A 72,089-nucleotide genomic window follows, 5' to 3' on the forward strand; every position below is an offset into this window, starting at 1 on the left:
ATCTTTGAGCGGGTAAAAGAAAACTAAGTTGCGATTATTTATGTTTAATCCTATTTTGTGTAACAACACTAAAAATGGATAAGATAAGAAATGCTTAATGTGTCTAGAATGCCTACAATTAGACCAGGGTTCACATGGATTGATGCGCGTAGAATCAGAACTCAGAACCCTGAAGGAAGCCAATCCAACTAACTTGGGGAGTTAGTTGATCTAGAAAAATTTGGTTCCAGCCATGTAGGTATCTCTAATACGAAGATTTACTTGAATAAGTCTTTACCAGACATAAAAAGGGAAAATCATTGTTTTGGAGGGTTTAGGGGTAAATGGTCCTTTTTCAGGCTAAAAGTAGTATCATAATTACCATAAATATATATTTTTTTATTTTATTAATAAGGTGGATGGTCATTTTTTGGAGAGAGAGCCAAAAATGGGCTCTTGAAGTGAAGTCTTGTTTCACCAAAGTTCGAACCAAGGTGGAAGCAATGAATTAAAGTTGTTTTTATTTAAGTTGTTAAATGAATGTAATTAATTAATATTTATTATTCATTATCTGATTTAAAATAAAAAATAAATCAGGTTTTTATTTAATAAAACCTTATTTGACTAAGTCGTAAACTAGACTCCTAAGCCTAATAAAACTCCCACTCTGTCACGTCTATCTCTCAACTCTTACGTTGAATCTCTATTCTTTTTCACGATTCTCTCTGCCAAGTAGCTTCAAGAAAAGTAGGGAAACCAAATTTCTTCACACTTGAAGAACTCACAAACGAAAATTATAAACAAACAACTAATCAATCAGGTAGGCAAAGTGAAGATTTCCCGTCGAGTTTGGTGTTGAACTTTTGGTGTTGGACGTGTGTTTGGAGGATTTATTTGGGAAGAAAGTCGAGGTTTGAACGTGAAAAAGGTATGGGTTCTCTTCTCTCGTTGTCCCTTTCCCAAGAGGCCCCTAAGGTTTAGTATATTCAATCCGAAAACTAGAGTTGTTCCCCGTTGCATGTCCCTGTCACTAGCTCCCAATTATTATTAGGTGGGCATGTTTGCTGGTATATATTAGGTGTGTGTTATAATTTCTTGATGAATATGTTCATGTATGTTTGATTGAAATCGTATGAATGACAACCTATGTGTTCCAAAATTATGTCCATGTGTGTGCAAAAATATGACCGTGACTAAGTGTGCTCGGGTTAAGGCTAAAAAATTGTAATGTTATGGTTGTGATTTTACGTGCACAAACTTATGTAAATCGTGCATGTGTGTGCAAAAATGTGACCGTGACTAGGTGTTCTCGGCTTAAGGCTCAAAAATTGTAATGTTATGGTTGTGATTTTATGTGCACAAACATATGTAAATCGTGATGCTCGTAAGTGATGTAAAGATGCTTATTTGAGTGCAATTCTTTATCGAATGAAATTGTGAAAATGAACCTAAAGAAGTCACTAAAAACTACTTAAAACGTCTATACATGTAATATTAAAGAAGTGAGAAAATAGGCTGCAAAAATTTCCAGATTTACATGATGAATTTTGCTCAAGTTAAGAGGGTTCAAAATGTTGTGAAAAAAAAAAGAATTAAAACAAGTGAGGTCATGGAGGATTGACCCCGTGACTTCACCATGTTCAAAATCATGAAAATAAAAAAGTAAACAGAAATGTGGTGAAGGGGATTCGCACCATGGTTTTGGTGCTGGAAAATGATGTATGAAAATAAGAAATGCGAGGAGTTAGATTCTAACCCACAACCTCTTAGTCAATCTTAAGGAAAGATGAGAAGAAAATAAATGTGAAGCGTGGGGATCGAACCCACGACCTCTAGGCGGAAAGAAGAGTTAAATGAAAAATTAAGTGAGGCCGTGGGGGTTCGATCCCACAGCCTCATGGTCAACTCGAAGAAGCCATGAAAACAAAAGAAATTAAAATAAACAGGGGTTGTGGGGGTTCGATCCCACAACCCCTCGGCCAAGAAAGAGAAAATGTAAGGAGAAAGAAATTAAAACAAAATGAAGGTGTTGGGTCTTGATCTTGGGTCCCCAAGCCATGTGAACCAAAAATAAAATAAATGAAAAATGTAAATGTTGTCCAAGAGATTCGAAACCGGGTTTTCTTGCCCAAATTATATATTGATACATAATTCATCCGTGAATTAAATATTCAAAAATAATGTTGCCTGCTTTGATCGAAATCAAGATCCTGGTATACATACAAGATGCATAAGTCTTGTACCATATAATCTTTAGAATATATGAATCATTTAATCGAACTATGCACGAAGCCTCACGGCTTGTATGTATAGACCCATAAGTCTAGCATATTTCTAAAAATAAGTGAATCTATGATCTATGTAATGAAATTATGTAACCCTAGAAGGGTTAAGTAAGAGTATAAAACACACTAAATGGCCAAGTACATTGGCACATGATGAAATCAACAATGAAATGATGAAATGAACCAACAAATGGTGAAACGAACAATGAAATGATGCAACCCTAGAAGGTTTAAGTAAGAGTGTGAAACACACTAAATAGCCAAGTGCATTGGCACATGATGAAATGAATAATGAAATGATGAAATGAACAAAGAAATGATGAAATGAACAATTAAATGATGAAACCCTATAAGGTTTAAGTAAGAGTGTGAAACACACTAAATGGCCCAAGTACATTGGCATATGATGAAATGAACATTCACGTAAAATGGGGTGAGTAATTATGAAGAGTAAATGTGCTAATGTTAATGAATGTGGTGACAAAATGATATGAGGCTAATGTAAAAGATGAGAGCAATCTCAAATGAGCCTAAGTCTCTATGAACACTCTAATGAAAGTATTGAGATTAACAAACTTAATACTAATGATGAGATGAGAAATCATCTATTGAGCTGTGATGTCCTCATGCTAGAAGGCAGCTTCCATGATGTATGAGTTGAATGTAATGGAACTTTATACTGAGCACCGATAGACTAGCTATGAGCGGTGATGCCTTTTTTCGGGATAGGCAGAAGTTCACGTAACTCTCATGATATGAGACTGTCTGGCATGTCGGGTATGGGTCTCCTTATATCTCCTAGTCTTAGATCCTATAGTGACAATATAGGGATCTGGCGTGGTTCAATTCCCATGTACGCTAGCATGTTTTGGGTCACTTTGGCAGGTGATTTCACCTCTTTTTGGTGTGGGGGAGACAGTGGATTTCGTGATGCTCACATGATCTATGTAGGTTAAAGTTAAAGCTCCCCATGAATGAATGAGGCCAGCCTCAAATGATGCACATAATGAAATGAATGATACAAAAAGTGTTAGGATAGTATAATCAATAGGTGATCTAGACTTAAATAATGACACTAGGTCATTCTTGATAATTGCACAGTGAACCCGATGAAATTCTTAAACTACATCCTAGGTATTGCTGGTGTTTACACTAGCCTATGAATGAAAATAAAATGAAGTACATATGAACGGATGAAGCAAACACTGTGTTAGCTAAAGAAGGTTCCCTAGTTGAGGTTCCATATGTTGAGCCCTCATTTTGGGGATGTCTTGATGTCAAGTCCATGATTCCAAGGTCTCATGGCATATGAATGAATGATAAGAAAAATGTTATGTGCTATATGCAATATGTTATGTGCTATGTGCAAGATTATATGTATTGTGTGAGTATGATGATGCATTTTACTCTCATGGTATGACTTTTCTAATCGAAATTTTGAAAGTCCACTCGCTTTACTAATCCAATTTTGGAAAGCTCACTAACTATCCTAATCCCAATTTGGCAAGTCAACTGACTTGACTTTCCATAATCATGTTGTTAGGAAAGAGATATTCTTAGTCATGCATGTCCTTGGTACGTGCTTTCATATACCCATAATTAGTGCAATTGTGTACTAACCCTATACAATTCTACAATTTTAAGTGCACGCACAGGTGGACGCTAGAGCTATAGGTTTACGCTGAAACTACCCGGACGTGGAGCATTCATCCGGACTTGGTAGGACCTCATGATTTCGAGGATGCTTGCCCATTATATTCTAGCTTAGTTATAGGATTGAGCTAGTGGAGTATGTTCCACTAGCGTTTCTTTCTGCTTTTGTTGAGACATTATATTGGTGCCATTTTGGCAAGTATACATTTAATGCTATATTAGATTATTTCTTTCATTTGATGATCTTAATGTTAGATGGTTGGTGGTGAACAATTATGAATCTAATATATCGACTACTATATATTTAAGAAAGAAAAAATTTCAAATTTTCCGCTAAAATTAACTTAGATGAATTTAGAATGACGTCAGTAGGCTTGTCTACGACCTTTGAAAGGCCAACGACGCCGGTCTCTTCTGGGGTCTAGACTTCGGTCGTGATATTTTGTAACCAATCGAGTTTTTCGTCCGGGCGTCAATCCTGAACACAAATCACCTCCATCTAATTGGTCGATCAAGCTCTCTATATCTTTTGGTTGATCTAATATCTCCTATCTCAATTTTTAAATTAGATAATATAATTATCTCATGGTGATCAAGCATGAAATACTAAAACAACCATATAGAGTAACTTATAATGAAAATCAAAATTAAGTCAAAAGCCTTAACTAATCAACATTGAATCCATAGCTACAACCCCAGAACAAGAACTTTAGCTATTAATGTCTAAGAAAACAACAAGAAGAAAAGAACCCTAAAAAATGTAGACAACTTTCTATTCTTTATAATATCTCCTCATCTAGATTGATTAACCCCCTGATAATTATTTCTATGGACATTTTATAGATGTAGAAAATCCTAACTAAAATAATTGAGTTCAAAACAAATTGGGAAACCAAATCCAAGATGAATAAGATTTTTGTACGCTGATTCGCCGTCAAACTCTTTTGCTCCCTTCATAATCAGCCACGTGAAGGTAGAATTGCAATGCAATTTGAATTATGCTGATCTTTTCAATATATAAAAATATTAATAGAATAGTTAATTTGATCCACTATTCTACCTTCTTGATTTCCTTCTTTAACCTTACATATTTAATTTGTTTTAGCTTCAAACTTCTTCAACTTTATCCCATTTAATTCTACAAATAAAATACATTATTTAATGTTATCCATAAAATTCATGCTCAAAAGGAAAAATATAAATAATAAATATGAGGAAAGTACTGATTAAAAGTATGTATTTTTGCTCTTACATCACCACCCCACACTTAAACTTTTGCTCGTCAACATTAAAGCTCATCTCAAATAAATCAAAATAGGAATGTCGCCACTTTGGTTAATACAAGTAATTAGGTCATATACCAATTTCAAAACATCAAGTAGACTTCTCAATTATGCAACACATCCATATAAACAACAAACTTCTAACCTCTTAACCTCAAGGAAAGACTTTGAACTCATCAAATTTAAGCGTGCTCACCTATTCTCATCAAAGAAAGCTAATAAAATCACTTCTCCGTAATGAAACAAGTTACCTCAAAATAAAATAGTCCACACACACAATTAAAAAAAATTTGAATATAAATTAAGGAATCTATATCAAGAAAAACACTCACACTCGTAAACAAAATTCACATGTATGCACAAAGAATCATAGCCTTGGTCATTATGTACATCTCCACTCATTAAGCATGCTTGAATAGAATCAAGTAGGACTTTAACGGGTTGTAATATAGACTACAGGATGCGTAGGAAAACTATATAATAGGGACTTACACTTCCTTAAACATTTTGCAATTTCAAACTTCATCACCCATTATTTTCTTCTATTTGTTTTCATCGCTTTCTTGAACAATTATTTCACAAGTAATTATCATCATCTCAAGAATGTTTCGAACTTCTTTTTTTTAAGTTTTCCTTCATCGTATCCAACCTCTGTCTACATATTTTACATGTGTTAAGGTGCACAATGTCTTCGAAGGACCAGGTCCATCTTCTTTTGTTCTTTTTCTTTCACATTTTTCCAAAGAGGATTTTGTAAGAACTTTGTAGCCATCATTGATTACCTTTTCACTCAACCATCCCTTTTTTTCTTCAGATTTAACAATTAGAATAAGTCAATGCTACAGTGTTCAAGAAATCAGGGTGCAAAAACTAAGAATTAAACAAAAAAGTCAAGGCAAAAATATGGCTACAATTAAAAATCTATTGGCCACAAAAGTGCTAACTTGTGGTATATAATCTGAAAAGGCTAAAATTACAAGGAAAATAAAAAAAAACTATTATTATCTTCTTAACAAAGCAACACTTTTTATTTCATTTCAATATGCAGGGCAACTTCTAGTCTAAGATGCAAAACATGGAATAAATAAATTCTTACCACAAGTATCAATCAAGATAGATCAATTTCAATACTAAGAGAGACATGATCATAACAAACTACAAAATAAAATAAGTTAAATACAAAGTCACAATCATGAGTTTACATGTCAAAGAGCCTGCAATTTCCTTACGGATCAAGCATTCACAAGAAAATACTACTCAAAAATTAGATCTAAATAGGAAGTACTGCACCACTAAAAAGGGACTTTTCTTTTCTCTAACAAAAATGTATTCTTAAAAAAAAAGATATTTGGTTTGAAAGGGACTATCCTTAGAAAAAGAACTGAAAATGAAAGCCAAGGAAGCAATCCTAAAAAAAATAAAAGGCTTATTAAAAAAAGAAAAACTAGAAATTTATTCTTCCACACAGTTAGAAAGATGCTATGTCCCCAAAGCATCAGATAAAATTTATAACAAGGGTAAGAAAAACTCCCTAGAGCCTTTTAGGCCTAGCTAGTAGCACGTTCTCTTAATTTTCATCAAGGGTCGTCACCTCACACTTAGCTCAAACGTGCGCCTTAGCTCCAAATTTTGATACTCAGACTTTTCTAAAACTTGTAAAAACAACACAAAAGATGACACTAAAAAATTACATAAAATAAAAAAAATATACTATAAATTAGATTGCCTCCCAATAAGCGCTTAATTTAACGTCACAGCACGACACAAATAAATTCACCACTTTTCTTTCCACTTTGAACTTATGAATTTTACCCCTAACTTTGCATATATTTTTCATACTCCTCTAAAGCTAGGTGTTATAAAGATAAATGAACCAAGTAATTTATGTCGCATCTTGCTATTCTTGGCCCTTAAGTAACAAATGTCGTTTTGTCTACGTGGACTAAAAAATTTTAGAATGTAGAAGCCTTGTTCCTCATCAATACACTCATCCATCGGTTAAGATTTTATAGAGAAGTGTTTTGAATGAGATTCAAATTTCCTTAACTCCAAATCAACACTATTTAAAACATTCTCACTTTTGTACTCATTCTCAACATCGATATTAATGAATAAACTATAGTTAAATGATTGGAATTCCTCTTTTTGCTCCACTAGTTGGTCATAATACACAACAAACAGTTATTGGGCTTCAGAAGCCTCAATTTTTTGTTCATGTGAGTCTCTAAATCATGAATATTTTAGCCAAATTGATCGATTTCTTGTGTGAGTTCAACTCCTTCTTCGATCGGTTGGGTTGTCATGTATGTCAGTTCTTAATGGAGAGACTCTTCAATCTTTAAAAGTTGAATTTGTCCATGTATCCAATATTGGCTCACTATCTCTTTTATCCATAACTTTCTCCTTGTTGGGCCCCAATCTCTTATAATTCAGCTTGGGTTGTAATTTATAATTGAGGAATATCAAGATTATATTATAGTTCTCGATTTTTCTGTACCCTTCTGTACATTCAAATATTTCTCCACTGATTTTTGAATTAACCTTGTCCAACGTGTTTGTACATTCAAGTGTTTCTTGTTTTGGATTCTTTGCTTCGTTGTCCCTATCAACATCAAAAATAACAGAAGATAGGTGTTCAGGGGAAGGGAATAAGTTTTAGAATAACCATTCTAATGAATATACTAACAATCACATATATGACATAAAGTACTATAATCACCCTACCACGATTTAACCCAATCATCCGTATCAATAAAATTAGCAAATTATTTAAAGAGAGAAAAAAAATTGTTGGAAAAAACTAATTAAAGTTAATAAATAAAAATAAAAAGTATAACCTAGAAGAATAGGTAATCTCTAAGTCCCCGACAGTAGGGCCAAAAACGTGTTGCTCCCAATTGCACACTAAAAGAAAAGTGGAAATTACATGGAAATTTTCCTGGGTATCAGTATGAAAATTTGTAGAAAAATAAGTTTAATACAGATTTTCAAACTAATACCCAAGAAAATCCCCATGTAATTCACAATTTTCTTATAGTGGCACACGCAAGTGTACGCGGTCGTGTAAATAATATAGTGACTCTTAAAAGAACAAGATTATCGAACCCAAAGAACTTGTTAATTAACTAATTTACTAAGTTATACTAGTCTAATTATTTATTTAACAAAGATAAAAAAGAAGAATGAAAGAACGAAATAATAAATTTACTTACAATAGTTGGAAAATCCCAGGGCTACAACATATATTGGATTTCACATATCATATTTTTTGGCTTAGAACTAATTTTGGTTGTCAGGCTGCGGGTTTATAGGGTTAATTGCATGAGTCGGGCTACACACCTCTAGTCACCTACTCCGATTTGATACCTAACGACATAGTTGAGCGTAGATAAGTAAACTAATTCGTGAGTATTTATATTTCATCCTATTTCTTAACCAGCCGAGTTGTTCATCTGGGTGTCACACCTGAACACAAACCACCTCAATCTAATGGGTTGATCCAGCTTATACCTTCTGGTCGATCTAATCCCTCCTTTCTCGATTTTAAGATTAGACAATATACTTATCTAATGATAATCAAGCACGAAATACTAAAACAAGAATATAGAAACAACTTATAATGTCAACCAAAAATTAATTCAAAAGCCTTAAATAATCAACATTGAATCCGTAGCTACATCCCTAGAACAAGAGCTTTAGCTATTAATGTCTAACAAAAAAGAAAGAACAAAGAACCGTAAAAAATGTTGACAACTTTCTATTCCCTATAATTGATCTCCTCTTATACATTGATGTTCCCTCAAATAATTATTCCTATGAATTATTTAAAGATGTAAACACTAAATAAAGTAATTGAGTTCAAAACAAATTGGGAAACGAAATTAAACAGCAATAATTATTCTATACGCTGGTTCGTCGTCATACTCTTTTGCTCCATTCATAATCTGCCACATGGCAGCAGAATTGCAATTCAATATGAATACTGCCGATTTTCTCTTTATATTTAAATATTAATATAACATTTAAATTAATTTATTAAGTTGTCTGCTTGATTTCCTTTTTCAATCTTCCATATTTAACTCGTTTTAGCTTTAAACTTCTTCAATTTTATCCCAATTTAATCAGTACATATATAAAAAATAAATATGACACAAATAATGATTAAAAATATGTATTTTTGGTCTCACATTAGCTATCATGAGATTCACTATCCCAAGCTACATAATTCATCTATCCATGAAGGAATCATAAGACTCAATCTCAAGCTATTCTACCTTAACAAGCGTGATTCAGTTTAGGTCCATAAGTACACCTAGAATCCTTCTATGTGAGAGAACTTGCTTCTCCTAGCTTATTCATGTCATTGTGTATAAGAGAAAGAGAATATTCAATCAAGATCACCTCATATTGAATTTTACGCCCCAAAGTCCTAACAACAATGTCTACAAGCCCTATTTTCAATACTAGCTTCATTCTATGATGATCCATGTCTAATTACAATTTATTGCATCACTTTCATCTTTAGAAGGTAATTCTAGTCATACTTGATCATATAGGCTCAACTCTAACTTAATATATAATTACAATTGAATCGAAGAGAGTTTTTTTTATTTTTGATGAAATATTTTTTCACTTTCAAAATTTGATGAGTGCCACATAAATAGAAAAAGAATTAACATTAGTAACATATCATAACTAGAAACAGCTAGAATTAAACCAAGAAACTAAGAATAGTTTATTTTTTGAAAGAATAGGAAAAATCTAAAGAAAAAATTCTAAGTTTAAAAAGCGAGTTTTGGTCATTTCAAAGAACCATAGCCTCTAGCTCAGGATGAGTTAGAATAAGTTCTTCATATGGTCGGAAATCCCTTGAAAAGGTCCACCAAGTTTGCTCATTTTTGATGTCGTATGAGGGAGATATGCCTTTCAAAGTTTGGTTGTTGGACTGAGTAAAGACCAATCCGAATATTAATAAGGGTAAAGTGATCTTTTTATCCTACCATTTCCTAATTCGTTTTAAGGTTTAATTGTGGTAAAACTAGGTTTTAGTTCAGATTCGAAAAATATGTTTGATGCTTAGGGTTTTGGACAAAATAAAAGAGGAGAAGTAGAAGGGAGAAAGAGCAACATTTCACCAAGAACGCCTAGAGACTCTAGTGAAATTCATCGAGGTTGATCCCTATTCAAGTAGGTGAGATCTTTCTGTTTGGGTTCTTCCGCCCACATACCAATTTGATTCAATTCAACAAGCTTACAGTAGATTGAAAGATTAACATTGAAGTTCTTGATGAAAAAAACGTTGAATTCTTATTGGTTGAGTTGTAGTATTCCTTTGGTTGTTTGATTAATCTTTTTAACATGTTTTACGAGTATAAACTATTGGGTATTGAGGATTTTAGTGATCCTATGTGTTTGGGGTGGGAGTGGTATTGAGTATTGATATGGTGATGAGAGTTCATATTAACTCGGCAGTCCATGTAAACCATGTAGCCAACATGGGTATTAACAGGTCGTACTTTTTAGATGATCATGTGCGGTAAGCTAGTGGATTGACTAGGTTGAGGATGTTCTATGCGACGACAAAGTATAGGACAGTTCTGGGAGTGTGGTCGAGCCAATATATCACCACTTAGGCTCATAATGGTGGTTGTCAGTTAGAGAATCTCCCACAGAGTCTATATTACTTTCATATATATATATATATATATATATATATATATATATATATAACATGTGTCTTTACTAACTTTATATTGAGTTATGACTTCTTGTGTTGAGCAGAGTCAAGGTAAGTTCATTATAACTCCTTTCAAGCTTAGTGGTTGTTGTTTACAATTCCAACTTATACATTCAATGTACTAATGTCAATTGGCCTGTATTGCTTTATGATGCAAAAGCAGGTAACCGGGATCAGCATATAGTGCCTCGTTGATCTAGTTTGAGCATCCAGAGTTCGTGGCGAGCCTCCTTGCTTCCTAAGGACCCTTTATTGCTTTCAGCATTTCATTATAGAATGTTGAGGGGTTTGTCCCAGTATTCATCTTAGTAGTAGATTCTTAATAGACGGGTAGTCACACATTTCAATTTCAGTCTCTTTTATCTTACATGTCAAATGTTTTCAACTTTGAGACTTAAGTGTCATTTTGGCCAAGATAATTATTTAAAGTACTTTCTCATGAGAATGTTCCAGCTTTATACTTGAGTTGAGTTAAGTCTTCCGCTGAGTTAAGTAAGTTAGGTCAAGGGTTCGCTCAAGACCAGCAATGGTCATTGGGTGTCGGCCACGTCCAGGGTGTAAGCTCGAGGAGTGACAACATTATCATGAGAAAAAACGTAAAAAATAATATGAATCACAATAATTAACATCATAAAGGCATTTAAAAAGTTTGGTTTACTTTTATAAACTTTTATATGTGCCACATAAATTGGGACATAGATATCAATATTTGAAATTATGTAAAATATCACAAACACACTAATAACTCAAGATATTTAAACATATATAAATTTGGATGACTCTCCTAATTTCAATTGTGTCACTTAAATTGTGGCAAAGGAATAACTCATATTAGGTTCATGTTGTACATAAATTCCTATGTACAGTTTATGTATATTAAGGATGGTAAACTCAAATTCAACCCGCTCTACTTGTTCAAATTATTTAGGTCAATTCATCAGCTCAACCCTTTTTAATCCAACATATTTCAAATCATTAAAATTAGGCTAATATGTAAATTTAATTAACTCAAGAAAAATCTTGTCAAATATTTTTTAATTTTTTTTCAATTTGATATGTTATATATAGTCACATTAAACAAAAAAAATGTTATTAGGTACTAAAATAGTTTAGAAGAACAAATCAAATGATTGAGCTTTATAAAACTTGTTGAAAAACTATTTGAAATCACGGTAATCTCGTAGCTTGAGGCGTACCAGTGGCATTGCCTTTAAGGATATTTCACCGAGTAAGGTGTATCCCCAAGGATTCAACAAGCTATTCTAGTATTCAAACTACGAGTCATAATCTAATAAATAATATATTCTACGTAAGAAAAATCAACAGATTAAACAACTAAATATAGTTAGTCCGCCATAAAGGCTACACATAATACAACTAAATATCGTTGTGCATACCAAATAAACATTACAAAATATTTCATAGGATTTCTGTAATTCCCAAATCAAATAGTAATTGACTAATTCCATAAAGACAATAACCCATGCTATATTTTTAAAAAAAAGGAAATTATGTGAGATGACAAAATATACTAAGTAATTAATTAATAAAGGTATAGTTTTATTTTTTTTTGTCATAACTAATGGGATTCACCACCTATTCGTGTAACAGTAAAAGGCTTCTTTATGATTTTCAATATATAATTTTATGCAAAATTAATTTTATTTCTTCTATCCCCACTATATATCTTTCTCATAAATCACCCCTCCACTATATTTTGAAATTCAAGAAAGATTTCACGTACTCCATTTCGTCTTGCTCTAGATTTTTGCAAGTAATGGAAAAGTAAAATATAGTACAATTTTTTTTAAAAAAATAATACAAATTAAAATCTAGATAACTAATTAAACTATACCCATAAAATGTAATTTTGTAAATTCTACCCATATAATGTTATTCTATAAATTCAGTTTGTCATATATGAAATTTTCCCTTTAAAAAATCAAATTTTTGGCTACACAATTAAAATACTTAATATATCGTTATTTAGAAATGAGAGTTAAAAAGGACAAACACTATATCTGCTAATTGTACAAAAGGTAGTACAGATTGTACAGTAAATTTGGCTCTTTTTCATTGATGAACAAATATTTGTCTCATTTGGCTTGACTTTGTGTACAACTTTTGCACTATTTTCTTACAATTCTCTATAGATTTTTGCTAAGCTTGTGTTGAATCCATCCCATTGTTTTAGTCAACTTTAGCTATTCAATTGGTACAAGCAATTGTTAAAAAGGAATACTAGTTGGAGTTGAAAAGAAAAGATTTGGTAGTTGGCAAACTGGTAAGATTTGCAACCATTCTTGACTTTGCTATGTTTACATATGTCATTAGTGACATAGGCATGGTTTTATCCTTCTATAAATAGAGCATTCTTGCTCATTTGTACAACACACCAAGTTAGAGAGAATAAATCATTTTGAGAGCAAAGTGAGGCATTCCATAGACTATATAAGAAAATAGTCTGTGAAGAAAAATAGAGTGTGAGCGATATTTTAGTAAGACGAAAACCAAAAGAGTGTTGTTCCTTTTGAGTGTGTAGTACTCATTTTGAGTGTTGTATTCGTGACTACACAAGTAATATCAGTTGCTCCTCTTGGCCCGTGGTTTTTTCCCTTATTCAGAAGGGTTTCCACGTAAAATTCTTGATGTCGTTATTTTCTCATTTTATTTCCATTACTTTTACAATATATACTTTTCTGCTTGTCCGCGTTTTCCCAACAAACTGGTATCAGAGCCAAGGTTTTATCTGAGTATGCTCTGTGGTTGCAGCACAGTTTGAACTTCCACATCAGAAAAAATTTACTTTGATTTGCGATAACAATATTTTTTGGGGAAAACAATGGAAGCCAACACAAGTAGAATGGTTAATGTGAATGGTGTTAATTATGCCATTTGGAAAGGGAAAATGAAAGATCTGCTTTATGTCAAGATTTTTTATAAACCAGTATTTACCACTGTAAAGCCTAATAGTATAACAGATGAAGAGTGGAATGTGTTGCATAGACAGGTTTGTGGATTCATTAGGCAATGGGTCGACGATAATGTGTTGAACCATATTTCTGGGGAAACACATGCTCGAACCCTATGGGAGCATCTTGAATGTTTGTATGCTCGAAAGACTGGCAAAAACAAAATGTTCTTAATAAAGTAGATGTTGAGTTTGAAGTATCATGATGGTTCTCCAATGACAGACCATCTGAATAATTTTCAGGGGATTATGAACCAATTATCTGCTATGGGCATCAAATTTGATGAAGAAATTCAAGGCTTGCTTCTACTTGGTTCCCTACCAGATTCATGGGAAACATTTAGAACGTCATTGTCAAATTTTGCTCTGGATGGTGTGATCTCTATGGATTCCGCCAAGAGTAGTGTCTTGAATGAAGAGATGAGAAGAAAAACTCAAAGTTCCTCTTCGTCGGATGTCCTGATAACTGGCTCTAGGGGGAGAAATAAATCTCGTGGTTCTCAGCATAGAGAACAAAATAGGAGCAAATCCAAAGGCAGACTTAAGGATATTGAGTGCTATCATTGTGGCATGAAAGGGCTCACAAAGAAGTTCTGCAGGATGTTGAAGAGGGAGAACAATAACAAAGAAGAAACTAAACTAGATGGCAATGAAAATTGCCTAGCCACCGTTACCACCGAAGATCTTGTTACCGTTCTTGATGCAAACATGATAAATATTGCTTGTGATGAGTCAAGCTGGGTTGTGAACATTGGTGCCGCATCTCATGTGACATCAAGGAATGATTTTTTCTCTTCCTACACTCCTGGTGATTTTGGAACCTTGAGTATGGGTAATGAGACTGTTTCTAGGGTGGTTGGTATTGGTACAATTTGTTTGGGAACTGGTATTGGAACTAAACTAGTTTTGAACAATATGAAACATGCTCCTGATGTTCGTCTGCACCTAATTTCTATTTGTGTTTTAGATGATGAAGGATATGTTAGTACCAACGGTGATGGAAAATGGAAGCTCATTAAGGGTTCCTTGGTTGTGGCTCGTGGTAACAAACGTCGTGGTCTAATACTAGACTACGGCTTCTGCTTGTGTTGATATGGTGAATGCAGTTGAGAGCGATAGCTCTTCAATATTATGGCACAAGAGGCTTAGCTACATTAGCGAGAAAGGACTTAATGTTCTAGCCAAGAAGAAATTATTGTCAAATTTCCAAAGTGCTAAATTAGAAAAATGTGAGCACTTCTTGGCTGGTAAACAAAATAGAGTTTCCTTTAAGTCCTACCCAAAGACAGAATTGCTTGCGTTAGTGCACTCTGATTTATGTGGTCCAATGAAGACAAAGACATTGGGTGGTGCACTTTACTTTGTCACTTTCATTGATGATTGCTCGAGAAAACTTTGGGTCTATGTCTTGAAGACTAAAGACCAAGTGTAAGGTGTCTTTAAGCAGTTTCAGGCTTCAGTTGAAAGAGAAACTGAAAAGAAATTAAAATGTATTCATACTGATAATGGTGGTGAATATAGTGGACCATTGGACGAATACTGCAAGCATCAAGGTATTAGACACCAGAAGACTCCTCCCAGGACTCCTCAGCTTAATGGTTTGGCTGAGAGGATGAACAGGACCTTGATGGAGTTAGATGTTTACTTTCTGAAGCAAAGTTGCCGAACTCATTTTGGGGTGAGGCTTTATTGACCGCTGCACATGTTATTAATCTATCTCCTGCTGTTGCTTTGCAAAGTGATGTGCCAAATAGTGTTTGGTATGGAAAGGATGTTTCCTATGACCATTTGAGAGTATTTGGTTGCAAAGCTTTTGTACATGTGCCGAAAGATGAGAGGTCAAAATTAGATGCCAAGACAAGGCAATGCATCTTCATTGGATATGGCCTAAATGAATTTTGTTACAGGCTATATGATCCAATTGAAAAGAAACTTGTGACAAGCCGTGATATTATTTTCATGGAGAATCAAACAATTGAAGATATTGACAAAGCGGAGAAGGTAGAATCTTCAAGTTTTGGTGGTATAGTTCATCATGATGAAGTTCCTCACACAAGTGTGACTGGTGTTGTTGGTTTTGATAATCATGTTGAAGACCAGAATCATGTATCGAATCAACATGTTGATGCTGATAATAACAATGATATTGTTATTGATGATCCTTTTGCTCATGAAGTTGTGGATGAATAAAATATTCCGCTTCGGAGGTCCACAAGACAATGGTTCCTTCCTCCCGTTATTCACCCAATGAGTTTGTGTTACTCACTGACGGAGGAGAACCTGAATGTTATGAGGAGGCCATGGAAGATGAGCACAAGAATCAATGGATTGAAGCCATGCAAGATGAGATGAAGTCTTTCACTACTAGAAATTTGACTTACTGCAACGCTTATTTAGCAACGGTTATACCATCGTAGCAATAGCTAACCTATTACAACGGTTATAACCGTGGCCAAATATCCTTGAATCTAATGGAACAATTATTAAAATAAACTGTTGCATAATCCCGATAACCGTCCCAATAGAGAAGGTATAGCAACAAGTTTTAAAACCGTTGCTATAGATAACTCTATGTTAATGGTTTTTTAGAAAAATAATTGTGATTTTTTAGCCCTAAATATTTTTCCCTCCTAAAAAAATATATTTCCCTCCAATATAATTAGTCCCTCCTAAAAAAATAATTTTTATTTATTAACTTTTTAGAAAATGTAAAGAAAAAGAATGAAACCCTTATTTTTCAGAAATTTCATCAAAGCAATGTGAGAGAGGCTTTTTGTGGGTGAAGCTGCATGTGAAAGGAATTTCTGAAGATTTTGGTGAGAAAAATGAAATTTGTTGGTGAAGCTGTTGGTGAAGCTGTTGGTGAAGCTCGTTGGTGAAGAGCTGTCAGTGAAGTTGTTGGTGAAGCTCGTAGGCGAAGCTGTTACTGAAGCTCGTTGTTGAAGCTCGATTGTGAAGCTGTTGCTGAAGCTCGTCGGGGAAAACAACCAGCTCGTTCTTTTTGGTGATGTTTTTGAGGTCGACTACGAATTCATCTTAAAGGTTAATAATGTTTAAGTTTTCTATTCTAGTTCATGATTTCTAAGTCCCCATTGAATTAATTTTGAAAAATGTTAAAGAATAATATATGGGTTAGTCTTAAACCTATGTTATTTGCTCTAATATAGTTAGTGTATAAACTTCCCCTGTTTGATTCTTTGATATATAAGAGAGTCAAAATCTAGTGCTCCAAGTTTGTGGATCTGTAAGTATTTCTTTCTGCATATTTTTTTGTTCCAGCTGAATTCTTCCTTAATATTCCCCATTTGATGTGAATGTGGACAAAAATTACTCCCAAATTACTTCCTACTGGTATTTGTTTCACTTTTTGTTGACTGATATAGCTTAACCTAGTTCGTTTTTGAAAAACTCTCTTACCCTTTGACTGACTACAAACCTTGATGTAAATATTGTAGTTGTTTGACCCTGTGTTCTCTCATCTATTTTTTGGTATTCATATTGCTGATCTCAACTTGTTTCGGATTAAGGCCTAGTTATCTTCAATTTTGTTTTTGATTATTAAGAGATGTTTAAACTTGAGTGTCACTGTCGTTTTACTTTGAAATACATTCGGATTCTGATATTGTCTATGTCTTTTGCTTGTTCGATTGAATGTTATCTTCCCTTATAAGTCACTGCCAGCATAAACTGTGACACATAATGCCCTATTTTTTCGTTAAAGTTAATGACATTGTGTGGATTTGTGCATTTTCCGATATTGTTTTGATCATTCACGAAGCACAAATTGATTTGCTTTGTATAATTTACTTCTCACTTTACCTGTTCGTTGTGTTTTATTTGGATGCAGTGTCTATAATTTAAACTGGCTATAATTGTGTTAGTCTTAGGAATTTGTGTGTCATTAATAGAAATGTGTGGAACTTGAATTTGTTTTTCAAGTTTTTAACTGCTTGCATAATTCATATTATATTGACAGTGAATGTACATTTTAATAAAAAGAGACCTCTTTAACATGTCTTTAAGCATTCCTTCTCTTCCAAAGTTTCCATATAACTATGGCTTGTATGAGCTTCATGATATGCTGCAATTTGGGGACTTCTCTTGTTTTTTTGCAACTTGAATGGCCTGCAATAACTCCTTGCTGATATTACTGTGAAGTTCTGATTCAAACTGAGAGCTCAAATAGTCTTCTCTTTCAATCCATTCCCTAAATCTGCTTACGGAGTCTCTTTCTCTTCTCCACCATTTGATTTACTTAGCTAGACGATATTTGTTTGATTCAACAGTGTAACAAAGAAAGAATATAGTCCTTGTCTTTGTGCTTCATAAAATATTGTATCCATTGTTTGAAGTATGACTATATCAGTGTATATTTTCAGTGCAACTTCCTTTTCAATTGTTGCAAAATCAATAGTTAATCGTTAAGGACCCTGTAACAGTGTACTCTCTCCTCTTTTGTTTAAGGAATATAGTTCAAGTGTGAGATGAATTTGACCTCGCCTCCAGGGAAATCGAGGACCTGGGAATCATTATGAATACTTTGCATTGGATTTAACATTGTTTGAGCTTTGGTTGAGTTAAAAAGAGAATAAGCAAAGTGGGGTTGATTTAAACTAAGAATTCGAAATGGGGCTCTTATATTTGGTGATATTTGTATGATGATGATAAACAGAAGATAAAAATTCAATCTTGGGTTTCAAATAAATCAATTTTCTTGATTTTAATAACAATAGAGTCATTGTGCCACTGTTTTTTTTTGTTGTGTGATTAAAAAAAAATTGATGGAGTTTTCTAAGCTAAGCTACTTATCTTGGACTTGTATCTCTTATATTTTTTCCTCTCTTTGGCTTGGTTTCCTACTAATATTGTGTGATTATGTTATTTATAGGCTTGGCTGAAACAGACCCAAAGGTAACACTTGAGGATTTTTGAAGTAGTTCGTTTGGAACCCGAGAAGGATGATTGGTAAGAAATTGAAAGTAATAGAAATTTTCTTCTATATGGTAGTTGTTACATTGACCAGCTAACTCCCTTGTGTTTTTTTATAAAGAGAATATGAGTTGTTATAGTTTGTTTGAACTACTTTTTCCATGTGAATACTCTGTTATTATTTTACAAATACATGAACTGTTTTGCTAGAATCAAAACTAATGTATTGATAGTTATTTTGTTTGCTTGTTGCAGTCTATTGCTATAATGTATGTTATTTACTCTAATCTAGGTCTGTCCTTATTGCTTTGAAATGTGTTTGTGTGTGCCTTTAGTCATTCATTTGTATAAAGTTTATTAAATGGTGGAAGTTGCTAATAACTTAACTTGTCAATATTTTTTGGTTCTACTATTAGTGTTGTAAATGTTTGTTGTTGAATTGATGTGAAGGTTTGAGATTCGATTAATCTAAAAGTTGACAATATTTGTTTCATTCAATAGTGTAACATAGAAAGAATATAGTCCTTGTCTTTGTGCTTCATAAAATATTGTATCCATTGTTTGAAGTTTGACTATATCAGTGTATATTTTCACTGCAACTTCCTTTTCAATTGCTGCAAAATCAATAGTTATTGAGTAACCATCATTGCCAAGGACCCTGTAACAGTGTACTCTCTCCTCTTTTGTTTAAGGAATATAGTTCAAGTGTGAGATGAATTTGACCTCGCCTCCAGGGAAATCGAGGACCTGGGAATCATTATGAATACTTTGCATTGGATTTAACATTGTTTGAGCTTTGATTGAGTCAAAAAGAAAATAAGCAAAGTGGGGTTGATTTAAACCAAGAATTCGAAATGGTGTTCTTATATTTGGTAATATTTGTATGATGATGATAAACAGAAGATAAAAATTAAATCTTGAGTTTCAAATAAATCAATTTTCTTGATTTTAATAACAATAGAGTCATTGTGCCACTGTTTTGTTTTGTATCTGTGATTAAAAAAAGGATTTTTTTGATGGAGTTTTCTAAGCTAAGCTTCTTATCTTGGACTTGTATCTCTTATATGTTTTCCTCTCTTTGGCTTGGTTTCCTACTAATATTGTGTGATAATGTTATTTATAGGCTTTGCTGAAACAGACGCAAAGGTAACACTTGAGGATTTTTGAAGTAGTTCTTTTGGAACCCGAGAAGGCTGATTGGTAAGAAATTGAAAGTAATAGAAATTTTCTGCTATATGGTAGTTGTTACATTGACTAGCTAACTCTCTTGTGTTTTTTTATAAAGAGAATATGAGTTGTTATAGTTTGTTTGAACTACTTTTTCCATGTGAATACTCTGTTATTATTTTACAAATACATGAACTGTTTTGCTAGAACAAAACTAATGTATTGATAGTTATTTTGTTTGCTTATTGCAGTCTATTGCTATAATGTATGTTATTTACTCTAATCTAGGTCTGCCCTTATTGCTTTGAAATGTGTTTACGTGTACCTTTAGTCATTCATTTGTATAAAGTTTATAAAATGGTGGAAGCTGCTAATAACTTAACTTGTCAATATTTTTTGGTTCTATTAGTGTTGTAAATGTTTGTTGTTGAATTGATGTGAAGGTTTGAGATTCGATTAATCTAAAAGTTCGAGTTGTTAAGTTCTTTCGATATTATTTGTACGCATGAATTTATTGGCTTTAATGTTTTGCACATGTCATGTAGGATAAATATTCAATGGATTTTAGAGATAAAAGTTGGATGAATCTCCGAAGATCCACCAATGAATATATTCATGGAGTTAATGATTTTCTTGATAAAGCATTTGAACGAGCTTCCCAAGGAAATGAAATATTGTGTCCTTGTTAGAAGTGCTTTAATCGTAGTTGGCATTGCCGAAATATGGTAGAGGATCATTTGATTTGCCATGGATTTGTTCATGGATACACCAAATGGGTTTTTTATGGTGAAGGATTTTCCTCTAGAAATACGCTACATCCAACCGATGAAGAAGAAACTTCTAACATGCATGACGATATTGATAGATTACTTCATGATACTTTTAGAAATATTGTAGATGATCAGAGAGATGAAGGAGTGATGGAGGGGCCACATGAATATGCAAAAAGATTTTTTAAATTAGTGGAGGAAGGAAAGAAGAGTTGTATCGAAGGTGTAAGAATTTTTCTAAGTTGAGTTTTACCATCCGGCTATACTTGTTTAAATGCATTCACAAGTTGACTGATGTGGCCTTTTCAGACTCGTTTTACAAGGCAAAAAAGGTCATAAAAGATTTGGATCTTCATTATGAGAAAATACATGCTTGCACTAATGATTGCATATTATTTTTGAATGAAAATGCAAAGCTAGATAATTGCTCTGTGTATGGAGCTTCAAGATGGAAGAATGTTCGGAATGACTTAAATAATAAGGTTACGAAAATCCCAGTGAAGGTTTTAAGGTACTTTCCTTTAAAGCCTAGGCTTCAGAGGATATTCATGTGTTCTGAAACATCTGTAGCTATGAGATGGCATGATACTGAACGACTTAAAGATGGAAATTTAAGACATCCTGCAGATGGTGAAGCTTGGAAGGATTTTGATTCATTGCATCCTAACTTTGCTAATGATGCTCGTAATGTTAGATTGGGTCTTTCAAGTGATGGTTTCAATCCATTCAGAACTATGAGCATTTCCCATAGCACATGGCCAGTTATGTTGATGAACTATAATTTATCTCCATGGACTTGCGTGAAGTCGGAGAATATTATGTTATCAATGATTATTCCAGGTCCATCGTCTCCGGGAAATGATATAGATGTATACTTGGAACCACTGATTGCGGAGTTGAAGGAACTATGGGAAGTGGGAGTTGAAACATATGATGTTGTAACTAATCAAACCTTTCTAATGCATGCAGCTTTATTGTGGACAATTAGTGATTTTCCAGCTCTAGCAATGCTTTCTGGATGGAGAACCAAGGGGAGATGGGCATGCCCCACTTGTAACCATAATACTTGTTCCCAATATCTCAAACATAGTCGCAAGATGTGTTACTTGGGTCACCGGACGTTTTTACCTCCTGATCATCCATTCAGAAGAGATAAAAGATCATTTAATGGTAAACAGGAGCATAAAGTTGCACCTACTCCATTATCAGGTGCACAAATTCTTGAAGAGCTTCTTGAATTCAATAATGTTTTTGGAAAGAACAAAAAGAAAAGAAAACGAAAGAATGTTGGTCCATGAAAGAAAAAATCCATATTTTTTGAGTTGTTGTATTGGGCAACAAACAAATTGAGGCACAATCTTGATGTGATGCACATAGAGAAGAATATTTGTGACAGTGTGCTTGGGACTTTATTGGATATACTTGTAAAGTCCAAAGATCATATAAGTTCTCGCTATGACTTGTATGAAATGGGGATACGTAAAGAGCTTCAACCTCTAAAAGATTGTGATACAGGAAATATCCATCTAGCTAAAGCTTGTTTCTCTATGACACCAGATGAGAAAAAGTTATTTTGCACCGTCTTAAAAGATGCCAAATTACCAAAAGGGTGTGCTTATAATATATCAAGTCGTGTGCAAATTGAAGAGATGAAAGTATCAGGATACAAAAGTCACGATGCTCATTTCATAATGCATTACTTGCTCCAGGTTGCAGTCAGAAAAGTGTTACCCAAGAATGTAGCTATGGTCTTGATTAGATTGGGGAATTATTTTAAAGCCACATGTAGTAAGGTTATAAGAAGAAGCGATCTTGATGAGATGAAAGCAGAAATCATAGATTTGAATGTGAGCTTGAAAAGATTTTTCCTCCATCTTTTTTTTATATAATGACACATTTACCTATCCATTTAGTAGATGAAATTAATCTTGGAAGCCCAACTCATTTGCGTTGGATGTATTCTATAGAGAGAACTATGTGTGACTTCAAGGGGCTTGTTCATAATCGAGAAAATCCTGAAGGATCAATAGTAGAAGGTTTTTCAGCTGTAGATTGTTTGAACTTTATTTCCATATACCTACCTAATACGGTGAAGACAAAATTAAGTAGGTGTGAAATAGAGGATGATGAGTACATTCAAATAGAGGAAGGTGGTGTTTCACATTTATTTCCTAAGACATGTCATCCAATTGGAAGTGAAAATATAAGGAAAGGCAAGATTTTTAACATGGAGCAGCATGAGTTGTTTGAAGCACATCGATATACTTTGTTCAATATAGGAGATGAACAAGTAGAGACATTTATCAAGTAAGATAAAATACTCATTTGTTTTTAAACTTCATTTAGATGTTATGATAATGTATTTAAAATTTCATTTCATTTATAAATACACATTGATTAAATTACATTACATGCTTACAGGGAACATAAGAGCTTAACTGATAATCGTACTAGAGGCAATGCTTGGGTAAAAGCACAGGTCCATAGTAGAAAATTTGGTGATTGGTTTAGTGAAAAAATTAAAAATATTGAATTGTCCAATCATTTAAAATGGCAGGCTAAAGGGCCTAACTTTGTGGAAAAAAGATAAACTGGATATTTCATTAATGGATATCGATTTCATACGAAGAAACAGGATGCCCCTTGTAAAACTCAGAATAGTGGAGTGACTTTGTCAGCCACAACGGATAGTTTTGCTAGTGCTAGGGACCAAACTCCAGTTGATGGAATGGTTCTCTATTACGGAATAATTCAGGATATCATTCAGATTGATTATTGGGGTTGCTTTAGTGTTGTACTTTTTAATTGTGATTGGTTTCATAATGAAGTCGATGAATATGGATTGACTCGGGTATATTTCAACAAAAAATGTAGTACAAATGATCCTTTTGTACTAGCATCTCAAGTGCATCAAGTTTTTTATGTGGAAGACCCGGTTGAGAAAAATGTTTATTATGCAAGAAACAAAGTCCCTGTGGATTTGTATGATTTGGAGGAAGATAATTGTCCTAATATTGAAGAAACATTTTGGAGAGAGCCTAATGATGATATTGGTTCATCAGAAAGATTAGTTGATGTAGATGTTAGATGGTCTAGAGAAGATCTTCCTGTTGATATCATCGATGCTCCTTCCATTGCACAACATTCACAAGATGAAGCTATGGAAACATCGGAAGAGGAGGATGACTTTGATGATACTGATTGGGATTGGATGGAAGTTGATGATTGACAAAGGATCTTGTGGACTTGTTCGAATACATTATGTTTTTTTTTCTTATAGTAAGTAATGAATATCATTTGAGTTGCATCATATAGATTATGAATGTTGAGTGACCTATATTTGCTATCTCTTCTTTTTGTTTCTATATATTTTTTTTCATGTTATGGTAAGTCTTTTTTCTCTCTTATTGATCATTTTCATTCTTCTTGTTTTTGCAGTTTCTCTGAGCAATTTCAATATATTAGTGGACCAGCAAATCAGTAGGTTCTTATCTCTTTATTAAGGTCCAACACTCCAGGTTCGTATCTCGTTTTTATGATTCTTTGAACACTTCTTCACTCTTATAATTCCACCAATTGGCTTCCTAAAAACACTCTAAATCTTGTGTGTGATTGTGGAAAGTAACAGACCTACTGGATGTTTTTCAGCTCTTTGCAATATCTTTGTAACTTTTTAATTTCTTCTATTTTCACACAGGTCAGAATAGTCATAGCTATGAGTCAACAAGAAACTTCAAAAAGAACCAAAAAAGCCAAAAAGAAGACATTTGCTAAACCGGGATCGTATCATTCTTGGCAAATAAGAAACGACGGTTATTGACAACAAATGAAATTATTAAAGAAATAGAGTGCGAGAAAGGACACCTGCTCAAATTAATTGGAGGACAACAATCAATGGCACCACAATCTGAAGCAAAAAGAAAATCTGCCGAGGAGTTGCCTTTTGAAAATCAGCCTGTCGAGGAGCTGCCTGTTGTGCACCCTGTCGAGGAGCTGCCTCTTGAGCAGCCTGTCCAGGAGCTACCTCTTGACCAACATGGCAAAGATTTTCCTTTCGAGGATCAAGTGCAAATGAATTCTTTCACTCCTCAAACAAATGATCAACCTGAAGAACAAGGTAACATATAAGATTACAAACCTATTAAATGTATTCATAATTTTTAATTATATTTCGTTTATTTTCTTAGAGCTGGAGATGTTTCCAGTCCAAATAAAAGAGGTAGAACGCAAATGCATGATGTTCATGCCCGAAAAGAACGTAAGTTGATCATACTGAATAGTCAAAATCAACATGTTGGTCCTACGGATGATGTTGTCATAGAGCTAAGTAGCTTCCTAGGAACATTGGCTAGAAATGCGACTCTTTGCCCATTTGATATATTGGATTGGAGGAGCATGGACACTAAAAAGGATTTGTGGGATTATACCAAGGTTTGTAGTTTACAATAATAAATTATTTGTAAAAGTATTTTACTTCTATTGGCTAATTGAATGACACAAAATTATAGGGGAAATATATTATTCCTGAAGCTGCGTACCATTGGGCTATGGTAACAATTCGAGATGCTTGGAGAAGACATAGAAGTGATTTGAAGCTTAATTATTACGATCCATATGAAAATGATGCAGTTCGAATGGCAAAAAAGTCTGGTCATATTCATGAATGTCAATTTAGAGAGCTACTCAAATATTGGAATTCTGAAAAATTCAAGGTAAAAATGTAGTTCAGAATATCAATTTTTTTAATTAGTAGCATTTGTATTATAGCTCTTGATTTTCGCTCCCTTCCCAGCTTCTTCCCACTTTGTGACCCCCAACACTTCAAAACTGTTAGAAAAAATAGTACCTCTCTTCCCAGCTTCTATGCTTCCTCTTGACTCTTCTTTCTCATAGGTGTCTTTTTAATCAGCAAGTGGATTATTATCATGCACAAACTTAAAGCAATTAGAGCAACATTTTGGACTGTATCTGTAATTCAGACCTTACTAGAAAGACCCATAAGGTGCAGCAAGTGTAACTATCTCCACTTAAGTTTGAGAAATGTCAATGACAATTGCAATGAAATATGATTCATTTCTATTTGTAATTCATACCTCTAGCAATATTATGGTTTGTATACGGACCAGTCTGCATAACCTTCTCTCTGACTGCTACAAAAGTAAATCAAAACATATAGTAACCATCTGAATAGTATAGGTACTAAAGCATCTGGATAAAGTGCCAATATTGACTGCTATGACATAATTGTCCATAGTGTGATATCGGCGTTGCTAACATAATAGTATTGATTCTGCTTTACCTGAGTCTTGGTTGTACTTTTGTGTCTAAAGTAGTGTGATAATAGTATATATTCTGCTTTATTTTTTATTTTACTCTCTTTTGTATTGTAATATTTTGAAGCTTCATTTATTGTGATAGTCACATGCATTTTACAAGACACCTTAACACTATATAATGACTAATATTGACAGATTGTTATAAACGAAAAATGGACTTTTATAAAGGAAAGACAGACTAATATTGACCTCGTCTAGTACACTATATAACACTAATATACCTTTGATTAACATTACTGATTCATTTCTTTGCAGAAAATGTCTGAAACAAATGCAAAGAATCGAAAAAAACTGATGAATCCACACACTGCTGGCAAAAAGAGTTTCGCTTTAGTTCGTAATAAGCTGGTGAGTTCTCTAATATATTATTTTTTAATGAAATTTTCTTTTGGATGTCTTCCAATGTGAGTTTAGTTTTTATATATATTTCAATTCGACTAGGAGAAAGATAAGGAGACAGTATCATCTAAGGATCTCTTTGTGGTTATAAGAACAAGAAAACCTAGGCGATCGTACAAGGCCTCAAATGAAGATACTACTAGTAAAATTGTATGTGCCTGTTTATTTTAATTTTTTTTGTTGAGATCAATTATTTATTTCATAAGATTGTATTTGTTGGATATACTTTGGTAGGCTGAAATGGAGTAAATTGAAAAATAAATAAGCATAAATGGTGAGTATGTTGATGCATTTTCAAGCGTCATGGGTCCTGAACATCCGGGACGTCTAAGACTATATGGCGCAGGAGTTACAAAGACTACTTTGAAAAAAAAAGTTGGCAATTGGGAATCAACTTTAAGTGCAACAACTGATGGAATGCAGCAAATGCAAGAGAGGATGCAGAAAATGGAGAAACAAATGGAGGAACAAAAGAAAATTGTGCGACAAGAAGTTATTGCAGATGTTATTGCACAACTTAAGCATGCAGGATTAATTGATCCTAACATATTGGAAGCATTGTCGACTCCTTCACTAAGAGAATCTACTTCTATTCAAGGGGCTAAACAAGGTTGGTGTCGCTAATTCTATGTTTTTATTGGTATTTGTTGTTGCTACTTGCTATAGGATTAGAATGGAATAGTATGCTATTCATCTAAGGAAGTTGGGGAAAAGTTAGGTAGAGGATCACTAAATGCCTGATTCATGAGTTTAATTTCTGAGTTGCTACTTGTTCTCTGATAGTTTAATGTCTGAGTTGTTGCTTGTAGTCTGGTTCATGAGTTTTCTGGTGCTGCTTGTAGCCTAGTAGAGGACTAGTGCCTCCTCTTATGGCGTAATATAGCTAGTGCTGACTTAGAGGGGAAAGATTAGCTCAACACATTGTTAGAAGTAGTATTAACATGATGATTATTCTAACATTAGTAGAATATCTATATATGACTATTATATAGAGTTTACAGATAGTAACATAGATTAGACATTCTTAGTGCTAAATGCAGAGGATACGTCCACATGGAAGTGAAAACGAAGCCTTTTCAGACAGTGATTGGATTTCATGAACAGTATTCTTTATTTCTTCCTTGTCCCTAACAAGTCCACATAATTGGCATGTGAATCCTTTATTACCAACACAAAAAAAGTAAGTCCTTAGGAAACCAGATCAAGATCAATCTTGCAGGTTTAAGATGAGGTTCGAGAAAGAGATCATATACCAGAGTCACGAAGCAGGAAACCAGTGCATCTCTTGTCCTTGCATCTATAACCCTCCAAAACTGCACTTTCTTGGATATCATCATTTTGTCCCTTACAGTAGGTTATAAGTTTGTGAGCAGAGAAATCTTATTACTGAGCACTAGTTAGACTACACAATGGACATACCAACATGATGCAGCGAATGCAAGTGCAGGAAAAAAGGTACTGTTCTTTAAGAGCCTTTTGACGAGTTGCAGTGGTTCCAGCTATTTCTATATAACTTATTGATACCTTTTGGAAGCCAATCAACGTAGTAGCTAATTACTGCATGTAGTCTGGTTTCTTGTTTATGTTAATTAAACATGTCTCTTGTAGCATTATAGTGTTGTTTCTACTGCTTGTAGTCTAGACTCTTGTTTCTGCTGCAGGTCTATCCTGTTTCTGCAGCTGCTCTCTTATTTTTGCTGCTGGTCTATCTTGTTTCTGCAGCTGCTCTCTTGTTTCTGCTGCTGCTCTCTTGTTTCTGCTGCTGGTTTCATGTAGCATTATACATAGATTCGAATCCTAGCTTCACGATTATGTTTAGTCGAGTCAACGTATTAGCTAATTACTGCATGTAGTATGGTCTCTTGTTTCTGCTGCTGCTTGTAGAAGTTTGAATGCGCGCAGCTAGCAGTTGAATGTTATTGGCATGTACTTGATTTCCAAGTTTTAGGGTTGAACAATTCTAAAAGCTAATGCCTGGTTGTAACTACATGTATACTTGTTAATTTCTAAGATTTGATGTTTCCTAAATTATTTATATTTTTTTCTGATTGTATGTAGGTGACGAAATCGAAGAAGGCAATGAAAGCAATAGTGAAGACTTGACATAGGAGCTGAAGTATATATTGATTTAAACTTTATTGATGTTCTAGAAATCATATATTTTTGAAGATTGAAAATTCTATGGCATGTGTTTCACCTTTTTTGAATGCTATAAAATGATTTGTATATTTTGCTTTAATTGATATTAGAATCACGGATCTTGAATTCTAATTACGGTAATGAACATTTATTCTCGTTAACGATTTATGTGTATTTTTATGTTATAAAATTTATTCTCATGAATGATTTAGTATATAGCAGGTATATAGAGCTTACTAATATTGCATTAGAATTGTTGCAAATAGCAGGTAATAACCGATGCAATAGGCATTAAGCAACAGTTCTACAATTGCTTAAAAGTGTTGCAATATCCCTATAACAACCGTCGCAATTGAGTGAAATGGTGTGTTGAATCGAAAAAAATTGTAGCCATAGCCTTAACAGAACTTATGCATAACCTCTATTACGACAGTTAAAAACTGTACCAATACGTACATAACCGTTGGCAATTAATTCAAATGATAACTGTGGCAATAGGTCAATGTATGGCAACGATTATATGAACTGTCGCACAGAACCGTAGCAACAGCTCTATTGCTACGCGATCTGTTGTAGCGGTTGGTGTAACCGTAGCCTTAGACCTATGGCTACGGTAGTAACGTCAATTGCAATGATAGGTGAACCGTGGCAGTAGACCAAATTTCTAGTAGTGTTTGCATGAAAACCACACTTATGAGTTGGTAAAATTGCCCAAGGGCATGAGAGCTTTGAAGACCAAGTGGGTGTTCAAAGTTAAAGCTGAAGGACACAACTTGAAGCCCAGGTACAAAGCTAGATTGGTTGTTCATGGATTCGGTCAAAGGAAAGGTATTGACTTTGACGAAATATTTTCTCCTTTTGTGAAAATATCCTCGATTCGCATAGTTCTAGGTTTGGCTGCTAGTCTTAATTTAGAGATTGAGCAGATGGATGTGAAGACGGCTTTCCTTCACGGTGACCTAGAAGAAGAGATTTATATTGAACAACCTGAGGGCTTCAAAGTAGATGGTAAAGAAAATTTTGTATGCAAACTCAAAAAGAGTCACTATGGCCTCAAACAAGCTCCCAGACAATGGTACAAAAAGTTTGAATATGTTATGGGGGAGCAAGGATATAAGAAGACTTCTTCAGATCATTGCGTATTTGTACAAAAATTTACTGACAATGATTTTATCATCCTTTTGTTGTATGTGGATGATATGTTGATTGTGGGCAAGAATACTTTCAAGATTGACGAGGTGAAAAAACAGTTGTGTAAGTCTTTTTCTATGACAGACTTGGGTCACGCCAAGCAAATTTTAGGCATAAGAATTACTCGTCTTACATATAAAAGGAAGATTTATTTGTCTCAGAAGAAGTACATTGAACGCGTACTGGAGCGTTTCAATATGAAGAATGCTAATCCTGTTAGTATACCTCTTGCTGGTCATATGAAGTTGAGCAAGAAGATGTGTCCTACATCTAGGGCGGAAAAAGAGAACATGGCCAAAGTTACATATTCCTCCGTCGTCGGAAGTCTAATGTATGTAATGGTGTGCACTAGACCTGATATTGCTCACGCAGTTGGTGTTGTCAGTAGATTTCTCGAAAATCCGGGAAAAGAGCATTGGGAAGCTGTGAAAATGGATACTCAGGTATCTTAGATGAAGCTCAGATGAATGCTTGTGTTTTGGAGCATCAAATCCAATCTTGAAAGGCGATACAGATTCTGATATGGCAGGTGACCTTGATAACAGAAAATCCACTACTGGATTTTGTTTACTTTTTCAGGGGGAGCTATATCATGGCAGTCAAAGTTGCAGAAGTGTGTTGCACTATCTACAACTGAAGCTGAGTATATTGCGGCTACTGAAGCCGGCAAGGAGATGATATGGCGAAAGCGATTTCTTCACGAGCTTGGTTTGAATCAGATGGAGTATATTGTCTATTGTGACAGCCAGAGTGCAATAGACTTGAGCAAGAACTCCATGTACCGTGCAAGAACAAAACACATTGACGTCAGATATCATTGGATTCGTGAGAAAGTGGAGAATGAATCATTTCACGTCAAAAAGATTCACACAAGTGAAAATCCTGCAGATATGCTGACCAAGATGATACCGAAAGACAAGTTCGAGTTATGCAAAGAACTTGTGGGTATGAGCTCTCTCTAAAGAAGTTGAAGATACCTTCTTCCAGTAAATGGGACTGGAGGGGGAGATTTGTTAAATCCATCTCATTGTTTTAGTCAACTTTAGTTATTCAATTGGTACAAGCAATTGTTGGAGTTGAAAAGAAAAGATTTGGTAGTTGGCAAATTGGTAAGATTTGCAACCATTCTTGACTTTTCTATGTTTACATATGTCATTAGTGACATAGGCATGGTTTTATCCTTCTATAAATAGAGCATTCTTGCTCATTTGTAGAACACGCCAAGTTAGAGAGAGAAAACCATTTTGAGAGCAAAGTGAGGTATTCCATAGACTATATAAGAAAATAGTCTGTGAGGCTGGCCCAACCCAACCCTTGAAATAAGTGGTGTTGGGCTTAATATTTTTGGCTCATTTATGAACGAGGCTTTTTAGCCCGCCTCATTTGGCCAGTTGGCCTCGTAGATCCAACACGCAAGCCTCAGAAGCCAGCTCGTGGGCGATTAATTTTTTAAAATATTTTGATATATATATTTTTAATAGTGTTTTATTTTTAAAGAATTTATGACTAAATATTTTTAAAAATAAAAAATCAAGTATTTTGCAATATTATCTTGCATGGTGAATTGTAGATGAAGATAAACTTCTTAAAGAAAAAAATATCACATGTTGATTCAAATGTGATCGATGAGTGAAAGTAGAAGCGGAGTTGTAAAACATTAATTAATGAGTCGTGTACTATTTAGAAATTTAGATTTGTTAAGTATTGTGTTCCTGGAAATCTTTTAAACCAACTAATTTTTTGTGGGAGAAATGATGGAATGATCAACATTTATCCGCTAAATCTTACATTGGTTATTATCTATTTTTGTAAGTATTCACCAAAGTGTGATTCATAAATATATTTTTATAACTATTCACCAAAGTGTGATTTATAAATGAATTTTTGTATGAATTGATATCGTGGTCATAGACGTCAACATTCGATTCTTTTCTAAGAGAGTAATACTGTTCATTTTGTGGTTGAAGGGCCAATCCGTCCCAACTCGTGGCCCTCTTAGGACTGGATTGGGCCTCTATATTATTGACCCTTTAATTAAAAGGGTCACCCCGCCCCAATCCATTTTAACTCTCTAGCCCGTTAGGGTTGGGTTGGACCAGCCCATTTTGACACCTCTAGTCAATACATACTTTAAAATGCAGTAAGTTTTTAATTACTTCACTGATAATTTTCTTTTCTGTGATGTCACTATTTGCAATTAAATTTAGAAGCTCTTAGCGGTAGATTTTGTCTTTGAGATTAATTTCTCATATTTTATCATAGTAAAATGAAGAGGCTAGCTAGATATAATTATTGAGACATAAGCCGATTTTCTAAAATGCTCTAAGATTATTCTACTAAAGTAGTGTTTAAAGATGAAATGGACAGGACTTCAGTAATAGAGGTTAGATTAGATTTTTCTTATGCCTTTCTCTTTCCTTCATCAGTAAGTTTATCTTTTAACTTGATTTTTTTCCTTTTCAGTGACCTTCTTCATTGAATTTGTATTGTTTTTGTCAGAGATTTGTCTCTCTTTTTCATCTATTTCGTTGTCTATTGAGAGAGATATTATGTCTACGTTATCATTGATAATAGAGCTTATAAACTCAAGGGTGAGACGGTAAAAGGATTTGTTTATCTAAAATGTTGAAGTATCCACCATTGAGGGAGTAAAATCCTTGGTTTATTTACAATTATTTTATTTATTACTTTGGTTCAACTATTCTTATATTAAAAAACCTTTAACTTTGTATGGCGGAAATATGAAAAGCCTTGTATACTAATGCCCTTTTAGAGATATATATTGTATGTTTGTAGCGGTGAAGACATGTGTTGTTCATTTACTCATGTCGAATAAAATCTCTCGCCACTCTCATTGAACCTTCTCAGTTAAATTCCTTGATCTTCTTTTCTTTTTCTATTCCTCCCTTTCTCATGTAGATATAGTTGGTCATCATCAACCTTCCTTTTAAAAGGAAATATATGATATGGAGCTTTGTGCATGCTACTCTAATAAATGATTTTTCTGTGTTAATAAATGATTGGACTTTTAAATCTAGCAAATTTCACTCTTTTCCCTCAAGATTTTGAAGGCTGAGAACTAACAAATGTATTATCTGTTTTTCTTGAAAGCAACATTTAAATATAAACATTATCAACAATAAAAATAATAAACTAAAATTTGCTTACTCTTTTATGGTGTTTATGAAGAAGAAAAAACTCAACTTTACAGACAACAAACATGAAATTTTTTTCCCAAGATAGCTACTTTGTTTAGTTTCTTGATTCTCAAAGTTATGCTTTGACACTTGAAATATTTGAATAGATCAAAGATCTTATCTCTTTTCTAAATGAGTAAAATTCAAGATTATCATGTAGATCTCATAACCTTAAATTGTGCATTATGTGTTCATTCCTCAAGATTGAGTTTTAAACTGTCAAAGCATTCTTAAACCTTTAATTTTAATCTTACTGTTAGATAAACTGGATGGTAGATGTTTATCCATATTTGAATATCCTTGAATGATTAGTAATTTTTTTGTTAAAAAAAAAGACTTCTTCAATTAATACTACTTGAGAGGTAGGGAAGAATATATTAGAGGCTATAATTATACCGTAAATGCATCAAATAAATCGGTGAAGAAGCTACATGAAACTTGCCAGAAGCATAAATTTAAAGTTCGAGTAGTCGATATGTGGTAACATGATGAGAGTTTTGAAGATTTTGTACACAATCAAATGAGGAAAAAAGGCATGTGCCATGTAAAGAAAGAAATTGCATCGAACAGAGCTGCAAACAAGGCACATAATGAAGTTATTGGAATTCTATGTGTTGGCAATATGAATATATAGCTCATAGAGAATAATCTGGCATTAGAAATATAGAGTTCAACTTAAGAATACTGTAATTTTGCAAATTGTAATAGACAACTGTTGGAAGGGTATCTAAGGATTCCTCATTTTTTAAGTTTGGTATTGAACTAACACTCATAGAAAGGAAACACTAATTAAGATTTCTCTGATTTTTTAAAAGGTACTTTCAGACTGAATAAACACTCATTGGAAGACAACAATATATGAATTAACTATCTCTTACATTATACTTGTGAGGATCTTTATAACTATTCCTTTAATAATTGAAACTGTTGGAATATGAATGTGTATGTTATATTATCCTTCCTGTCATTATTTTATATATCTGATAAATCATTAAAATTGTGTTTCAACTGTCAATATATATAGCCATTGAATGTATGATTACTAAATTTTAGAAGACATGATCCCAATAAAAGCATATAATGACAATCTTACATTTCCTTGGTAAATTTTACTTTTTTTTAATCTACTGAACAAATTTGTAGGATTCTGCCTAGGTCTTGGGAAATCAAAGTCACCGCCATTAGAGAAGCTAAGGACCTAACTAATATGTCTTTAGATGAATTAGTTGGGAATCTCAAGACCTATGAGATGAATGTTGACAAAAGAGGTGAATGGAATAAAGAAAAAGGTTTTGGTCTTAAAGCAACTGAAAGTGATGAATCAGACATAGATGACGATGATCTGGCTCTGATAAGTAGGAACTTCAAGAAAATCTATAAAAGGTGATTAAACTCTACAAAGAAATCACCACCCTTGAAAGAAAAAAATCCTGAACGATCACAAAATGGAGGTTGTTTTAAGTGTGGTAAGACAGATCATCAAATAAAGGACTGCCCAATGTGGGAATTAGAATGGAAAAAGGAAAATGCTGAAAAAGAAAGGAAGGAACTCCTCAACAAAAAGAAAAACAAAGAAAAGGAACAAGCAATGTATGCAGCCTGGGGAACAGGTTCTTCAGACATGCATGAAGACGTTGAAGACCTTGGCTTGATGGCGATAGAAGAATCAGACGCTGAACCTGAATCAGACTCTGAAGAAACTGAGGTAAACTTTCTTAACCTAAAAGATAAGCTAGCAAAGTTCTCCAAGAAAAAGCTCTCACTCCTATTGCTGGCATCCATAGACAAAATTCAAGAACTTGTGAACACCAAAAGCCAACTACTTCCTTCCTTATCTAGCTTAAAGTTTGAGCATATTGATCTCAATAAGAACAAACTCGACCTTCAAGAAAAAATCAAGCAACTTGAAACCCAAAATTTGGAACTAAGAACTAAGAATTCAAAATTAAAAGTTCGTGGCAAAGAAAAGGAGGGTGAAATGCCTGACCAAAAGCTTGAGGTTGACAAACTCAAAAAAACCTTAAGGCTAGAAAAGGAAAACTGTAAAAGGATAAATCTTAAATTGACTAAAGTAAGAAGTGATCTGGAAAGAGCAAACAAATGGACAAAATCCTCTATGATAGTAACTCATCTAGGGAACAACAATAGGAACATCAAAATTGGAATAGGATATGAACAGCCCATAAATGGAAATCCTACGTTTTGCATCGTTTGTGGTAACTCTGGTCATTCTAAACAATATTGTCCCAAATACAAAATTGCCTCTGAAGAAAACAACTCAACAAGAACCTATAGAACTGTTCAGAGGAACAGGCACATACCCAGAAAAAATAGTCTTCCCAAATGGGCTCGTAGAAATGTGATTCATCCTTTTGATCAAAACAAAGAACCCAAGCTAATCTGGGTTCCTAAATCAAACCTCTAATTTTTCAGGTTGAAGTGAGAGAAAGCAAGCAGCAGTGGTACATGGACAGTGCTTGCTCAAGACACATGACAGGGAATAAGACATTGTTTCTCTCACTAGAAAAAGGAAAAGGAGGTATGGTTGCTTTTGGTGGTGAACAAAAAGGTCAAATCAAAGGCTGTGGAAAGATTGGAAGATCTGATGAACACTCAATTGATAAAGTATACTATGTGGAAGGACTGAAACACAATTTACTCAGCATATCTCAATTGTGTGACAAAGGAAACAAGATAATATTTCGATCTACTGGTGTTGAAGTAATCAATCTAAACACACAAAAATTAGTGCTAACAGGAAAAAGAGATAAACATGTCTACACTGTAGATACCTCAACAATCTCTGACAAAAATCTAGTGTGTTTAAGTGTGTTGGAAAAAGATCCCTTGTTATGGCATAAACGGTTTGGTCATGCTAGCCAAGTTCAATTAAACAAACTTATCACCAAGGATTTAGTTATAGGACTGCCTAAAAATAAATTCAAGAAGGATAAGGTTTGTGAAGCATGTACTCTAGGGAAACAGATAAAATCATCATTTAAGTCCAAACAGATGGTAAGCTCAACTTGTTCCTTAGAACTAATTCACATGGATTTATGTGGACCAATGAGGGTTCAAAGTAGAGGGGGAAAAGATATGTGTTTGTCTTAGTGGATGATTACACTAGGTACACCTGGACACTATTCCTTGCAGCAAAAGATGATGCCTTTGAGGTTTTTTGTTCACTAATGAGAAAAATTCAAAGAAAATATGGGAAACAATTAAAGGCAATTAGATCAGATCATGGAACTGAATTTGAAAATTCAAAGTTTGCCCAATATTGTGACTATCATGGGGTTGATCATAATTTCTCTGCCCCAAGAACTTCTCAGCAAAACGGTGTGGTAGAGAGAAAGAACAAAACTCTTCAAGAAATGGCTAAAACTATGATGATCGCAAGTAAAATTGCAAACCAATTCTAGGCAGAAGCAATAAACACTGCTTGCTACACCATAAATCGTTGCATGACTAGACCCTTGTTAGAAAAAACTCCATATGAATTATTAAAAGGCAGAAAGCCCAACATCTCTCATCTTAGAGTGTTTGTATGCAAGTGCTTTATTCATAACAATGGAAAAAATCTGCTTAGAAAATTTGATGCTAGGAGTGACAACGGAATCTTTCTTGGATATTCTACACATAGTAAAGCTTATAGGGTACTCAACATTAGAACAATGTGTGTCGAAGAGAGTGTCCATGTTATTTTCGATGAAAGCAGCACTATGTCTAATGAAAATGTGTTGGTCAATAACACATCAACTGAAGAACAGGCTGTCTCTGAACAGGAACAGGTCCAAGAAACCGGTTCCTCTGACACAACAAACAAAGAAGAAACTGAAACTCAAGTAAATTCTGATGAAGGAGTTGATACAGATGAAAATCAACCAGATGTTAATAAAGAGCAAGAAAGATCAACTCCTACCCTAAAAGAGTATAAATACCAAGGATCACACCCATTGGAAAACCTACTCACCGATCTTTCTTCAGGTTTTACCACCCGATCAGGAATGAAGAATCACTACGCGCATAGTGCATTTCTATCCATGGTAAAACCAAAGAAAATAAGTGAAGCCCTTCAAGATGCAGATTGGATTATAGCCATGGAAGAAGAATTACATCAATTTGAAAGGAGTAAAGTATGGCATCTAGTACCTAAGCCCTCAAACAGAACCATAATTGGAACTAAATGGGTGTTTAGGAACAAGTTAAATGAACATGGTACCATAATCAAAAACAAAGCTAGGTTGGTTGTTCAAGGATATAATCAAGAAGAAGGGATAGATTATGATGAAACTTTTGCACCCGTGGCAAGAAAAGAAGCAATCAGATTGCTTATAGCTTTCGCATCTCACATGGAGTTCACATTGTATCAAATGGATGTCAAAAGTGGTTTTTTGGATGGGCTATTACAAGAAGAAGTTTTTGTTAAACAACCCCCTCGCTTCGAGAATAATGACTTCCCTGACCATGTCTATAAGCTTGACAAAGATCTCTACGGGTTAAAACAAGCTCCAAGGGCATGGTATGATAGATTGTCAAAAGTCCTTTTAAGTCATGGATATTCAAGAGGTAAAATTGAGAATACACTCTTCTTCAAGAATAAAGAAAAGGGTCTCTTGATCGTGCAAATCTATGTTGATGATATCATATTTGGAGCTACAAATAAGAGTCTCACAAAAGAATTTGCAAATCTTATGAGTAATGAGTTTGAAATGAGTATGATGGGTGAATTAAACTACTTCCTTGGGCTTCAAATAAAACAAACACCTGGAGGTACATGGATTCATCAACAAAAATATGTCAAAGAATTACTTAAGAGGTTTAAAGTGGACGATGCTAAACCAATTGATACTCCAATAGCCCCTGCCACTAAGTTGGACCTTGAAGGAACAGGTTCTACTGTTGAACAAAAACTGTATAGAGACATGATTGGCTCACTTTTGTATCTTACTGCTAGTCGACCTGATATTGTGTTTAGTGTAGGAATATCTGCTCGCTTTCAAACTAATCCTAAAGAATCACATATTCAAGCAGTCAAGAGAATTCTCAGATATTTAAAAGGTACCTCTGATTTAGGACTTTGGTACCCAAAAGGAAGCAACTTTGATTTAGTTGGGTATGCAGATGCTGACTATGCTGGATACTTGGGTGATAGAAAAAGCACTACAGGAATGGCTCACTTTCTAGGATCGTGTCTCATCTCATGGGGATCAAAGAAACAAAACTCAATTGCACTATCCACTGCTGAGGCTGAGTACGTAGCAGCTGCGTCATGTTGCGCCCAACTTTTGTGGATTAAGCAACAACTTAGTGATTTCGGTCTTAAAATTGAACAAGTTCCAATTTTCTGCAATAATACTAGTGCTATCAACATTGCAAAAAATCCAGCAAAACATAAGAGAACTAAACACATTGACAATCGTCATCACTTTCTTAGACACAATGTGGAAAAGGGTTTAATCTCTATGAACTTTTGTACTACAGAAGAACAAATCGCGGACATCTTTACAAAGGCATTAGCAAGGGAACACTTTGAAAGGAACAGGCTGGAGCCAGGAATGATGAAGATAAACTAAACAAATAGAAGCTGAAGGAATTGGACTCTCAAAATCATTTATGCATGCTTAAAAGGTATGTCTACTCTTCTTAACTAAGATAGACTAAAAATTATAAGACCAATGCATTGGATTCCATTCCTTTATTTAATTAAAAAAAATCATCATCACAAACCACAACCGCCAATTCAAAACCTGCAGAAAACCTTTTAAGTCATACCTATTCCCATTCTCATAAAACCCTTACACTTCCCTATAGTTCCTCTTAAAACGCAGTTCCCTTTTCTCTTTCTTCTCCGATTTTTCTCTCTCTCAAACCCTTGAATCCCAGAATCCACACTGTGTTGTTGAGAAAAAATGGCCATGTCCTCCAATCTTTCACTAGCCATAATTCCCTTTGATACTCAACAAAGCCTACACGCCCTACCAGCTATTCTCTACATTGATTTGACCGGCGTAACTCGATGGTATCTTATGGAAGATGCATTAGTTCAGGGGGAAGATAGAAGTCAAGGGTTAGAAAATATGAGTGCACGAAGTGAGGGGGAACAAATGTTTTCGTCACAGGACCAAGAAAATAGTTCTGATGATGAAAATATCACCTTGCTTGAAATGCTTTCCAAAATCAGAACTTGTTCCAAACGAAGTTCATCTTCTTGCTAACCTCCTGCTATGATTCTTCCTGAAACTCCAGAAGAATCTCACTCTATTCTACCGGCAAAGGTACCAATTCGAGTAACTAGATCTGTACAACGCACTCGAGAAGCAGAGACTTTGGCTAAATCAACTAAGAAAATTCGCACAAGAAAGCGTAAGTCTTCTTCATCGTTAAACTTTGTAGCAGATACAGTGAATAGTCAGAAACGAAAAAAATTTCATCCAAATCAAAATTTCATGATTTAGATGATAATGATTACCATGCACGAGTATTAGCCTTTAAGAAGAGGAGTGTGATTAGGGGGAGAGTAATTTCTGGCTTTGGGGGTGGTGAGATGGATGAGTTAGTGATCATCTTATAAGAACAAGGATGAACAGAACTGATGCTTCAAGGATCCTTTAGGCGTAAAATGGGTAGAGTAGAAACTAGAGAATTTTATATCAATGCAACAGGAACTGCCTCGTCAATCACTAGTACTGTGTGTGGTATTTCTTTTATACTTACTGTTGAGACTTTGTCTTCAATAATCAGGATACCTAGCAGGGGATGGGGTCACTATGTCAAGAAGGATTGGCCTCCTTTAGAGGGTAACACCTCTCAACTTGACATATGTAGGCGATTCTCAAATGATCCTACTCTATCAGAATATTCTAGTGTTGATAAGGGATGTATGTTACCTTTACATCAGATGCTGTTTAATGTAGTTCACAAAATTCTTCTTCCAAGAAAGCAAAAAAGGACTGAAACATGTTACTTGGATCTCACACTTATGGACTTACTATTGTCTAGGACTCAAATAAACTTGCCAATCCTAATAATGAGTCACATACATAGTTTGTCCAAGGTTTATAAAAAACAAAGGGGTTTGGCTTATGTATTTTGGTTAGGACACGTATTTGAACATTTTGGTGTGCCTGTAAGAAAGTGGCAGATTCAAACCATTTCTGATACTACATGAACATGCCTGGTACACCTAAAAGGGTTGATGTGAAAACTTAACGGTTGAGGGCTTCTCTTACTGCTGTAGAAAAGGAGATGGAAGCACTAAAAAGAGCTCATTCAGTAGAGATGGAATAGGTCCAGATTGCTCATAAATTGGAACGTGAGGAATTGATTGCTGAGAACTGCAGGATTAAGGAAGAACTCACTCAAACTCAGGCTACGTTACATAAGGAACGAGCAGTGAATTCTGGGCATCTACAAAGTATCATGGGGTTGCTAACCAAGGGATCTTCAAACTCTTCCACCTCTATGGCACCCTCTGTTTAGTCAATCCTCATATATGCATTATCTTATAATTTTTTATTTTTTGACTAGTTAAAGACTGAAGTAGACATTACTATTTTTGTATGTATTTTGGTTTGATGTCTAACTCTTGATGTCACTAATGACTTTGTCTGATGCTCTAGTCTAGTATGCATATGTACTTTGGTTTTCAATGTTTTTTTGGCTAATGGCAGAAGGGGGAAGCAGCCTGCAGACTTGTAGGATGATATTGAAGTGCTCTATATGTTGATTGATGTATTGTGTACCTATTCAAATGCAAGCTGATTATTTGCCATAGTCAAAAAGGGGAAATTTTTTAATCTTGAGATTTTGAATATGGCAAAATTGTATTGAACAGGTAACGCAACATGTTCCAGTGAAATAATGCAATGTGTATGCAAGTGGCGGCGTATGTGTTAGATATGGAAACTTATATGTACGTTTTTGTTTATAGTAGTTTACTTGGTTAAGGAAAACTATTAAAAAAAATTTGAGTGCAATAAGGTTTCGAGAAAAAGAGTTAGTAGAAGTCAACAAGGATTTGTAGAAGACAAATACAAGTTGATTTGTACAAGGATTGGCTGAATTTCTGGTTTATAAATAGAGAGCTATTTTGATTAGAAAAACTTGCGCACCTACAAAGAGAGAACTTCAAAACACGATCAAGAGGGTTGAGAAAGTTTTGTTAAAATCATTTGAGTGCTGCGAGTTGAGTGATAATGTTGTTAAGATTGTATTCAAGAGTCTTGTTTACAATCTAGATAGTAGATTTGCTTGACAAGTTATAGAACTTGAAAAGCATTGAGAAGATAGAAAACTAGAGAGTAGTTTTTGTCTTTGAGTAGAAGGAATTAGAGTTTATAATTCCTTGAGAGCTTAAACGTTGTAATCTTTGTATTACTTGAAAGTTACAAATAATACAAAGTGCTGTTTAAATTAATTACTGTTAAAGTTTCTTCAAGTAGCCACAAACTAGTTGTCAGTACGTGTTCCTTTGAAGAATTCAGGAGGGTAGAATTCCAACAAAGAGAGAATAACTTTTTTTATGCTTCAAATTTTTTTTATAGTCATTCCAAGATTCTGGTAATTTTTTTAATCAATATTGCTCTGGTAAAACATTTTTTTTGGTTTAAGATCTTCAACTAGTTTATGACACTCGTTGATTTGTATCTTCACATCTTTCTCCTCTGTCATCTCCCATTTGTAAAAATTACCAATAACAATCTTTTGTTTGGTAGTATCTTCAGCTGTATATTAGCAAGATGCGATTTTCAAATCTCCTTTGCTTCCTTATTACAACAATACACATCGAACAATTCATTAGAAAGAGTACTTAATATTGTATGTTTACATACCTTATTTGCATAAATCCCCTAATTTAGTTGCTCAAAAGCAGATTCATCGGGCGCCATTCCATACATGTCAAGAGCAAAGAAAGTTCGTTCATGCCATCTCTTAATATTTTATCCACCAAAAGCTTTCACTTTTGAAACATCAAGGAAGTATTTGCTAAAGTTGTGCGAAGGAACAATAGGAACAACATCATGACATGTTTGAGCAACAATGGTGGTATTATCAGTAACAGTGGCAGCTGAATTGTTTCCGTGAATATGATAACTGAAATATCTTTAAGATTGTTGGAAACTATTGGAGATCACGAAATCTCGTACCTTGAGGCGTGCCTATGGCACTATCTTTAGAGATATTTCACTGGTTAAGATGTATCCCAGGATTCAACAAGCTCAAACAAATAATATATTTTACTTAAAAAAGCCCAACAAATAAATTAGGAAGAAAAGGTTTTTTAAAGTAATGTTTCGTACTACTCTTTTTGTCACATAAAAGTAGTATATATAAATATATATGTTTATGGTAAATACCATACCATCAGCCGTGTGCACAACTCATGAAAAGTAGTAGCCAATCTGCCATAAAGGTTATATAATACAAGCAAATATAGTTGTGCATAAAGTACACAATAAGAACTAAATTATACTCATAAAGTGTATCAAATACTACCAAATATTTCATAGGATTACTGTAACTCCCAAATCAACTAGTAATTGATTAATGCCATAAAGACAATAACCACTGCCATATTAAGAAAATCAAATCGTTGGCTACACAATAAAAATATTTAATATAATATTAATAAGCTAGACTAATTAAGGTAATATTAAGCAATGAGTAATTTTCAAATATTGTTCTTATACTTTTTAAGATAATAAAGATATTTTATCAATAAATATTGGGTTAGGTTGGTTGTTGACTCGTTATATAATACACTAGGTAACTCAGCCACGCTACACACGGTCATAAAATATTACATTAAAATATAAATTAATCTTTTCATATTATTTAAATATAAAAGAATTTTTAGTTCAAATTCAATTGAATGGATAAAAATTTAAATTTATTCTATTTTCCACATTGAACTAATTTCTAATAAACAAAATATACTATTACATAAAGAAGAAAGAGTACTTTTTCAGTTTTTTCAGTTTTTGTTTAACATATATTGATTAATGTCATTTAACCAACTTGAAAATAAACAAAGGTCGTTTAAAAAAGTGTATGAGAAAAAAAGAACATGGTCTTTTCACTTCATCCATAACAAAGTGAAAATAATTGTCTTTATATGTTGGAGATTATGACGTATACATATTTAAAAAGTAGAGTTTAGAGCATAAAGTAAAAAAAAAACGATCATTTTGTGTAATTTGAAAAAAGACTAAAATCAACCGGCAATTATATAATAATTGAAATAGATTAAGAATAACAATAGATTGTATAAGATGTATAAAAAGAATTAAAATGCAGAAGTTATTATGCTTAAAACGTAAAAATGAGCATTCATAAATTATAGTATGTAATTTAAATTGCCAAGTATAGTTAGATTGTCTAGCTAATGATATTATACACATGAAGGTGACATTTGGATAATCAAAATGTTATAATAATTTTGGTCACTTTACAGATAATAAAGAACTTATTTTATCTTCATGAATACTTTTTTCACTTTTTTACTTTACATATTCTCTTTATTTCAAAATAAAGTTTTTGTTTTTGTTTTTTATTTGGTTTCCAGTCGTGTTATACATAATTATGAAGACTTCAATGATGTTTTTTTTTCAAGCTTACCCTTATTCAATCAAAAGAAATTTATATAACCAAAAAACTGAGTCAAAGAATTATATTTTTTTAAAAATATATATTAAACTTAATTGAGTAAAAGTATCTTACTTTTTTAGTCCCGTCCTAAACTAGAAAAGAAGTTCACATACTACAAGAAGGTGAATATTATAATTCTAAAGAGTACATAACAAAGATAAAATTGAATTACACTTTCTATGTTATAAAAAGGAAAAATTATCTCAAAAATACTTTAATTTTGGTCGAAATTCTTGTTATGATATCAAATTTTATGGAAGATCTTTTACCCCTACACTATTTAATAGTGTACTTTAAAGGTATATATGTGTCCACGTAGACACATTATTATTTATAATATGCAATACTTTTTATGTCCATGTAAGCATATATAAACCTTAAAAATGCACTATTAAAAAGTACAAAAGAGTAAAATGTTCTTTACAAAGTTTGATATAATTACAACAATTTGGTCAAAGTTTGAATATATTTCAAAACTTTTTCTCTTTTAGAAACAAAACTTTTCATGAAATAAAAAATCTAACAAATTGAAGTAAAAATATGGTGTAGTGTAGTTTTTGTAGTAGTTAATACTCTTTCTCAATGTTTGTTATTTAACTTGAAGTAAGAAATGTATAGGTGTCTCATTTTCTCTTTTAACTTAAGTTTTAGTAGTTATTTGAGAAAGACTTAAAGAAAAATTAAGGAAAACACTATTTCAAATATGAAATAACAAGTAGGGATTTCATGAAATTAAAAATAATGATCTTATATTAAAAAAATTGAGAAATCTTTAAAGAAAAAATATAAATAGTTCTCTGTGTGATAATTTTTTTAACTGTTGTTAATAGATAGTATTATTACACAGAAAGTTATAATAACTTATTTGCATCAAAGCAAAATTACGTACTTGCAATGATAAAAAATTATAAAAATTCAAACTAAAGAAGTTACATGGAGAATAAAGACACACATATCTAATGTCACGATCCGAGCCTACACCCTGACTGTGGCCGCCACTCGAGAACCATTGTTGGTCCCCAAGCGAATTCTCATTTTGGCTGACTACATGCGGAACACTAACTCAAGATCGAAAAAAATTCAGAAAAATGAAATACAAAAATTTAACTCAAATGAAAAACTCTGAATAAAATAATATATTTTACTCGCCATAAAATAGTCAACTTAATTCTTTCAAACATTTAATAAAATAAAAGATACATATTTCTCAACTATACTGACTATCTATAAAGCCTCTAGATGACAAAGATGGAAGTCGGGACAAGACCCACGACATCCAGACTGAATTGAAAAGTAAATGAAATTCGTTAAAAGTAAGGAGACTCACCATAGCTAACTCAAACTCTCGGACGTAGCAACGAAACTCCTAGTTGATGATCATAAATACATGTGCCTGCATCATTAAAAGATGTAGGCCAAATGGCTCAATACATGCAATGTACGAGCATGCAAGGGAAATTCTAAAGCATAAACATAAGCCTAAACATGACAAAAAGGAAACATACTTACCTCTTTTAACAACTACTCAAGATAAGATACTTAACTCAAAGATTAGATACTCAACTCAAAGAATACTCAACTCAAAGATTAGATGATCAACTATAAGATATGATACTCGACTCTGGTACTCAACACTGGATACTCTACTCAGTATAAAGCAACAATACACATGCCATATATGAAAAGCTTTTAAAACATTAGAAAACAACTTAGTTTGTTAAAGAAAATGTAATAGCAAATTCAATTTTACTTATATAATAAAGTAATACAATTTCTCTGGTAGTTTCTCTAACCGACAACTACCACTATGAGACTAAGTGATGATACAACGTCTTGCCCACACTGCCAGAACTGTCCTATATTTTACCGTCATATAGAACACTTAACTTAGTGGATTCACTATCTTATGCTAAAAGCATATTAAGGAGTCATATAAAAACTATGATCATTTACTACCCATGATGACTACATGGTTTATGGAGATCTGAGATAATATGAACTCGCATCCCCATATCAGTACTCAATACTACTCCTAAAATATACTTAGCTCATATGTTATTAAAACAAACTTCTTTCTTTGGTTTGAGATAATTACTCAAAAACGTAACTTTTCCCTTTCTTCCTCAAATGTGAAAACATTTAAAAACTCTTTGGGAATACATAGTCCCCATATACTTCTTTGAAGAAATGACTTCAAAATTCACTATTTACTCTTTACTCAACTTGATCTTTAAGTTTTTAAACAACGTTAAAATTTTTGTAAAAGAGTTCCATAAACTACCAAAGATATAATCATGCTCACTTAATACATCAACATATAGATGATATGACATTCTCCTTCCAATGGCTATCAAAAGACTTACTCAAGTAAATCAAGAAGATAACGTCCATAATTGACCTCTTCAACATTACCTAAGTAATCCTTAAGACTACCTAAGGCTTAGATAATGTCTACATAATCAACCAACTTCCCTCTCATTCATCACATTAAAACATTCAAGTAATGGTCTTGAACAAGACCTACGGGCTCCAACTAACACCTTCAAAGCCTATTGTGCAATGTCTAGATAGCGTCACATACCACCACCTAAACTTCATAGAACTTATCTAATGGTAGTATGTATACCATATGATGAGAATAGGCAAAAACTGACATAGACCATGATAGCTAGACATAGAGTCTAGATCTTTAACTTACTCTGATGCGGGTGTTCTACTTTCCAAGGGTAGAACTAGAACACATCCCATGTAGGCACATGATTAAGGAATATAAAGGGCTTTTATGCACTCTAGTCTCATTCTCTAATAAAGTTTTATTGTACTGTAGTCTCATTCTCAAATAGAGATACTTCCCATAACATAATCACTCGGTGCTAGCTTGGTTCTCATAGAGTAATTGACATTAAAAGATCACATGAACTGGTTCCTTATCGAGTTCATAACCCAATCACATTCACTCTCCCAAAGAGGTACACTAGAGCTTCCTTTAATACAACTATTAGGAATTTCCTAAGGATTATATGATATTGTTCCAGCCAATCAACCTTAAGTTCCTCATCCTTTACATGAAGGGTACCATTACGACTCTTCGACTTCAAAATCATAACATAACATTTTCCATGTACATGACCTTTTTAATATCATTTAGGGTCTCACATATCATTCATTCATACATTAAAAGGGTGCATTATGCCTACCTAGTCAAGACATCTCATATTATCATATCATTCATACATATATCAAGTAAGGGACAGAAGTCTACCAAACAAGTCACAACATTCTTTACTTTATCACATATATCATATCATTCTTTTAATCACTTAGGAATGACCCTTATCATCTTTATGTCATCCTATACTACCATAACATCATCAATATAACCATTATAGACTCATATAGTCAAGTAGGAACATCATTCATCAACTCTAACACTACACTCTTAAGCATATAGTCATATTCTAACATGATCACCTAACATGAATATAAGAACACATAATTTCAATTAACTACATGTATATATATATGTTCATAATCCACATAAATCAACTACACAAATCATCATATTACTTCAAGTAGTGTCGACAAGGACATGACCATCATGTTGCATAAAATAACACCGACAAGGCCACATCAATATACATAACACCTCCACCATAAGTGGACCATACAAATCACAACATAATTGAAGTCTAACATAAAATAAATGGAACTAGGGAAGCATACCCCCACTCCATCTTACCACTTCGATTTTAAGGCTAAATCATCCAATTCGATATCATAAGGCCCTTACCCATGTCCATAACCAATAATCCAATACAATTATATCAATAATCAATGGAACTAGGTCAATTAATTACATACTCATCAACGTAATGCAATCTAGATATAAATTTACTACAATTATCACCTCAATCAATAGCCCATGAAAAACTACATCAGAATTCATAAGCCTTAAATCAATACCAATTCAATAAGCCTAATGTTCAATAGATCTACGAATATTCAATACTCAATTGATCAAATTGAAACAGACTATAAACCAATAAATCATAATATACACATGAATCAAAATCCCATATCAATCTATACTTGAATTCATCAATATCAAAGCATGATCACATAACCCATATTTTAGTCAAATTGAGAGATTTATCAAGTTCAAGGGTTCATGGAAAATTTCATTGGAAAACATCTATTTAACACCAATAACATAATATCTTATCGTTTGAAAACCTTTGATGCAAGAACCCAATACTTAGAGTAGAAATTGGAGTTTTTCTTCTTTTTTGAAATCATTGAAAATCATCTTTGAAATTGGATCTAAGGTGATAGAAAGCCTTAGTTGAAGAACTCACATACCTTTTTAGAAGAACCTTGTTATAATTGAAGAAGAAACTCCATTGAAGAACCATCTTCAATCTCCATTTTCACTTTGAACTCACATAGAGGTGTTTGAAGGAACTTTTGGAGGGAATATGTTTTGATTTTGGTGTTATGGTTAAAATGAGAGTTTAATGATTATATACTCTTAAATACCAATAAACACTCAAACCAACCGTCCTCACATTTTATAAGACTTGGGGTGAATTTCCCATAAACCCGAAGCCTTAAAAGAAAAGCTGCCAATTTTAGCATCATCAACGCCCAGCATCGACGGTCCGTGGTTTCACCTACGCCCCGTAGATGGGATATCCTTGGTTTCTCCTGAAACTCCTCAACCTTCAGGATAAGTTGTTACATCGATGAGACCCATAGAAGGACCGTCGCCTAGTCGATTGGCTGTCATTTGGGTCAGTCGATTGCCACTGCCATGGTAGTGTTGAGCTCCAAGTCGGGGTCCTCCTTTAGGGCCCCTTGTGGGTCATATGTGGAGTCTTACCCTAAAATTTCCAGCCCAAATATGTTTATATACGAGTGTAGGACCTACCACATGAAATTCATGAAAAACAAACACGTAAAACTCGACAAAACACACGTAGAAACATAAGGTCGTTTCAAGGCAAACCTTTCAAACGTCATGAACGTTCTTGGATGTTTGACCTCCAAACTTCACAAATCTTAACACACTGCCTATATACACCATATAAAATCATTTAATTACCTTAGAACCTTATGAATCACATATAAATGCCTAAAACCACATAGGTGACTTACTAGTCGAATGTCTTGGTCGTCCCTTGATGTTTGACTTCCAATGCACCTAAACTCTTACAAACTGCCTCAAAACCACATTATAGACCATTTTAGGACCTTATACCATAAAGACAACCATTTTACACTCTAGCTTCACCTAAGTCATTTTCGGGGTCTTACATTCTCCCAAACTTAGACAACATTCGTCCTAGAATGACAGTTGCCACTCTTCGAACACTTCCAAATGTAGAGGCTCAATTATCAAATCATATCATGACCATACCATATAACATTTCACACAATAAAAGCATCTAGGAGAACATCAATTTCACATAATTAAGAGAATCACAACGCAACAAGAACTAGAAAATATTTTATAACTCATCATGCTACAAAACTCACATGATTCATTCTAAATGGCAAAAACTCATTTTATATTCAATATCATGCTCATATACATCAATTCTAACCATATTACAATTATTTTGAACCAAAGAATGAAATAGTCAATTTTTTCAAAATGTTACAGTGAACATGCAATTCTTACAGTGATCATGCTTCACTGTTTTTTTTACAATGCAACACTTATAAAATTTCTTATAAATGATTAACCAATCCATCTCATATAACCATTTAGACATGATTACTATTCAACTATATGAAACAATTAGCAAACTACCCTAGATGCACATAAATCATGAGGAAGATATCATGCATGAAAACTCATTTTCTCATTCAACAAAACTTCAACCAAATCATACATATATATTATAAGGATATTGTTAGGAACTCATCTTCCAAAAAGACTACTACAAAACTCAAGTTACCAAGAACTCTTTTTTTTAGGCTTGAATAAACACATAATGAAAGGTTAAGGGCACCTAACACCCAACAACCATACTCTTCACCATACTCCCCCACTAAGGAGAAACCCATTATCAGGTCAACATAACATTCACTATAATGGAAACCCTTATGGCACCTTAAACCTTACTAATACCTTCTTACCAAGGTCTATTTCATAGAGACTAAAAACTCTCAAAGGTCTCATCATCTAACCACTACATCCCCCTTGCAAGGAGAACTCACCTTTAATGTTTCAAATGTCATCACCTCCCTTGCTATGGTTGGTGTCTTAAGCAACTTCAAACTATCTCAACAACCACTCCTTCATATCTAGCTGTATACCTTAACATTCTTTCCAACTTAACTACCCTTCAAAAGATAACCAAGACAATCTAAGATCAAAATCACCTTCTATCACACCTTATCTCACAAGTCACTTCTATTCTTTCCTCTACCTCAACATAAACTTCATAATGTCACCCTCAAGGGACCAACACATAAGGGAAACAAGGGAAAGACACCATGTACAAAGCTCTTAGGCACGATAAGATGAATGAAGAAGTGAAACTTTTCTTAGCACCCAGTAGCCTCCTAGTTATAATGTGGCGCACTTCACATTATAAAGAAGACTCTAGTTGATGTGGTTCATGAGACAACTAAGACACTCCCTAAACCTTATGCTCTGCTACCAATTTTGTAACAACCTGCAAGTACACCCTAGAAGTTATAGTATCTTTCTGTCGCCACACGGCAAATGGGACTTCAAGAAGTCTCATCTAAGCCACTCATGTCGTTCATTACATAATAAAAATTCTAAAATGAGTAAAATTTAAAAATTGTCTTCACACATGAAGATTCTTTCATAAACAATACGCAAACGGAAGACTTCCATTTAAAACATTAAACCTTTACAACAATCTTATTGAACCATTTAAACTTTGGAGTTTACAACACTTGGGTCTAAGCCCATAGAAGACATAAACATAAAGACTAAGACATAAGGAACTTGTGGATATTGTCCTTGAATCGATGAGGACTCACTAATACATCATCTTCAAAGACTTAGAAACCTATGCATCCTCCATGGCACATTCAAACTTCATATTCCTTACAATTTAGTCAAATCGGGAAAAAAAGGGGTTAGCACATTAGATGTACTAAGTATGGAAGTCATGCAAAAACCATGAAAAAGGGACATTTAGTAAATAGCATGCTTTTCATCATATGCAATTAAAACATCATACTATAAGCATAATAACAACATTTACCATCTTAGAAACACATAAGAAATAATTTAAGAAAATAATCACATTTTAGGAAATGTTATAGTGAATTCACTTCAATGTACAGTGAACTCAATTCACTGTTACAGTGAAGTTCCTTCACTTCACTTTGCACACCTTTTAGCATATAATTTCCTAACTAAAAGCTATCCTAAGACTCATTTAAGTAAGACATAGAGAGACCGGCCATACACCCTCTCTAAGCACACCTAAATGATCCTTAAGACCAATCATAATGAGATCAACATACATTTACAAGACTTCAAACATATGAACATGAGATCCTCCTACAAAAGGTGATTCTAAGGTTCACTTGAGTGAGTTGTGAAGTGACCCATACAATCCCTTACACAAACACTTAAGAGTTCCATAGACTACCTAAGATAGAATCTTCTCACTTAATGGATAAACATGCAGATGATATGACATTCTCCTTCCAAAGGCTATCAAAAGACTTACTTAAGTAAATCAAGAAGATAACGTCCATGATTGATCTCTTCAAGATTACCTAAGTAATCCTTAAGACTACCTAAGGCTTAGATCATGTCTACATAATCAACCAACTTCCCTAACTAGAGTCATTCTTATGACTTATCTAGTTAACATTAGAAGTGACCATTCTTATGCCCCCTTTACACCTTAATAAGACAACCCTTAATTACTCTAGATAAGTACTACTTCATTTAAAATGCTTTCTTAACCTAATTCTTATATTCATTAGTTCATTTAAGATTCATTCATCACGTAAGGAAATTCAAGTAATGGTCTTAGACTAGACCTAGGGACTCCAACTAACACGTTCAAAGCCTATTGTGCAATGTATAGATAGCGTCTCATATCACCTCCTTAACTTCATAGAACTTCTCTAATGCTAGTAAGTATCCCATATGATGAGAATTTGCAGAAAATGACATAAACCATGATTGCTAGACATGAAATCCGGAGTTCTAACCTACTCCGATGAGGGTGTTTTACTTGCCGAGGGTAGAACTAGGACACAACCTATGTAGGAACATGGTTAAGAAATATGAAGGGCTTTTATGCACTCTAGTCTCATTCTCAATTAGAGGTACATTATACTCTAATCTCATTCTTAAGTAGACCTACTTCCCATAACATAATCACTTGGTGCTATTCTTGGTTCTCATAGAGTAATTGACGTTAAAGGATCACATGAAGAGGTTCCTTATCTAGTTCATACCACAATCACATTCACCCTATCAAAGAGGTCCACTAGGGCTTCATTTCAATGGCGACTAATATCTCATTATGACTTTCCAAAGGATGATATGATGTCATTCCAGCCAATCAATCTTAAGTCCATCATCCTTTACATGAAGGATACCATTACGACTCTTCAACTTCAAATTCATATCATAACTTTTTCCACGTACATAACCTTCTTAATATCATTTGAGGTCTCACATATCATTCATTCATATATGAAAAAGGTGCATGATGCCAACCTACTCAAGACATCTCATATTATCATATCATTCATACATATATCAAGTAAGGTTCACTAGTCTATCAAACAAGACACAACATTCTTTACATTATCACATATATCATATCATTCTTTTAATCACTTAGGAATGACCCTTATCATCTTTATGTCATCCTATACATTACCATACCATCATCAATATAACCATTATAGACTCATATTGTCAAGTAGGAACAATCATGCATCAACTCTAAAACTACACTCTTAAGCATATAGTCATATTTTAACATGATCACCTAACATGAATAGAAGAACACATACTTTCACTTAATCATATGTATATAGATACGCTCATAATCCACATAAATTAAGTACACAAATCATCATATTACTTCAAGTAGTGCCGACAAGGCCATGATCATCATATTGCATAAAATAACGCCGACAAGGCCACATAAATTCACATAGCACCTCCACCATAAGTGGACCATATCAATCACAACATAATGAAAGTCTAACATAAAATGAATGGAACTAGGGAAGCATACCCCCACTCCATATTACCACTTTGATTTCAAGGCTAAATAATCCAATTCGATATCATAAGACCCTTACCCATGGACATAACCAATAATTCAATACAATTATATGAATAATCGGTGGAACTAGGTCAATTCATTACAGAATCATCAACCTAATGCAATCCAGATATCAATTTACTACAATTATCACCTCAATCAATAGTCCATGGAAAACTACACTAGAATTCATAATTTATAAATCAATACCAATTGAATAAGCCTAATGTTCAATAGATCTAAGAATATTCAATACTCAATTGATCAAATTGAAACAGCCTATAAACCAATCAATCATAATATATACATGAATCAAAAGCCCATAACACTCTACACTAGAATTCATCAATATCAAATCATGATCATATAACCCATATTTTAGTCAAGTTGAGAGATTTGTGAAGTTCAAGGGTTCATGGAGAATTTCATTGGAAAACATCAATTAAACATCATTAACATCATATCGTAACGTTTGAAAAACTTGCATGCAAGAACCCAAGACTTAGAGTAGAAATTGAACTTTTTCTACCTTTCTGAAATCTTTGAAATTGGATCTAAGGCGATAGCAAGCCTTAGATGAAGAACTTCCATACCTTATTAGAAGAACCCAATGATAATTGAAGAAGAAACCCCATTGAAGAACCATCTTCAAGCTCCATCTTCACTTTGAACTCACACTTATATACTCTTAAAATACCCTTAAAAACTCAAAACAACCGTTCTAGTATTTTATAAGACATGAGGTGAATTTCCCAAAAAAAAACTCAAACCTTAACAGAAAAGCTACTAGTTTTCAGCACCATCGACGCCCAACATCGACAGTCTGTGGTTTTACCCACGCCCTGTCGATGGGGTCTCGTTGGTTGATCCTACAACTCCTCAACCTTCAAGCTAAGTGTCTCCATAGATGGTCCGTGTCCTAGTAAACTGTTCGTCGTTTGGTCAGTCGATTGTCACTGGCTGGCAGTGTTGAGCTCCAAGTTGGGGTCCTCGTTTAGGGCCTCTTGTGGGTCATGTGTGGAGTCGTACCCAAACGTTTCCATCCTAAATATGTTTGTATACGAGTTTAGGACCTACCACATAAATTTCATAAAAAAACGAACATGTAAAACTCGACGAAACATACATAGAAACACAAGGTCGTTTAATGACAAACCTTTCAAACATTATGGACGTTCTTGGACGTTTGACCTCCAAACTTCACAAAACTTAACACGCTGCCTATATATACCATAAAAACTCATTTAGGATCTTATAACCTCATGAATCACATATAAACACATAAAACCTCATATAAGGCACATAGGCGACTTAGTCGTCGAACGTCTTGGTCGTCCCTTGATGTTTGACTTCCAATGCACCTAAGCTCTTAGACACAACCTCAAACAACCATTATCGACCATTTTAGGACCTTAGACCACAATTACAACCATGTTAGTCTCTACCTTCACCTAAGTCATTTTCGGGGTCTTACAATATAATCCTTTACTACCCATGATAGGTAAATCATATATGGATACTTGAGTTAGTATAAACTCGCATCTCCATATTGGTTTTCAATACGACTCCAAAAATATACTTAGCTCATATGTTTTTAAAACGAATTACTTTCTTTGGTTTGATGTTATTACTTTAAAATTAGCTTAAAATTTTCTTGGAATGGATGTCTCGTTCTTTCACAAATATAAAAACATTATAAACTCTTTGGGAATACATAGGTCCCCATATACTTCTTTGAATAAATGAATTTAATCTTTATTCTTTACTCTTTACTCAACTTGAACTTTAAGTCTAAAAATAAAGCTAAAACATTTGCAAAAGACTTCTTATAATATGGTTCATTCCAAATTATGGACATGAACGACTCTATGCAAGGTTTTCAATAACCATAGATAGAACTCAATACTTCGAACTCAAGAACATCAATGATACTACTCATCTTAAGAATTATCAGCCCGTAGGGTTAATGCAAAATTATGAGCACAAACTACTCAATTCAAGAACTCAAAGACATTTCTTATTTCAAGACTTTTCGACTTATAGGGTTCATGCGGAGTTATAGACATGAACAATTCAACTCAAGAACTTCATGTGTAACACGTAATTATCTCATGATTAGAATTATAAATTCAAATGGGATAGAAACTTATTACTCAGACTTAGAACTTGAAGATTCTACTCCTCTCAAAAATAATCAACTGATGGAGTTCATACAGAAGTTATGTGCATGAACGACTCGACTCAAGCGTCAAAAATATCAATAAGCAACTCATGTATATGAATCTTATCATTCTCATACTTACTTACTCAAAATTAAACTCAAAGCGATGATGGATCTTAAAGGATTCACAAATAAACTCAAGGCTTTCTTGAACTCTAGTCTTAACTCTCTCTTGAATTTAAATATGAACTCAAGAGTTATGGTTCATGATATGAAACATATCGTGATGATAAAGTGGAATGATGAATACATTCTCCACACTCTCATACATATTTTCTCGAGTTTTGAAATATATTATTAGAAATTGTAGAATAATCCTCAGACTCAAAGAGACTTTCTCTAAATTATCGAAAGAACTCTCAAGACTTAACTCTTGAATTTACCTTGAATTTGAATCATGAATTGAAGGTTATGATCATGTTGTGCATGATTTCTATGTGTTTGGATGTAGTTCAGAGTTATTAGAGTTAAAGGGAGTGAAAATACACTTTGTATCAGCTCAAATGGGACAATCGACAGAAAAGGAGTGGCGGCAGGCGACCCTGGCGCGTTCTAGGAACAGAGCGTCAGCCCCTATCATCAGAGGCTGCATATGGGTGCTGAAGGTGCATCTAACAAGCCCTTGGGGTGTATTTGGGGTGATCCGCGCCAGCCTCATACCAAGTCAAGTTCGATGAATTTCTCCTCTCATTTTCTGATCCAAAATCTCTTTTAATCGATTTCTTTTCTCAAGTTGTCCTTAGATTTAAATTACCCAACTTATGTACACACTAATCTACTAAAAAAACACTGAAAAAAAATTATTTTCATCTCAAGAATTCATCAAAACCCCAACAAAACAAGATTTAGAATGAACTTCAAAAACACCTAGTAAGAACTTAAATCCTTCAAATTTTGAGACTGAAATTACGTTGAAAATGACATGTTTGGCATGTCGGTGTACAAACCCAATATTATGGATGTTCACATACCTCTTACGAATTAAACCCATGGCGAATTCCACAACAACACGCAAAAATAACGACGATTGCTTGACCTTTTCCTCCTTTTTCCCTTTTTATCTTTTTTTTTCTCTTCTTGAACTCTCAACTAAAATCCTAGGCGTATATAAGGATTATATAACTGAACCTAATAGGATTAGATCCCTACAATATTACTAAAAATGAATTAAATCTACTTGGGTAAGGAAAAGAACAAAATACCCCTCACTATTTTCAATTAACTTTTCTTAACTGGATAACCTAACTTGAAAAGGACATATCTCATTCATCCGAACTCGAAACTTAGAAAACTTGGTGGCGTTAAAAAGATAATTCAAATATATTTCCTAGGGTATCTTGTAGCACACCTAAATTATCTTGTGCTAGGTGTTATGGTCGTTTGAAGTTGATCCAAAACTCATACTTAGCTTAACTCTCCAAATTTCAGATTTTTGTTATTTCCAATTTAGTTCTGTTAGAACTCAATGTCCTACATCTAGTAACCTGACCTTAATACTAAAGAAACTTTAAATTCTTTTGCAAAAACTTACTCACTAAGAAGGTTTATTCAAGTTAGCTTATAATATTTTCAAGGGTTACATCTTTCTGCGAACCTTATTATAAGACAATATAAATAAGATATAAAATCGTTGCCCACATTTTTGACCATTTCCCTGACACCCTATTTGACAAAATAATCAACATTCATGAGTCTTTTCATATTGTCAAGTTAAAAAATGAATTTGATAATATAATAAGACAAAATGGTCTCGTAGACCCTTGTACTTGTATCAGTTTGTATTGTGAACCCTTATATTTACCTATTTGTCAACTGAACTCTCAAACTCAATTAAAATAAAACATTTAAATCTCTCCAACATGTGTGGAGCTTACTCTTCCATACATAGATGACATGTCATATTTATTAATGTCAATTCATAATTATTTTTTAATTATTAATAAAAATATTAAATGAAACACAAAATCAATAAATATTTTCTATTTTATCGAATAAAATAAAATTATTATTTCTCTCACTTTTTCCTCCACCTCCCCCAACTCACAATCACGTCAAAACTCAACCATCTCCGTCTCCCTGTTTTTTTCTTCTTCATTTGTGTCATATGAAAGAGGAGACATCACTTTATTCAAATAAAATTCAACAGAAATTTACAACTTTATGGAATACATTGAGAGCATTTTTGGGGTTTTCGTAGAAGAGAAAAGAAGAGGACGTCGACGTTGCCGAAGAAAGCCATCGCCGACGCCACTGGAGAAAGCAATCGTTATCGTCGTTGTCTCCATTTTTCTTTACTCCTCCAACCTCCACAAAAACAACCTATACCACCGCACCATTAGATCTGGCGAAAAAACTCTTCTTCGTCCCGCTGCAATTTAGTGGTCTCGACGAGCATTAGTCTCCGGTGAATCAGTCGCTCGTCTCCGGCAAGCGCTAGGGTCTTGCGAGCGGTTTTCTTCGGTGATGGTAAATCGTTGAGAAGGGAAAAAAATTGGTCAGCGTGAAAATGGCATAAATGAAGGGAAAGAAGAAAATAGTTTTTAACTATTTATTTTTAATTTCAACTTTTTGAACAGAAAAAATTTATTCACTCGCCTTAAGGTGCGTGAAATCACACATTTTCGTCAGCTCAATCATTATAAAGACATGTAGGTTTGGTTAATTGTCAGAGGGATTTATTAAATTCCGTTATATTAATTTTAAGGGTCCAGATGACAAAAAGATAAGTATAATGGTTCAAAATACAAACTGATACAAGTATAAAAGTCCAACAGACCATTTCACGATATAATAATACTACAAATAATAGTGAAATATAAAAAATAATCTTGAGTTGAAATTTCATCAAACAAGAAACTTGTGAATTTATTTTTTCATTAAAAATAAAGACATAATAAAATATCTTAAAATTTACAATTTAATAGTTGAAGGCTATGAATATGAAAACTTAGAATTAATGATAATATTAAAAAAGTGAAGCTTAATATATTTACATTATGGAGGTTTAAGTTAAAAATTAAAGAAAATGACAAAACACAAATAAAGTAGATAAAATAAATTAAATATGGCTATTGATGTAAACATAAATAAATATGATTATTTTAATGATCTTTTTATTTTTAGGTGAATCTTTTGGCATTTTTAAATGAGAAACTTACATAAATATATTGTAATAAAAAAATATTTATCATTTATAGCAATAATTTTTTTTATTTGATCATTTTTAATTCATTTATAATACAAGTTTAATACATATTACAATAAATAATTTATTATTCACATATAATAGAAACTTTTATGATGAATAATACATTTATCACACATTTTAATACATATATAATACAATGTGATAATTTTTTACCAAACAAACATGATATATTTAAAAAAAAACAATTATAATTCATATATATTCCATACATAATTCACTTTTAATACATATTACAGATTTAACATATCATTGCTATAAATGATAATAAACAAAAAGTATCGCTAAAATCAATAATTATTTTTTAAATGTATTAATTTATGTAATATTTCATTTTTAACTTAGAAAAAAATGGCCAGGAAAAGAAAAATTGGATTGGAACTCTTAAGAGAAGGTCAGGTCACTGTTTTTATATTTAACATATATATATATATATATATATATATATATATATATATATATAAATTCTCTTTTACAGTAAAATAATTAGTTTATATAAAAGAAAAAAATGTAAATATAAATACAAATAAAGGTCGTAGAGAAATGTCACATATTATATAAGGAAATACAAAGAGATCATCCCTTTAACAATTAATTTTGAATACATATCATGAAAAATATCCTCAATACATATTTAGAAAATATACATTTTTCATGAAATTAAATACACATATTTATACAATCTAAACATGAAACACCTCCATCTTACCTTTTTCTTTTTATAGTATCATCTATATTTTTACGTCACCATTTTTATATTCAACTTTATTATTATATTTCACTTTTATGGTAAAATAATTAGTTTAATAAAAAAAAGATAAATAAATATAAAGATCATAGAGTAAAGTCAGATATTATATAAAAAAAGATTAAGAAATCATACCTTTTAATTATGGATAAATATCATAAAGAATATTCGAGTCAATTTCCTAATTGGTCACCCAAGTTAAGAGAATTGCTTTGAAATAATATTTATGTTTCATTTAGGATCAAAATATTACTCAACTATCATTATTTTCCTCCAAATATACTTGGCACTTTAAAATCATCAATCTCTCCTAATTGGCATGACATGTCATTAAAGTCTTTTTTAAGGAAATTTTTCAAAATATTAATATTTTAACATTTAAGAGGGCTCATTAACAACACTTTCAATATTTAGTAAAAATATCAAAATTTTAATTTGTTATGTATCTTATTTATATTTTTATTATATATTTTTATTTAAAGAATAGAATTATTCAATAATAAAAGGGAGAAAATAAAGAAACATAATATTTAAAAAAAAATCACTTAATCAAGAGTAATTATTTAAAAAACCACGTGAAAGGAGTTACAGAAGAAAACAAAATACTTAAATGAGTAAGGAAAATGACTAAAAGAAGGGAGAGGAGGAAAGTAAAATAAGAAGGAGAATTTTTTAAAATGTCAATATTTTAACATTTAAGAAGGCTCATTAACAACACTTTTAGTATTTAGTAAAAATGTCAAATTTTAGTTAGTTATATATCTTATTTATGTTTTTATTATTTATTTTTATCAAAGAATATAATCATTTAATAACAAAAGGGAGAAAATTAAGGGAGAGAATATTTCAAAAAAAATGATAATTTAATTTTCTCATCAGTTATATTTTTAAATAAAATTTAAACTTTGCTCTTTTTCTTTTCTCCAGAATTTTTATCTTTTTAAAATTATATTCATTCAACAATACATGCTATTTAAATTTATTATAGTTTTTTTTATTAATTTATATTCATTCCAATAGGTATGTCGAATGAATCTATATTGTGATTTAAGAAATATATTTGTAGTCATATATTTTTTTTCCCTAATTAGTTATTTTTTTTCTTCAAAAATCTTGTATGCATTCATTTCAATATGTATTTTATTTGTATTTCTATTTATTCTAGTTTTTATTCAGAATTTTGTATAGTAATATATATAAAATACAAAAAATTAGTATGATGAAAAATTGAATGAAGTATAAAATTAAAAAGAAATAATTGAATATTTGGTGTACTCATTCTTAAATAAAATACATAACAAGTTGACATACCTTTAAAATAAATATAAATTAGAAAAAAATATTATATTCAGAAACAATGAAACAGAATTTTTGAATGAAAACAACTATTAATTATAAAATTACATACTGACTAAAACAATATTAAAAGTCAATATATATTTCAAAATTTATGAATATAAAAAATAATAAAACTATGAAATATAAAAATAAATACTAATTGTCGTACATTGACAAAACTATCATAAAAAAAACAGAATACAAAATAAATTCAATATATGAAATACAAAAATACATACTGACTTAAACAACAATAAATTCAATCTATGCTTTCAAATCTATGAATACAAAAAACATTAAACTATGAAATATACACAATCAAACTCATATAATGTTACGACCCAAACCGGGTTGCGACTGGCACCCACACTTACCCTCCTATGTGAGCGAACCAACCAATCTAACCTTAACATTTCAATATAATATCAACAGAAAGTAATGCGGAAGACTTAAACTCATTAAATAAAGACCAATTCATTAACTTCTAAAATTCAACATCTATTATTCCCCAAAATCTGGAAGTCATCATCACAAGAACATCTACGATCAAACGACTAAACTAAGAGTATTCTAAAAGCTAAAAATACATAAGAAGCTAGTCCATGCCGGAAGTTTAAGGCATCAAGACTTGAAGAAGAAGATCCAGTCCAAGCTAGAAGCATTAGCTCACCCTGAATTTCCGATGTAGTAAGACTGGCTTGAATTACTGTTGAGTTGAAGACGATGGCACGTTTGCTGCACTCCACAAATAAACAAGAAGAGAACATAAAAGTAGGGGTCAGTACAAAACACGGGTACTGAGTAGATATCATCGGCCAACTCAAAATAGAAATCAATATATACCAAGTAATATCATAAAATAAACTATGATACTCAACATGTAGCAACAACAAATACTATATCATTAACAATTACCATCAAGTTCACACATGAGGACTCAAGCCTCAATACCATAATCATTTGGGAATTATGTTCTTTAGATTGAGCATATTAACATCTTTCAAGATTTATTATCTTTATTTCTCTTGTGTGGGTACGTGACACTCCGCTCCCTCATATTCATTAATCCTCTTGTGTCGGTACGTGACACTCCGATCCCCTAAATCTACGTGTCGGTTCGTGACACCCGATCTCCTAAATCTACGTGTCAGTTCGTGACACCCGATCCCCTGAATCTACGTGTCGGCTCGTGACACCCGATCCCCTAAATCTACGTATCGGTTTGTGACACCCGATCCCCTGAATCTACGTGTTGGTTCGTGACACCCGATTCCCTAAATCTACGTGTCGGTTCGTGACACCCGATCCCCTAAATCTACGTGTCGGTTCGTGACACCCGATCCCCTAAATCTACGTGTCGGTTTGTGACACCCGATCCCCTAAATCTACGTGTCGGTTCGTGACACTCGATCCCCTAATCTCATTCTATCAACTCATCAAGTCTTCTCCCTTACCAAGGCATCATCAATCTCATTACTTTAGTTCATCAAGCCTTCTCCCTTACCAAGGCTTCATCATTAAAAAGAGATTAGGTTTTTATCAAGATTTGGGATTCAATAACTTCATCATGCTTAATATAATAACAATTATATAATCACGTTCATGCATGCATACAATTAAGCACATAGCAGGGTTTACAATACTACCAATACATATCATTCTCTATTAAGAGTTTACTATGAAAGTATGAAAACCATAACCTACCTCCATCGAAGATTCGTGATCAGGCAAGTAAATTTTCCCAGAGCTTTGTGTTTTTCCCCTTCTCGATCGTCTCTCTCTCTATCGATTCCCTTCTCTCTCTTTCTCTTGTTCTTTCTATTTTGTTTATTCCAAACCCTCTTTCTTTTACCCTAATTAGTATATAATTAAGAATAAAAGATGACAATAATAGCCCACTAATTAACTTAAGGTTACCTCTTTTATCCCCCAAGAAATTGAGTTATTAATATAGACCCACAAAATATATAATTATAGCAGGAATAGTCCAAAATACCCCGTTAAAACTTAACCAGAATTCCGACTTCTACTGGGATTATGCAACCTGTGACAGGCCGTCGTGCCTGCGACGGTCCGTCCTGCAGGTCGTCGCAAAGTTCAGAGACCCAAATTTCCACCAAGGGTCTGTGACGGTCCGTCCTGCCATTTCGTTACGAAGTTCAGAGAGTCGATTTTCAGTACCCAATTTTCAGTTTTTCTAAGTGTTTTGAAACGAGACCCTGCGACGGTCCGTCGTGCCCATGATGGTCCGTCGTTGGGTCCGTCGCCTCAGCCTGTTTTTCTAGAAATAAAATCTGCTGCTCAAAACGACTAAACAGGTCGTTACAATAGATACCAATTTACCCATCGTTTGTCCACGAACGATCACAAGAAGGGAAACAAGGGCGAAAAGGAGTACCTGAATCTGTAAACAGATGTGGGTATTTTTCTCGCATATCCACCTCCTTCTCCCAAGTGGCTTCTTCAACGGGTCGATTCTTCCATTGAACTTTGATGGATGCAATCTCCCTTGATCTCAACTTGCGAATTTCTCTATCTAGAATGGCAACAGGTTCCTCCTCATAAGACAAGTTCTCATCAAGCAAAACTGAATCCCAACGGATAATGTAATTTCCATCCCCATGGTATCTTTTCAACATCGACACATGAAATACCGGATGCACTCCGGACAGCCCTGGAGGCAAGGCTAACTCATAAGCCACCTCCCCTACTCGCTTAAGTACTTCAAAGGGACCAATGTACCTTGGACTTAGCTTACCCCTTTTACCAAACCGCATCACCCCTTTCATGGGCGAAACCTTCAGCAAGACTTGTTCACCCTCCATAAACTCCAAGTCTCTAACCTTCCGATTTGCATACTCCTTCTGTCTACTTTGAGCCGCTAGAAGCTTTTCTTGAATAGATTTCACCTTCTCCATCGAATCTCTCAGAAGATCAGTACCCCAAGGTCTAACCTCGAACGCATCAAACCAACCAATGGGGGACCTACATCTCCTACCATACAATGCTTCAAATGGAGACATATCAATGCTCGAGTGATAGCTATTATTGTATGAAAATTCCGCTAAGGGTAAGAAGCTATCCCAATGGCCATCAAATTCTATCACGTATGCACGAAGCATATCCTCCAACACTTGAATCGTTCGCTCAGACTGACCATCGGTCTGAGGATGGAAAGCAGTACTAAGGTCCAACCTAGTACCCAATTCCGCATGCAATATTTTCCAAAACTTAAAAGTAAACTGCGTACCTCTATCTGATATGATGGATAGTGGAACCCCATGCAATCGAACGATTTCTGAGATATAGATCTTGGCTAACTTCTCGGCATTGTAAGTCACCTTAACCGGAATAAAATGAGCAGACTTAGTTAACCTATCAACAATCACCCAAATAGAGTCATACTTACCCATTGTCCTTGGAAGACCAACCACAAAGTCCATTGCAATTCTTTCCCACTTCCACTCCGGAATGGGCATTCTCTGAAGTGTTCCTCCGGCCTTTGGTGTTCATACTTTACTTGTTGACAGTTTGGACACTTGGCAATAAAGTCAACAATATCACGCTTCATTCTACTCCACCAAAAGTGTTGCTTTAGGTCACGATACATCTTGGTTGCACCCGGATGTATAGAATACCTTGAACTATAAGCCTCTGTCAGAATAGTATTGATCAAATCATCGACGCGGGGTACACATACCCTTCCCTTGATCCTCAAAACACCTTACTCATCGATTTGTGCTTCCTTAGCCTCTCCTCGCAATACCTTATCTTGAATTCTATGCAGTTTCTCATCATCAGACTATCTTCCCTTAATCTTGTCAAGAAAGGAAGATCTTGCCTCCACAGAAGCCAACAATCCTCCCTTATCATTTACTTCTAATCTCATCAAGTCATTAGCTAGAGTCTGAACCTCCCTAGCCAATGGGCGTCTAGAAGCTTGCAAGTGAGCTAGACTTCCCATGCTTCCCGCCTTTCTACTTAAAGCATCCGCTACAACATTCGCTTTTCCTGGATGATACAAGATAGTGATATCGTATTCCTTTAGTAGCTCCATCCATCTTCGTTGCCTCAAGTTCAAATCCTTCTGAGTAAAGACATACTGAAGGCTACGATGATCCGTGTAGACCTCACACTTAACCCCATATAAATAGTGTCTCCATTGCTTTAATGCAAACACTACCGCAACCAATTCCAAATCATGAGTTGGATAGTTACGTTCATGCACCTTTAATTGCCTTGAAGCATAAGCAATCACACTCTTCTCTTGCATTAGTACTGCACCCAAACCAGAATAGGATGCATCACAATAAACAATGAAGTTCTTACCCTCTACTGGCAAGGTAAGGATAGGTGCGGTAGTCAACAAAGTCTTGAGCTTCTGAAATCTTTCCTCACATTCGTCCGACCATACAAATGGAACATTCTGCTTAGTCAAGTTCGTCAATTGGGAAGCAATAGAAGAGAATCTCTTGAAAAATTGACGGTAGTAGCTAGCTAACCCAACAAAGCTCCTTATTTCTGACACATTAGTAGGTCTTACCCAATTCTTCACTGTCTCGATCTTAGAAGGATCCACCATCACTCCATCCTTAGAAACCACGTGCCCCAAGAAGGACACTGCATCTAGCCAAAACTCACACTTAGAGAACTTGGCATAAAGCTTTTTCTCCCTCAACATTCCCAATACCAGTCTCAAATGCTCTTCACGTTCCTTCTTGCTCTTTGAGTATACCAATATATCATCAATAAATACGATCACGAAGAGGTCCAAATATGGCTTAAAAATCCCGTTCATCAAGCTCATGAACACAGAAGGGGCATTCGTAAGACCAAAAGACATCACTACAAATTTGTAATGCCCATACCTCGTTCGAAAAGCAGTCTTTGGCACATCCGTTGCCCGTATTTTCAATTGATGATAACCGGATCTCAAGTCAATCTTAGAGAAGATACAAGCACCTTGTAACTGATCGAACAAGTCATCAATGCGGGGAAGAGAATACTTGTTCTTTATTGTTACCTTGTTTAGTTGTCTGTAGTCTATACACATTCGAAAACTCCCATCCTTCTTCTTTACAAACAAAACCGGAGCACCCCAAGGAGATGCACTTGGTCTAATAAAGCCTTTGTTTAACAACTCTTGAAGTTGGACTTTTAACTCTCTTAACTCCGCGGGAGCCATTCTATAAGGGGGTATCGAAATGGTGCGAGTACCTGGTTCAAGGTCAATACAAAAATCAATATCCCTATCTGGTGGCATACCAGGAAGATCCGCAGGGAACACATCCAGAAACTCACGGACCACCGAAACCGACTTAATCGAAGGTACTTGGGTAGTGTCATCCTTGAGATGTGCCAAGAAAGCTAAACACCCTTTACTAACTATTTTCTTAGCACGAAGAAGGGAGATGATACGCACCGGATTGGAAGTGTAGTCACCCTCCCAAACTAACGGATCTGTCCCAGGCTAAGCTAACGTCACCGTTTTAGCATTACAATCCAAAATCGCAAATTGCGGAGAAAGCCAAGTCATACCCAGAATTACATCAAAATCATCCATTTCTAAGATAACCAAATCTACATAAGTGTTGCTCCCCACAAAGTTCACCAAACAAGACCTATACACCTTTTCAACTACCATAGACTCACCCACCGGAGTAGAAACACGAATAGGCATATCAAGTAATTCACAATGTAAATTTAGACCATTAGCAAATGAGGAAGATACATAAGAAAATGTGGATCCAGGATCAAACAATACAGAAGCCATGCAATCACAAACTAGAAGATTACCTGTGATGACAGCATCAGATGCCTCCGCTTCAGACCGCCCAGGGAAAGCGTAACAATGGGCCCTATCGTTCGTCTGTCCGTTGCCCCTACCATGTTGTGATGTAGTGGCTCCAGTTTGCCCATCACCTCGGCCGTTTTGGTGACCACCATTACCTCGACCACCACGTCCTCCAGAATGACGGCCTCTACCATGACCACCTCTACCTCTAGCCATTGGGGGTCTATAACTCTGTTTTGGAAAATTTCTCCTAATATGCCCAGTCTCCCCACACCCATAACACTCTGTGGAGTCAAGCATAGGTCTCTCAGAAAAGTGTTGACCGGTCTGAGGTGGACCCCCAACTACAGTCTGTAGTGAAGACTGAATGGGTCGAACTGAGTAACCTCTGGAACCTTGTCCTCTGGAGTAAGAACCATTAAACTCACCTCCCTTTCGAAACCTTTTTGATGTCGATGTCGTGGTGAAGTCATCTGGCTTCACTCCTTCCACCTCTATCACAAAGTCTACCACCTCTTGGAAGGATTTTGCCGTAGCCGCTACCTGTAAGGCTGAAATCCGTAACTCTGACCTCAACCCCTTCACAAAACGGCGAATCCGCTCTTGTGGACTGAAACATAGTTGGGTGGCATACCGGGATAATGCATGAAACTTAGCCTCATATTCATTGACCGACATCCTACCTTGCTCTAGGCTCAAGAACTCATCCCTTTTCCTATCCCTCAAAGTTCGGGGGATATACTTCTCCATAAACAAGCTAGAGAATGAGGCCCAAGTCATAGGTGGTGCCTCTATTGGTTGACACTCAATATGTGACCGCCACCACATTTTGGCGTTCCCTTGAAACTGATAAGTTACAAACTCCACACCAAACCGTTCTACTATACCCATCTTGTGTAGTAGCTCGTGACAGTCAACCAGAAAATCATAAGCATCCTCCGATTCAGCACCCTTGAAGACCGGAGGTTTCAATTTCAAGAACTTACTGAAAAGTTCATGCTGATCATTTATCATTATAGGCCCAGTAGTCAGACGTGGAAATGTGCCTATGTCCAATGAGGCATCCATACGAGGAGCCATAGTGGCTGCATGTTGTACTTCTGAAACCGGAGGTGTTGGTGCAGAAAACACTGGAGGTGACTGACCTTGATCAGAAAACCCACTGAGATAGGCGAGAACCTGATTGATCATCTCTGAGGTAGGTTGGGGTGGCAATCCCTCATTCTGCACTAGTTCAGTTTCCCCATCCTCCCCTTCTCTTATTACTTCCTCAGTCGGTGGAGGAGTCACTGCCCTAGTATCAGATGGGCTAGGTGCTCATCCTCTTCCCCTAGAGGACGTCCTCCCACGACCTCTACCACGGCCTCTTGCCGCTGCTCTTCCTCGAGCTACAGCCCCACTGGCTGGCTCAGACGCACCCTGTCCCGCCGGTGCTGGTGTTGGTGTTGGCGTAGTCGTTGCTCTAGTTCTAACCATCTGCGAAAGAGAGTGAACAAGATACCAATTTGTATCACCTAGATACCAATTGGATTTAAGTAGTAGCATGAAAGAAAGAAAGAAAGAATGTAATTTTCCTAAAGTCTTATAGCCTCTCAAAGAAAAGTAAAGGCGTCCCCCTACCGTTCCTCAAGACTCTACTAGACTCGTTCTTGTGTGATGAGACCAACGAACCTAATGCTCTGATACCAAGTTTGTCACGACCCAAACCGGGTTGCGACTGGCACCCACACTTACCCTTCAATGTGAGGGAACCAACCAATCTAACCTTAACATTTCAATATAATATCAACAGAAAGTAATGCGGAAGACTTAAACTCATTAAATAATGACCAATTCATTAACTTCTAAAATTCAACATCTATTATTCCCCAAAATCTGGAAGTCATCATCACAAGAACATCTACGATCAAACGACTAAACTAAGAGTATTCTAAAAGCTAAAAATACATAAGAAGCTAGTCCATGCCGGAAGTTTAAGGCATCAAGACTTGAAGAAGAAGATCGAGTCCAAGCTAGAAGCATTAGCTCACCCTGAATTTCCGATGTAGTAAGACTGGCTTGAATTACTGTTGAGTTGAAGACGATGGCACGTTTGCTGCACTCCACAAATAAACAAGAAGAGAACATAAAAGTAGGGGTCAGTACAAAACACGGGTTCTGAGTAGATATCATCGGCCAACTCAAAATAGAAATCAATACTCATTTGGGAATTATGTTCTTTAGATTGAGCATATTAACATCTTTCAAGATTCATTATCTTTATTTCTCTTGTGTGGGTACGTGACACTCCGCTCCCTCATATTCATTAATCCTCTTGTGTTGGTACGTGACACTCCGATCCCCTAAATATACGTGTCGGTTCGTGACACCCGATCCCCTAAATCTACGTGTCGGTTCGTGACACCCGATCCCCTGAATCTACGTGTCAGTTCGTGACACCCGATCCCCTAAATCTACGTGTCGGTTCGTGACACCCGATCACCTGAATCTACGTGTCGGTTCGTGACACCCGATCTCCTAAATCTACGTGTCGGTTCGTGACACCCGATCCCCTAAATCTACGTGTTGGTTCGTGACACCCGATCTTCTAAATCTACGTGTCGGTTTGTGACACCCGATCCCCTAAATCTACGTGTCGGTTCGTGACACTCGATCCCCTAATCTCATTCTATCAACTCATCAAGACTTCTCCCTTACCAAGGCATCATCAATCTCATTACTTTAGTTCATCAAGCCTTCTCCCTTACCAAGGCTTCATCATTAAAAAGAGATTAGGTTTTTATCAAGATTTGGGATTCAATAACTTCATCATGCTTAATATAATCACAATTATATAATCACGTTCATGCATGCATACAATTAAGCACATAGCAGGGTTTACAATACTACCAATACATATCATTCTCTATTAAGAGTTTACTATGAAAGTATGAAAACCATAACCTACCTCCATCGAAGATTCGTGATCAGGCAAGCAAATTTTCCCAAAGCTTTGTGTTTTTCCCCTTCTCGATCGTCTCTCTCTCTATCGATTCCCTTCTCTCTCTTTCTCTTTTTCTTTCTATTTTGTTTATTCCAAACCCTCTTTCTTTTACCCTAATTAGTATATAATTAAGAATAAAAGATGACAATAATAGCCCACTAATTAACTTAAGGTTACCTCTTTTATCCCCCAAGAAACTGAGTTATTAATATAGACCCACGAAATATATAATTATAGCAAGAATAGTCCAAAACGCCCCTTTAAAACTTAACCAGAATTCCAACTTCTACTGGGATTACGCAACCTGTGACGGGCCGTCGTGCCTGCGACGGTCCGTCCTGCAGGTCGTCGCAAAGTTCAGAGACCCAAATTTCCACCAAGGGTCTGTGACGGTCCGTCACACCTTTGACGGCCCGTCCTGCCATTTCGTTACGAAGTTCAGAGAGTCGATTTTCAGTACCCAATTTTCAGTTTTTCTAAATGTTTTGAAACGAGACACTGCGACGGTCCGTCGTGCCCATGATGGTCCGTCGCCTCAGCCTATTTTTTCCAGAAATAAAATCTGCTGCTCAAAACAACTAAACAGGTCGTTACATATAATGTGTTACATTGAAATAACTAACACACACACAAAAAAAAGGAACACAAAATACAATAAATATAGGAAATATAAAAATAAATACTTACTATAATATAATAAAAAATCCATATACACTTCCAAACGCATTGTAACATGAATTTTTTTAAATTTTAAAAATTACTAAACAAATTAAACTAAACATGCAAGACACAGAACATGCAAAAAAAAAAAACCTCTTCTCCAACAAATTGGTCTTCTTCAACTTCATGGTTATGAATTTTTGTGGGATTTTGCACAACGACGGACTCAAACATTTTTTTCCGTCGTATATTCTCCTTATATTAGAAGCGGAACCTACATTTTTTTTAATTCTTGAGTGAAAGAAAAATCAAACGATGAAAAATCGGAAGAACTTTGATTATTTTGTCTGATACCTCTAGTAACTCTCTTGAAAACGTCCATTGAAGAGACAATTATGTAGTCTCAAGCCTTAAAAAATGTTTTAAGAACAACAACAAAACAAAAAAAAATTAAAAAAAACACTAAAATTAGTAAGTAAATAAATAAGGAATTTGAAAAACATAATACTCAAATCAATGTTAATCTTCAAATCAAATCTTGCAACAAAATTAAATGAGAATAATAGAAAATATTAATAAATTGAATCGAAAATCTGTGGAATTGATTTGGAAGAATGTTAGAGAGAGAAATTGAAAAGAAAAGTAAGAAAAGAGAGAAAAATCTGAAAATTTGATCAGAGAGAAAGTAAGAGAAAAGAAATTGATAAGCTTAAGAAAAGAGAGAGAAAAATTAAAATGACATTAATGTCTATCCAATTACATAAATATAAGAAAATGTGTAATATATGATAGAGAAAAAATAGTTTAAATAATGAGAGAGAAAATATTAATAATATCAAAACAATTATTTGTTTTTAAAACAATAACATTTTTGACATGTTTACTAATATTATTAAAGTATGGATATTATCATTAAATAAGTTGATTTTTTTTACTAGTTACCTAAATTTCCCAAATAAAAATAAAGTAAAATGATGCTTTTATATTAGTACTTTTTATGGACTTGAAATAGCATTAAAGTATAATTAAAATGTAAGAAATCAATTAGAAATTGACTTTAAATATGGTCACGTTTATAGACATTTTGAAACGGCAATATCAGTTGTCTTGTACATTTTGTTTTTATTTCTTTGTAATAAATATGAACAAAAAAAGCTAAGAAAATTAACTGAGAAAATATATAAATTCATTTTCTGATTAATAAGACATTTCACATTAGGGGACTTATGTTCCCTCTTTGTATAGATATATAGATTATCTTATACATTTTTACATAATTCGTTTTTATCTTAGCAAATTTGGATTAAGTTGGATCCTCATCATATTGTTGTCTTTAATTCATTATGATCTGTTCAATTGTCATCCTTTGTTTAGGTAATAATAAATATAAAATAATATACAAAAAACAACAAGCGTGTGTAGACCAACGGTTAGGATAATTGCCTTCCAAGCAATAGAGCCTGGTTCCACTCCCAGCAAAACACATTAAGCCCTTTCTTTTTCTTTAGGATATTTGTATTTATAATTCTTTTCGTCAATTCAAATTATTTTTGATATTAATAATGAAAATGAAAACAAAACAAAATAATTCAATATTCAATCTGGCAGCTCTTCCCAATTTATGAACAAAGTGGACTTCTCGTGCTTATGGTTTTCCTTAGTAATTTTTGTCATATTTAAGAACCTATCAAAGTGCCCAAGACACTAGAATTTCTAACCCCTAGTGGAAATGATGTAAATAAGGGTATTAAATGATAGGTTAAATTGAATTTTGGAGTTAAACATAGGGGCGTGCAAGATGTGGGTTAAATTAAACTAAATTGAATCAGAGTCCAATCAAGATTGGCTATTTGGTTTGGTTTCGAACTTAATAAAATACTTTGTTTGATTTGGTTTTCAATTTAGAAAAATAAAAATTATATATATATATATAAAGAATCAAAGCCAAATCGGAAAGAAAAAATATCAAAGCAAACCAAAATTTATTTTGGTTCGTATTGGGTTACACTTTTTCAAAATAAAAAATATGAGATGAGTTAATAAATTACTTAGGACGGAAAGGGGGCGAAAAGTGAGTTGTAATAAGTTATCATTATTATAATTACATACCCCCCCCTCCCCCGGCCCTTCTTATTCATATGTCATCATTTTAGTAATCATGCCCCCT

General features: G+C 34.1%; 1 protein-coding gene and 1 long non-coding RNA gene across 2 annotated transcripts; one reads left to right on the top strand and one right to left on the bottom strand.

Annotated features, from left to right (window-relative positions):
• Positions 1-4,856: 4,856 nt before the first annotated feature.
• On the bottom strand, positions 4,857-42,264 carry LOC138348361 (uncharacterized). The gene is made up of 3 exons (XR_011220937.1): positions 41,871-42,264; positions 24,639-24,879; positions 4,857-7,802 (listed from the first exon to the last, which is right to left on the bottom strand). It is a non-coding gene; the product is annotated as an uncharacterized lncRNA (long non-coding RNA).
• LOC104646478 (uncharacterized) lies at positions 24,961-28,735 on the top strand. The gene is made up of 5 exons (XM_026030093.2): positions 24,961-25,205; positions 25,283-25,486; positions 26,366-26,458; positions 26,552-27,119; positions 28,568-28,735. Exons 1-4 carry the CDS (start codon positions 25,005-25,007, stop codon positions 26,678-26,680), a joined length of 627 nt encoding a protein of 208 aa, XP_025885878.2. The 5' UTR covers positions 24,961-25,004; the 3' UTR covers positions 26,681-27,119; positions 28,568-28,735.
• Positions 42,265-72,089: the final 29,825 nt, after the last annotated feature.

Source organism: Solanum lycopersicum, chromosome 1 (assembly GCF_036512215.1).
Source record: "Solanum lycopersicum chromosome 1, SLM_r2.1".
Classification (NCBI taxonomy): domain Eukaryota; kingdom Viridiplantae; phylum Streptophyta; class Magnoliopsida; order Solanales; family Solanaceae; genus Solanum; species Solanum lycopersicum.

What these genes read in the sequence shown, in the direction of transcription:
- LOC104646478 (XM_026030093.2), top strand. Translation starts at nt 25,005, where the DNA reads ATGCATGATGTTCATGCCCGAAAAGAACGTAAGTTGATCATACTGAAT. An exon ending in ATTTGTGGGATTATACCAAG is followed by an intron (nt 25,206 to 25,282) that starts GTTTGTAGTTTA and finishes ACAAAATTATAG; the next exon opens with GGGAAATATATTATTCCTGA. An exon ending in CTTTAGTTCGTAATAAGCTG is followed by an intron (nt 26,459 to 26,551) that starts GTGAGTTCTCTA and finishes CAATTCGACTAG; the next exon opens with GAGAAAGATAAGGAGACAGT.